Below are 72,089 nucleotides of genomic sequence, written 5' to 3'. Positions count from 1 at the left end.
GAGGAGGAATTTCTTCTCTTGGAGGGTAGTGAGTCTGTGGAATTCTTCACCGCAGAGGGCTGTAGAGGCTGGGTTGTTAAGTATATTCAAGGCGGAAATAGACAGGTTTTTAATCAGTAAGGGAATCCAGGATTATGGGGAAAAGGCAGGAAAGTGGAGTTGAGGATTATCAGATCAGCCATGATCTTATTGAATGGTGGAGCAGACTCGATGGGCCAAATGGCCTACTTCTGCTCCTACATCTTGTGGTCTTATGGTCGTATAGGGGTGTTCTGGCACATGAATCACAAAAAAATAGTATGCAGGTACAGAAGTGATTAGGAAGGCAAATGGAATGTTGATATTTATTGCAAGGGGAATGGGATATAAAAGTAGGAACATTTTGCTGCAATTGTACAGGGCATTGGTGAGACCACATGTGGAGTACTGTGTAAAGTTTTAGTCTCCTTATTTAAGAAGGGAAGGAAATGCATTAGAAGCAGTTGTGATAAGGTTCACTTGACTGATACTTGGGATGGGGGGGTTATCTTATGCGGAAAGGTTGAACAGACTGGGGCTGTACCCAATTGTGTTTAAAAGAATCAGAGATGATCTCATTGAAACTTATAAGATCCTGAGGAGGTTTGACAGGGTGGATGCTGAAATGATGTCTCCCCTTGTGGGAGAGACTAGAACTAGGGAACACTATAAAAATAAGGGGACCGGAATCTTCTGTTCTGGAGTCTAAGTTTGTTGGTTGTTGTGTAAGTGAGAATGATTTCCCCTGGGGTGGGGTGGGGGTGGTGGTGGGGGGGTGGTTGGTGGGGGGGTGGGGGTGTTAGGATGGTGACAGTGGCTGATCTTGTGCTGTTCAGCTCATTACATATGCAATCATGAGGAGCTGGCTGATTGTTGTGGCATTATGTCGGTCCCTTTCTCGGCTCCATATTCCTACTGATAATTGATGCTCATTCCAAATGGCAAGACGTATATGGGGTTAGGTTGCCAACATCAGATGTGACTTTAGAAAAGTTATGCCAAAGCTTTTCTATACATGGATTGCCAAAGTAATCATCTCAGACAATAGTCATGTGTTCACTAGCGGTGAATTTCAAAGAATTGTGAGCCTAAAGGGCATCAAACATGTAAAGACGACACCATATCATCCGTCATCTAACGGCTTAGCTGAGAGAGCAGTACAGACTTTTAAAGCTGGGATGAAAAAATTATCAGGAGGAAGGAGTTGCCATCCCTGCTGTTATCTCATGGGGTTGAAGATCTGGGTGGCATATTTAAAGGGCACCCGGACAGCCTGTACTACCCGTTCAATCTTTGCCTGGCCACTGTTCCATCCTTCCCCATTGTTATGGGCTTGATTTTCCAGACAGGTTTCTCATTAGAAACATCAATCTTTATTTACAGGCTGCAGCAGCAGTTACATGCTCCCAACACGCTCCACAACTAGAAGAAGACCTCCCACTCTAAGGTTCCCCGCGCTTAGAGCTGATTCGTTCACACAGTCGCAGGACACTATACAGCACAATAGGTCCTAAAGCTACAGTCACTAAATTCTTTAAAGTTAAAATTACTACATTCCTCCTCCTTTAAATTTTTTGTACAGTTCATATTTACAAGAACATCTACCTTCATAACATTACAAATATATACACAGGTCATGGAGTTATAAGTTCAGTCTCTCAGGTGGTTTCCTGATCCAGATGGAATGTCGTAGCTCCACGACTTTCGAATCTCTTACAGGATCCACATTATCTGGAACCACAGCAACATCAGGTACCTCTTTAGGGACAGGCAGTTCAGTGTTATCTACTCTAACAGGGACATCTGGTATGTCTATCCTCAGTTGAACAATTTCAGCAGGGACCATGGGTCCTACGATGGTTACAGTTGGAACATCATTTTGTTGGGAATCTCCCTTCTTCTCAAATGATCCACATGTTTGCAGGTGATCTGGCCCTCCACTTCTACATGGTATGATAAGGGTCCGGTCACAGAAACTATTACACCAGGCAACCAACTTGATCCACCACCGAAGTTTTGTTTGTATACTGCTTCACCAGCACTCACAACTATGCAAATCATGAGTCACTTTTTGATTCCCTTGACTTTTCCACACCTTACCCTCCAAATTGGGAAGTATTGGGCTTCATCTTGTCCGAAGGTGTCGCTTCATAAGTAACTACAGGTGTTGAACCTGTAGTAGTGTCGGGGGGGGGGGCGTTGTGGGGTGGGGTGGGGGGGTGTGGTTTGTCCTCTGGTGAAACAGGAAATGTGAAAGTTTAGTCTCCAAAGATCCTGATAATTTTTTCAACCCAGCTTTAAAAGTCTGTACTGCTCTCTCAGCTAATCCGTTAGATGACGGATGATATGGTGTCGTCTTTACATGTTTGATGCCCTTTAGGCTCACAATTCTTTGAAATTCAGCGCTAGTGAACACATGACCATTGTCTGAGATGATTACTTCTGGCAATCCATGTATAGAAAAGCTTTGGCGTAACTTTTCTAAAGTCACATCTGATGTTGGCAACCTAACCCCATATACGTCTTGCCATTTGGAATGAGCATCAATTATCAGTAGGAACATGGAGCCAGGAAGGGGACCGACATAATCTATGTGCTGTCTGACCCAGGGCCTACCAGGCCATTCCCACAGGTGTAATGGGGCCACAACAGGTAGCTGCTGTAGTTGTTGACATTGTATACAGTGTTTAACCACCTTCTCGTCCATGCTCAGCCACTAAATGTAACTTCACGTGATCACCTTTATTCTTGAGATTCCAGGATGTGTGCTGTGCGACTCTGCTAAGAGTGGCTCCCTTCCTTGTGAAGGAACAACTACTTGCGCTCCCCGCAACAGGATACCACCCTGACTGCTCAATTCATCCCTTCGAGTGAAGAATGGCTTCAATGTTTCAGGCACTGGTTCCTGGACCATCCTTTGGACAGGATTGGATCACAATTCATTCAATTTCTTATCTGCCTGGCACAGACTGGTGAGGAATCCAGGAAATTCATCGCTAATATAATCTCATGAGGAATTGGGGCATGTTCATTGCTCTCTTGCAAAGGAAGGTGACTTAGGGCATCAGCATTGACTATATGCATCCTTGATCTGTGCACAAAAGTGTATTCATATGCAGATAAAATTAGAGCCCATCTTTGAATCCGTGCAGAAGGTATGGGAGGGATAGCTTTTTCTTCACTGAACAGACCCAAGAGTGGTTTGTGGTCAGACACTATCATAAAGTGTCAGCCATGTACGTATTGATGGAATTTTTTAACTCCAAAAATAATTGATAATCCTTCTTTCTTGATTTGCGAATACCCTTTTTGGCCATGGAAAAGGTCCTGGACACGGAGCCTATCGGCCGTTCTGAACTGCCGTCCATCTTGTGTGATAATGCCGCTCCCAAGCCATTGGGGGATGCATCACAGGTTAGTACTGGTTCCTTTGTCAGGTGGTTGTGTACGAGTTCGAAGATTGAAGAGTTGTTTAACTTTCGTGAAGGCTTCTTCGTGGGGTGACTTCCAAAACCTACGCTGGTTTTTCATTAATAGAGTGTCGAGGGGCTAGGACCATTGATAAGTTGGGTAGGAATTGACCATAATAATTAACCACACCTAAGAATGACTTGAGGTCAGAGACCTTTTTAAGCAAAGGTGCCTCCTTAATAGCTTTAACTTTTTCTTCTACTGGGTGTAACCGTTGGGCATCCACCTGTTGGCCAAAGCTTGCCTGAAAGGTACACTTTTCTTTTTTTAAGCACATCCCAGCTTCCAAAAATCATTTCAAGACTTCCACCAAATTAGCCAAGCGTTCAGCTTCTGTGAGCATTATTAGGATGTGGTCCAGCTGGACTTGAGGTGGTCCTTGTAGCAAATTCTCCATCGTCCTCTGGAAAATCATGCAGGCTGAATAAACATTGAAGGGCAGACACGAGTATTGGTATAACCTTTTGTGGGTGTTTATGATCTCTGGAGCAGTTCCAGCTGCTGAGACACATGACTCATATTTAGTTTAATATAAGTTGTTCCTCCTGCTAATTTAGCACAGAGATCCTCGATCTTGGGGACAGGGTACTTGTCCAACTTGGCAACTTTGTTTACTCTTAACTTATAGACCCCACAGATCTGGATGGTCTGATCTGGTTTTAAGACAAGGACTATAGATGTTGTCCACTCTGGAAATTGAACCAGCTGTATGACCCCTGCCTCTCTAGATGGGTCAATGCAGTGTCAACCTTCTCCCTCAGAGCATATGGCACCAGCCTTGTTTTAAAGAAATGAATTGTTTCTGAGTCAATGTAGATCTTAGCCTGCAGGCCTTTGATTCTCCCCAGTCCGTCTTGAAAAACCTTGTCATGTTTCTTTAGCAGCTCTGGCAGTCCTACTCGTAGCTGGAAAATTTCACACAAATTTAGTTTAATTTCTTTCAACCAATCACAGCCTGGAAGGCTTGGTCCTTCACCTTCTACGACCATGATTGGGGCTTGTGCTGTTTGGTGTTTATAATAAACAGGTATAGTGATAATACCCTTCACCTGGACAGTTTCACCAGTATGTCTTTAATTTGGCTGAAATCTGCCTTAAGTTCAATTGTTGAGTGCCCTTGTTTAAATATTCGAAGGTGTGCTCTCCCAGTACAGTCGTTGAAGCATCAGTGTCCACTTCCACCATTAAAGGTTTTCCATTTACCTGCTGAGTAACAGTGATTGGCTCTGTCTTCCCTACTTTCACATTAAACAGGGGGTGAATATCTGAATTGGTGGTTTCTGGTTCTTCCACATTATGTACTTTGGTTAACTTAGTTCGCTGCCTGGGAGTCTGTCTCAATCTTGCTTTACAGTGCTTCAGTATGTGCCCTCTTTTACGGCAAGTTTCAGGATTATGATTGCTTCCACATCGGTAACAATTCATTTTCAGATTTGCTGCTGAGCTGTTTCCTGTATTTATTTTAAATTTTGGGTAGGGGGGTACTGTCTCCTGCTTTGCGGCAGAGTCCCGGCTTTTTGCGCCGCACCCGGCTGTCCATTCATGCCCCAACCGGAAAACAGCGCCGTTTTGTACACCTTGTATCACCTGCCTTCTCCATCATGAGCGCTATTTCCGATGCTTTTTTTAAAATTGAGGCTTACTTCAGCTAATTGTCATTGAATGGCATCATCTTGCACACTGCAGACCAAACGATCCCTGAACATATCAATTAGGGTATCCCTGAAATCACAATGTTCAGTCAGTTTTTTCAATTTTGCCACATATGTAGCAATAACCTCCTCCGGAACTCTAACCCTTGAATTAAACCTGAACCTCTGTATGGTGACTGAGGGTTTGGGTTGAAAGTGTCCCTTTCATGAGGTCTACCAATTCACCAAATGTCTTCGAATCAGGGGCATTTGAGGCCGTCAAATTTTGGATTAAATTATAGGTTTCACTCCCACAAACGCTTAGGAAAATTGCTCTCCTCTTTTCCTCCCCTGTTATTTCATTTGCCTGGAAATAGAACCCGAGATGTTCTACATGTTGATACCAATCCTCTGTGGATGGTTCGAAGGGACCAATCCTGCCAAAGTGTAGCATATCTGGTGAGTATATCTTCCTTTTCTTCTGTATAAACAATCACTGGGTGAGGGGCAACAGCAAGCCCGATTTATCCTCATCACCAGTTTGTTATGGACTTGATTTTCCAGACAGGATTTTCATTAGAAACATCAGACTTCATTTACAGGCTACAGCAGCAGTTACTTGCTTCCAACAAGCTCCACAACTAGAAGAACAACTCCCATTCTAAGGTTCCCTGCGCTTTGAGCTGATTCATTCACACTGGCATGTGATACTATACAACACAATAAGTCTTAAAGCTACAGTCATTACATTCCTTAAAGCTACAATTACCACATCCACTAACCCTTCCTTCTCTGGTCATCCTCCACGCAACTTGCACTGCCACCACCCGGTCTCAAGCATAGGCTGGTGTTCCCCAAAAAGGACGCTGCAGGGGCAACTCACCGTTAATCATGGAAGAAGCCGACCTCACCAGGTGCACATCACTTACATGCAGTCATGAATGTGAAAATTCTAATTTCTCACTGGAGGGAACTTACTCTGATGAGTGCATGACATGATAATCATGTAAAAGTGTTTCGCAACATTGTTCGTTGGGAAGCTCGACCCACCTGAGGCCTGAGAACAGAATTAGAGACATAGAGACTAGGAGCAGGAGTAGGCCATTCAGCCCTTCAAGCCTGCTCCGCCATTCAATATGACCATGGCTGATCCTCTATCTCAATGCCATATTCCCACTTTCTCTCCATACCCCTTGATGCCCCTAATATCCAAACATTTATCAATTTCTTTCTTGAATATACTCAGTGACCCAGCCTCCCCAGCCTTCTGTGGTAGAGAATTCCACAGAATTGCTAAAGTTCATCCCACCATCCGGAAACTGATTTTTGGCCTTATGCCAAATTAAGTGTCCCCCACCCTCGCCAAGCTTCTGACTGTTACCGGGCCCAGATGATTCCGCAGGGTCTCCTGTTTAGGACAGAGATTAGGAAAATCTTTTTCTCTCAGAGGATTGCAAATCTGTGGAACTCTCTTCCCCAGTGAGTGGTAGAGGCAGGATCATTGAATATTTTTAGGGTAGAGGTAGATATATTTGGCTCATAAGAGAGTCAAAGGGTATAGGAGATAGGCAAGAAGGTGGAGTTGAAGCCTAATCAGATCAGCCATGATCTTATCAACTAGTGGAGCAGGCTTGAGGGGCCAAATGGCCTACTTCTGCTCCTGATTCATATGTTTGTATGTATGTTCAAATGGGACGTGTGTCTGAGGTATGCAACTGTGAACCAATTTAGATGTCAGCAGGTTTTTCACTTTGCGGAGGTCACAAATCCTGGAATGTTTTGACCAGTGATTGTGAGTTTAAGAGAGCTGACTGGAGAAGGTTATTAGACAAAAGGTAATTGGTTATCACATTTCAGCCACTTTGAATCCAGTTGTCCATCGATTGAAGTGTACTGTATTTGAATAGCTAGGACCACAGACTGAATTTTAAATTCAACACTGCAAGGTAATAAACTTGCTTACTCAGAGTTGGATAGACTCAGCACCAAATGTGGTTAAGGCCAGGATTTCAGATCCTTTATCCTCATGCGGGAAAGATCTGGGAGAGTGAGTTACACAAGAACAAGGCTCCTCTCACTACTTGTCCAAGCTGGAGGACAGGAGAGTGAGATTAATAGTTTAGGATAGGAAGGGTTGCAGCAGGTCACGCATTCCAATTTCAGATCTTCCCACATCCTCAGACAAATATCTCAGTCATCCGGACAGGGAAGATTGGAGGGGCTAGAGTTACGGACTGGAATCCACTGCCGACAGCTGGGAGAGCACAGGAATGTTTACAGGAATGCCATTGTGACATCAAGACGTAATCATTTAGCTCTCAGCTACCATGAGGTCTGAGTGAGACACACCCTGTGTGCTGGCTGAGAGTCTCAGTTAAAGTTGGGCAATTACTGTACAAAGCAAAACTCCCCAAAACATGGAGACGTTTATAAATTCAACACCATTCCACAGTGCTTCCTATTCTTTATTCAACACGCAACAGGATTGACCAGGAATCCAAACTGTAACCAGCAACCTTGTCAGAAGATTATAGTCTTTTATTATATAGAGTGTGAGGGAGTGAGGGAGATAGACAGTGTATGTGTGTAAAAGAGTGTGAAAGCAACGGTGTGTGACAGAGAGAGAGAGGAATAGCAAGAGAGTGTGACAGAAAGGTAAAGAGCACAAGAGAGAGATGGTGATAAAGAGAGCAACAGAGGAAAGCAGATAGTGTGAGTGAAGTAAAATGAAAAATCTCTATGCACAGGGAGAGTGATTAAGATAACGAAATTGGTTATCAGGAGTGAACTTGAGCTCATCACTACAATAACTTGGTAAGCAGCAGCCAGCATAACCAAGGCTTTGCTCAGTCCCTGAACAACCCCCTCAACTTCACCCCAACTTGACAGGTAATCTCCATAACATTATGTATTTGGACTTCCCAAAGGCATTTGAGAAAGTTCTAGAATTTAAAGGCTGTTTGTTTAATTCAGGGTTAGAATCATGGAATCATAAAATGATACAGCAAGAAGCACTCTTCGAAAGAGCTATCCAATAGTCCCTTTCCCTCTTCTTTCCCTATGGCCCTGCAAATGTTTTCGTTCCAAATATTTATTTAATTTCCTTTTGAAATTTACAATTAAATCCATTTCCACCCTTTCAGGCAGTGCATTCCAGATCACAATAATTTGCTGTGTGAAAAAAGATTCTCCTTGCCTCCCCACTGGATTGTTTGCCACTCCCCTTAAATCTGTGTTCTCCAGTTACTGACCCTCCTGTGAATGGGAACAGTTTCTCCTTATTTACTCTATCAAATCCCCTCATAATATTGAACACCTCTGTAAAATCCTCCCTTAACCTTCTCTGCTCTAAAGAGAACAAGCCCAGCTTCTCTAGATTCTTCTGATAACTGAGTCTAGTTTTGTAATGTTTTTACCCTGACTGGTGCAGGAATGAACGTGGCAATAAAGTATAGCTGTGAAATTACCTTGTTGAGACAAAGTCAGAGCAAGTTTATTAAATTTCATACAAACTACGACAATAAACTTGAGCAGCAATTTAGAGTTTAACGCGAGCTATACTTACCCATATTAAGTCAGGATGGAAGGGTGCACATGGCTTCTTTCTCTTTTGTCTTCCGGTCTCTGGTTCTTCTTTGTTGCCCAGGCTCAGCTGAGGGCTCTCTCTTATCCTGGCTTTTATTTAATTAACCCTTTCCAATGGCCAATAATGCTCTTCCCTGTGGGGTCATGTCCTGTGCATGCTTTTCTCGAACAATTATGCACATTTCACATGAACTGTGTTAGCCTGGACATGAACATGGAAGGTCCTCCATTGTTCTGCTTTTTATCCCGAGCTGCCACATCCTGTGCTCTCTTATGTCGGAGAGTCTCCAGCACATCTACTCTTTTAATTTACACCAGCAATTTGAAGTTTCTACAAGGATTTATTGATTTAGCCACTGCAAGTGTTTTAAAAACCTAACACTGGCCCAGATCTTCAACAAAGCGGCAATCATTGTCAGATTGCTGCTCCACTCAACGCCCAACAGAACTCCACATTTCTGGCGGCCTCCTTCTGAGCTAAGTTTCAACAGAAATGCAGAGTGTTCAGTCCCACAAAGAATTCCATCAGAGCGTCGTAACATCAAGGGAACGCCAAGCAACACTTCTAGGTGCTCACTGCTGTAAGGTAAGTTTAAACGTCCCGTTTGAATTTTAGTGAATGCTGAGTGGATGAATGAGTGAATGGGCAGGTGGGTGAGGTAAGTGGGCAGACTGACAGGTGGTGAGGTAAGTAGATAGACTGACAGGTGGGTGAGGTAAGTAGATAGACTGACAGGTGGGTGAGGTAAGTAGATAGACTGGCAGGTGGGTGAGGTAAGTGGGTAGACTGGCAGGTGGGCAAGTGGATAGGGTAGGGTCAGGTCAGGGGATGAGTCGGAGGGGTGGGGTCAGGGGGGAGTAAGTCAAGAGGGTTGGAGGGATTTGGGGGTGTCACTGTGAGTGATGGGGTGGGGGGGGGGGGTCAGTTCTGTAGTTACCCAGCAGTTAGACTAGGATTTTTCTGTTTAACATTTCCTGGATAACTGCTCAGGTAAGTCCCACAGAACTATCCAAAGTCTCTGACTTTAGCTCAGAATTGTAGACTTTCACGGTGGGTCCTGGAGAGGAAGTTCAAACTTCCCGGGAAACTTCCACGGAGGTCTGCAGGTGGTTATTACTGGTTTGTACATTTAGTCTCTGCCAACCCAGAGAGCAGGAAATCTGGGCCATCATTTCCCATGATCCTTCTATTTTGGCATCAATTTATATCATGCCCTGTTTCTACATTTTCTTACCTCATTATACTATAAAAGGAGCCTTACTAAAAGTTCAATTTTAAATAGTCTTCATACAGGTCAGTGTTAAATAATCATAATAAAGCTCAGTATGAAACAGTCTTACAAACATCTCATCCCTGGTAGTAGTTTCTAATAAATCTCCCCTGTTCCTTCTTAACTAGAGTAGGACACAATACTCCAGCTGAGACTAAACCAGTGATTTATAAAGGTTTAACATAACTTCTTTGTTTTTGTACCACATGCCTTTATTAATAAGCCTTTGTACCACAAGCCTTTGCAAGTCTTCTCAAATTGTTCTACCGCCTTCAAAGATTTCTGTAGGTACATCCTGAGGTCTCTCTGCTCCTGTACCCCTTTAAAATTGTACCATTTAGTTTATATTGTCTCACCTCATTGCTGCCAGAAATGGATCAGAAATTAGCTGAAGGACAGAGGTGTTACATTGGGAGGAAGAGGTGCGGTTCAGGGCTGATGGTTCTGTGTTGGGACCAGTACAGTTTCTGATTGACACCAATGATGTGGATTCAGAAACTATAAGCAAAATGGTAGATTTGTTGACAGTACCAAACCAGAGAGAGTAAAAGCAAAGCTAAAAATGACAGAAAAATTTAAACAAAGTTTGTGAGTTGACAAAACCAAAGGCCAATGAAGTTTAATAAGATAGGCATAGAGAACAATTCACAGGTAAGAAAGCTGGAAAACAGCTGCACAGCATAAAGTGTGCAAAAATAACTACAGTTAAAAGGGAAACTACTCAAGTCTCAGCTCAACACCCAAAACATTATTGATGTTTAACCACAAACAAACAAGGCAAACAAGTAATGTCAGGTTGAGATCAAACCCAGCAGGATTCTCAGTCACAATTGGGCATTGAGCATATTCACACTGTACCCCATCCAACAGCCCTCCCTCACACACTGTACCCCATCCAACAGCCCTCCCTCTCACACTCTACCCCACCCAACACCCCTCCCTCACACACTGTACCCCATCCAACAGCCCTCCCTCACACGCTCTACCCCATCCAACACCCCTCCCTCACACACTGTACCCCATCCAACAGCCCTCCCTCACACACTGTACCCCATCCAACAGCCCTCCCTCACACACTGTACCCTATACAACAGCCCTCCCTCACACACTGTACCCCATCCAACAGCCCTCCCTCACACACTCTACCCCATCCAACACCCCTCCCTCACACACTCTACCCCATCCAACACCCCTCCCTCACACACTGTACCCCATCCGACACCCCTCCCTCACACACTGTACCCCATCCAACAACCCTCCCTCACACACTGTACCCCATGCAACACCCCTCCCTCTCACACACACACACTGTACCCTATCCAACTCCCCACCTTCACACACACACACTGTACCCCATCCAACTCCCCACCCCTTCACATACATTGTACCCCATCCAACTCGCCACCTTGACACACACACACTGTACCCCATCCAACATCCCTCCCTCACACACACACACTGTACCCTATCCAACTTCCCACCTTCACACACATACTGTACCCCATCCAACTCCCCACCCCTTCACACACACACACTGTACCCCATCCAACATCCCTCCCTCACACACACACACTGTACCCTATCCAACTTCCCACCTTCACACACATACTGTACCCCATCCAACTCCCCACCCCTTCACACACACACACTGTACCCCATCCAACTCCCCACCCCGTCACACACATTGTACCCCATCCAACAACCCACCCTCACACACTGCACCCCATCCAACACCACTCCCTCACATACACACACACACACATTGTACCCCATCCAACTCTCCACCCTCTCTCACACACACTGTACCCCATCCAACTCCCCATCCTCACACACACACTGTACCCTATCCAACATCCCCACCCTCTCACACACACACTCTACCTCATCCAACATCCCCACCCTCACACACACAGTACCCCATCCAACACCCCCACCCTCACACACACACACACAGATAGTACCCCATCCAACATCCCCACCCTCACACACACACACACACACAGATAGTACCCCATCCAACATCCCCACCCTCACACACACACACACACACACAGATAGTACCCCATCCAACATCCCCACCCTCACACATACCCTGTATCTCTTCCAACTCCCCACCCTTTTACAGGGAGTGTTCTCCATCTCTGAACTTGTTCTCACTGTGTTCCTGTCTCTATCTGCTCTCTGTCTCTTTCCCCGTCTCACCCGCTCTCCTTTTCCACATTCCATTCCCACTTTCTCTGTCTTGCCCAATCTCTTTCTCCCTCTCCTTCTCACAATCTCTGTCACTGTCTTACCTGAACTCTACCTCTCTCTCTCCCTCTCCATCTTCATCTTACTGTATCTGTCTCTATCGATCTCCATATCCATGCCTTTCTGTCTCTTTCACTCTCTCTCTTTCCTTGTCAACCTCCTGATCTTTTGATTGTTAGAACGGGAAGGAATGCCAGTGTGACAGACTAAGTTTACAACACATTCAGCACCATATCATCCTCACCCACTGACACCCAAGATGAAAGGTTTGACTGCTATGTCCCATACCACAGAGTCGTGGCCCAGAATTCAGGTGGAAACCTGTCCAAATTATTGAAAAAGAATGAGAATAATTTCAGACATTTAGTGATTCAGTCAAAATAATACATTTTCTCAGACTGCAGCTATGGGAATCTCAGAAGGGCTGAGAATTAGTGGTTGCCGTACATGTCAGCCAACTTCTTGAAGCGAGGGCCCCAGTCACTGAGGTAGTTGTAATCCTGGTCTGAGTCCGAAGCCTTGGACGTGATGGAGCTCAGAGTCTCAGCCAAAGAGCCCTCGCCCTCATAGTCATAGATCAGAGCAGTATCATACGGGGGTGCATTCGGGTCATTATCAGCCGCATCCAATCCCTGCAACAGACAAAAAGAGAAGTTATTGGGGACACAACGACAGCAGCACAGAGCACACCAGAGTACAGTGTACCAGAGTACATAGCACTGCCAGGAGAGGGGCCAGAGCACACGGCACTGCCAGGAGAGGGGCCAGAGCACATGGCACTGCCAGGAGAGGGGCCAGAGCACATGGCACTGCCAGGAGAGGGGCCAGAGCACACGGCACTGCCAGGAGAGGGGCCAGAGCACACGGCACTGTCGGCAGAGGGACCAGAGCACACGGCACTGTCAGGAGAGGGACCAGAGCACACAGCACTGTCGGCAGAGGGACCAGAGCACACAGCACAGCTGGGAGAGGGGCCAGAGCACATGGCACAGCTGGGAGAGGGGCCAGAGCACACAGCACTGTTGGGAGAGGGACCAGAGCACACGGCACTGTCGGGAGAGGGGCCAGAGCACACAGCACAGCTGGGAGAGGGGCCAGAGCACATGGCACAGCTGGGAGAGGGGCCAGAGCACATGGCACAGCTGGGAGAGGGGCCAGAGCACACAGCACAGCTGGGAGAGGGGCCAGAGCACATGGCACAGCTGGGAGAGGGGCCAGAGCACACGGCATTGCCGAGAGATACAGTGGCACATGGCACAGCTGGGAGAGGGGCCAGAGCACACGGCATTGCCGAGAGATACAGTGGCACATGGCACAGCTGGGAGAGGGGCCAGAGCACACAGCACAGCTGGGAGAGGGGCCAGAGCACATGGCACAGCTGGGAGAGGGGCCAGAGCACACGGCACAGCTGGGAGAGGGGCCAGAGCACACGGCACAGCTGGGAGATACAGTGGCACATGGCACTGCCAGCACATGGAGTGATGTAGGTCTGTACAGGTGACATCAATATCAATATATAATAGCAGGGATTTGACTGCACAGGAAGTACTGTGAGAGGATAGTTTACATTTATGATTAGTTATTCATCTGCTTCTCAAACCATAAGATACGAACTGTTGAGATCACATTTAAGTGTACTGTACCTGCAGTTATATTTATCAGATAAGAGCTGACACCCATATCAAGTCATAGCTAGATCAAAAGGCAAAAACATTTAGTTCTGGGCTCAGCACAGGTGGACCAGATCTTTTCGAATACTAGCTGCCACTTCTAACATGTTTTTCTTATCACCTCTAAGTGACAATCCATGTCACTATATATAAAACATGATGTGCTGAAAATTACTGCCCCATATAATGACCCTACAGTTGGAATACTATTGTAATAACCACCGTTAAGAAGCTGGTTTCTGTATTGGAGTTCTTTTCCCATTGGGCCAATGAGATCAGCATGATTGCCTTAGTGGTGTGAGACTGACTGCACAGAAAGCCTGAAGCTTATAATGCAGATGAAGTCCCAATGTACTATTAATCAGAACAAATTCTGCAGCTAGCCAAATTGGGAGGTTTCCTGGTTTGGCCCATTGCCTCTGAGCTCCCTCTATGGAAACCCACCTCATTGATGAAATCCTTGATGTCATTGGGGTCAGCTGGGGGTTTTCTTGGATACTGCGGCTGCCCAGAATTGAAGGGAGCATCTCTTCTGATTGGTTGCTTTCCTCTGATTGGGGTTGAGGGCAGGACTTCATCTGGGTTTCTTAACTGGTCAATGTTATAGGCATCCTGGGCAAAAAAAACATCAGCTGTTACACAGAGGCTGGGTATCAGTGTGGTGGTGCATGGAAATCGGAAAATATATTTCCAGGGCAGAAATATATGAAATGCACAGACTGAACAGGAACTCTCATTGGTGACTGGTTATTTCACACATTATCTTCTGATCTGCCTCAACTTCAGAAACGCTGTAAACGACCAAACGATAATTGACCAGTAAATTGATAAGTGGATAAAAACAATCACACCAGAGATTGGTAGCAGTTATAGATTTACTCAATATCAATTATGTCTGCTTTGCTAAACTTTAATATAGACTGACCGTATACAAATTCCCTGAATTTTAACTGTTTCACAAGGATTGATTAACATCATCTGGAGAGCCATTAAGACCCAGCTCTCTGTCTCTCTCTCTCTCTCTCTGTTACACTCTCTCCATCGATCTCCCTCTTTTTGTCTGTTTCAGACCCTCTCCATATGTCTCTTTATATTTGTCTCTGTCTCTCTTTCTCTGTCCCTTACTCTTGCGTCTCTCTGTGTTGCTCTCTCTCTGTTTCTGAAGCTGCTGTCCCCACTCTCTCTTTCTCTCTCACTATCTTTCCCTGTTTCTTGCTCTCACTGCCTGGTTCTCTTGATCACTTATAGAAAGACAGGAAGAGCAGGAGGCCATTCAGCCCTTCAAGCCTGTTCTGCCAATCAGTGAGATCAAGGCTGATGTGTGACCACTTAAACCCATCCACCTGCTTTCCCTGTATCCCTTATAATATATTTTTAATTAGCAAAGATCTATCAATCTCAGATTTAAAAGGATATTGTATACAGGGGATGGGGATTATATATGAAGGGTGTGGATTATATACAGGGCAGCGATTATATACTGGAGGTGGGGATCATATATGGGAATAGGAATTATATAGGGGATGGGGATTTGATGTGGGGATGGGAATTATACCATTGGGTGGGGATTATGTTTGGAGGGATGGGGATTATATGTGGGGATGGAAATTATATACAAATAGGTAGAGATTATATATGGAGGGGTGGGGATTATGTACAGGGATAGGAATTATACATGAACAGATGCGTTATATATAGAGGGGTGGGATTATATATGCAGAGGTGGAGATTATTTATGGAAGAGTAGGAATTTTATATAGAGGCGTGGGGATATATATGGAGGGGTGAGGATTAAACACAGAGAGGTGGGGATTATATATACAGGGATGGGAATTATATACAAATAGGTGGGGATTACATATGGAGGGGTATGGATTATATGCACAGTTAAGTGCTGCCTGCAGTTGTGCCACGTGTGTTAATGTTCCTTGAGCGATTATTCACTATTATTTGTGAGTTACACACTGACCTGATCTTCCTCTCCTCCTCCCTGTTCATCATAGTTTAAAATGTTGTCTCGGATATCATCTTCAGAAGCAGCCAGGAGTCCTTTATGATGGTGTCGGCGATGAAGACAGTCAGAAACTGCCACAAGCAGAATGAGAACTGGAACAGTGACAGTATGAGGAAGAGAGAGAGAGAAAACATAAGTTTTTTTTATTATTCATTCAAGGGATGTAGTCAATGGGAATCAGGGCCAGCATTTATTGCCCATCCCTAATTGCCCTTGAGAAGGTGGTGGTGAGTTGCCTTCTTGAACCGCTGCAGTCCATGTGGTGTAGGTACACCCACAGTGCTGTTAGGGAGGGAGTTCCAGGATTTTGACCCAGCGACAGTGAAGGAACGGTGATATATTTCCAAGTCAGGATGGTGAGTGACTTGGAGGGGAACTTCCAGGTGGTGGTGTTCCCATTTATCTGCTGCCCTTGTCCTCCTAGATGGTAGTGGTTGTGGGTTTGGAAGGTGTTGTTGAAGGAGCCATGGTGAATCCCTGAGTGCATCTTGTAGATGGTGTACACACTGCTGCAACTGTGCGTCGGTGGTGGAGGGAGTGAATGTTTGTGGATGTGGTGCCAATCAAGTGGGCTGCTTTGTCCTGGACAGTGTCAAGCTTCTTGAGTGTTGTGGGAGTTGCACTCATCCAGGCAAATGGAGAGTATTCCATCACACTCCTGACTTCTGCCTTCTAGATTGTGGACAGGTTTTGGGGAGTCAGGAAGTGAGTTACTCGTCACATGATTCCTAGCCTCTGAGCTGCTTTGTAGCCACAGTATTTATATGGCTAATCCAGTTCCATTTCCCCCAGAATGTTGATAGTGGGGGATTCAGTGATGGTAATGCCATTGAATGTCTAGGGGTGGTGATTAGATTCTCTCTTGTTGGAGATGGTCATTGCCTAACATTTGTGTGGCGTGAATATTACTTGCCACTTGTCAGCCCAAGCCTGGATATTGTCCAGGTCTTGCTGCATTTGGACATGGACTGCTTCAGTATCCGAGGAGTCGCGAATGGTGCTGAACATTGTGCAATCATCAGCAAACATCCCCACTTCTGACCTCATGATGGAAGGAAAGTCATTGATGAAGCAGCTGAAGACGGTTGGGCCGAGGACACTACCCTGAGGAACTCCTGCAGTGATGTCCTGGAGCTGAGATGACTGACCTCTAACAACCACAAACATCTTCATTTGTGCTAGGTATGATTCCAACGAGCAGAGAGTTTTAGAACAAAGAACAAAGAAAAGTACAACACAGGAACAGGCCCTTCGGCACTCCAAGCCTGCGCCGATCATATTGCCTGTAAAATTAAAACATTTTGCTCTTCTGGGGTCTGTATCCCTCTATTCCCATCCCATTCACGTATTTGTCAAGCTGTCTCTTAAACACCACTATCGTACCTGCTTCCACCACCTCCTCTGGCAGCGAATTGCAGACACTCACTACCCTCTGCTTAAAAAACTTGCCCCGCACATCTCCTCTATAGTTTTCTCCTCTCACCTTAAATCTATGTCCCCTTGTAATTGACTCTTCCACCCTGGGAAAAAGCTTCTGACTTTCTACTCTGTCCATGCCACTCATAATTTTGTAAACTTCTATCAAGTCGCCCCTCAATCTCCGTCACTCTAGTGAGAACAATCTGAGTTTCTCCAACCTCTCCTCATAGCTAATAACCTCCAGACCAGGCAGCATCCTGGTAAACTTCCTCTGCACCCTCTCCAATGCCTCCACATCCTTCTGGTAATATGGTGACCAGAACTGCACGCAATATTCCAAGTGTGGCCTAACCAAGGTTCTATACAGCTGCAGCATGACTTCCCAGCTTTTATACTCAATACCCCTGCCGATGAAAGCAAGCATGCCATATGCCTTCCTGACTACCTTATCCACCTGCGTTGCCACTTTCAGTGACCTGTGGACCTGTACACCCAGATCCCTCTGCCCATCAATGCATTTAAGTGTTCCGCCATTTACTGTATAATTCCTGCCTGTATTAGACCTTCCAAAATGCATTACCTCGCATTTGTCCAAATTAAACTCCATCTGCCATTTCTCCACCCAAGTCTCCAACCGATCTATATCCCGTTGTATCCTTTGACAATCCTCTTCACTATCTGCAACTCCTCCAACCTTAGTGTCATCTGCAAACTTACTAATTAGCCCAGTTACATTTTTCTCCAAATCATTTATGTTTACCACAAACAGCAAAGGTCCCAGCACTGATACCTGCAGAACTAGTCACAGCTCTCTATTCAGAAAAGCACTCTTTCACTGCTACCCTCTGTCTTCTATGACCAAGCCAATTCTGTATCCATCTTGCCAGATCACCTCTGATCCCATGCGACTTTACCTTCTGTACCAGTCTGAAATGAGGGACCTTGTCAAAGGCCTTACTGAAATCCATGTATATAACATCCACTGCCCTTCCATCGTCGATCATCTTTGTCACTTCCTCGAAAAACTCAATCAAGTTAGTGAGACACGACCTCCCCTTCACAAAACCATGCTGCCTCTCACTAATACACCCATTTGCTTCCAAATGGTAGTAAATCCTGTCACGAAGAATCTTCTCCAATAATTTCCCTACCACTGACGTAAGGCTCACTGGCCTGTAATTTCCTGGATTATCCCTGCTACCCTTCTTAAACAATGGAACAACATTGGCCATTCTCCAGTCCTCTGGGACCTCACCCGTAGCCAGTGAGAATACAAAGATTTCTGTCAAGGCCCCAGCAATCTCCTCCCTTTTCTCCCTCAGTACTCTGGGGTAGATCCCATCTGGCCCTGGGGACTTATCCACCTTAATATTCATCCAGACGCCTAACATCTCCTCTTTTTTGATCTCAACATGATCCAGGCTATCTACACACTCTTCCCTAGACAAATCGACCACTAAGTCCTTCTCTTTGGTGAATACTGATGAGAAGTATTCATTTAGTATCTCTCCCATTTCTTCTGGTTCCACACACAGATTCCCACCTCTGTCCCTGACAGGACCCACCCTTTCCCTGGCTACCCTCTTGCTTTTTACATATGTATAAAAGGCCTTGGGATTTTCCCTAATCCTGGTTGCCAGTGCCTTTTCATGGTCCCTTTTAGCTCTCCTGACTCCTTGCTTAAGTTTCTTCCTACTTTCTTTATATTCTCCGCGGGCTTCATCTGTTCCCAGCTTTCTAGCCCTTACGAATGCTTCCCTTTTCTTTTTGACTAATCTCACAATATCCTTCTTTATCCAAGGTTCCTGAAACTTGCCATGCTTATCCTTCATCTTAGCAGGAACATGCTGGTCCTGAATTCTTATCAACTGATGTTTGAAAGCCCCCCACGTGTCAGTTGTTGATTTGCCCTCAAACGTCCGCCTCCAGTCTAGCTTCCTCAGTTCCTACCTTATATTGTTATAGTTAGCCTTCCCCCAGTTAAGCACCTTAACCCGAGGACTCCTGTTATCCTTATCCACCAGTACCTTGAAACTTACTGAATTATGGTCACTTTCCCGAAATGCTCCCCTACTGAAACTTCGACCACCTGGCCGGGTTCATTCCCTAATACCAGGTCCAGTATTGCCCCTTCCCTAGTTGCACCATCTACATATTGTCTCACGAAGCCCTCCTGGATGCACCTTACAAATTCTGCACCATCCAAACCCCTAGCACTAAGTGATTCCCAGTCAATATAGGGAAAGTTCAAATCACCCACCACAACAACCCTATTGCTTTTACATCTTTCCAAAATCTGCCTACATAACTGTTCCTCAATCTCCTGCCAGCAATTGGGAGGCCTATAGTAAACCCCCAACATTGTGACTGCACCCTTCCTATTCCGGAGCTCTATCCATATTGCCTCGCTGCATGAGCCCTCCGAGGTGTCCTCCTGTTGTACAGCTGTGATATTCTCCTTAACCAGCAGTGCAACTCCCCCACCTCTTCTACATCCCTCTCTATCCTGCCTGAAACATCTAAATCCTGGAACGTTTATCTGCCAATCCTGTCCATCCTTCAACCAACTCTCTGTAATAGCAATAACATCATAGTCCCAAGTACTAATCCAAGCTCTAAGCTCATCTGCCTTGCCTGTTATACTTCTCGCATTGAAACAAATGCATTTCAGACCCCCAGTCCCACCGTGTTCAGTAATTTCTCCCTGCCTGCCCTTCCTCTTAGTCCTACTGGCCATATTCACTGGTTCCCAGTCCTTTATTTCACCTGCTGACCATTGCTCTGGTTCCACCCCCCTGCCATACTAACTTAAACCCTCCCGAGTGACACTAGCAAACCTCGCAGCCAGGATATTGGTGCCCCTCCAGTTTAGATGCAACCCGTCCTTCTTTTCAGGTCTCACTTGCCCTGGAAGAGATCCCAATGATCCAGATATCGGAAACCCTCCCTCCTACACCATCTGTTCAGCCACGTGTTTAGCTGCACTATCTTCCTATTTCTAGCCTCACTGGCACATGGCACAGGGAGTAATCCTGAGATTACAACCCTAGAAGTCCTGTTTTTTAACTTTCTGCCCAACTCCCTAAACTCCCGCTGCAGGACCTCGTCACTCTTCCTGTCTATGTCGTTAGTACCAATGTGTACCACAACCTCTGGCTGTTCTCCCTCCCCCTTCAGAATGTCCCATACCTGATCAGAGACATCCTGGACCCTGGCACCAGGGAGGCAACATACCATCCTGGTGTCTCTTCACGAACACAGAAGCACCCATCTGAGCCCCTGACTATAGAGTCCCCTATGAGAATTGCTCTTCTGTGCTTTGACCCCCCCTGCTGAACAACAGAGACAGCCGTGGTGCCACTGCTTTTCCCCTGATAGGCCATCCCCCCGAACAGTATCCAAAACGGTATACCTGTTAGAGAGGGGGACAGCCACAGGGGATTTCTGCACTGACTGCCTGCCCCTTCTAGCGGTCACCCATCTATCTGTCTGTACCTTGGGTGTGACCACGTCTGCAAAACTCCTGTCTATGATGCTTTCCACATTGCCACAGAAGCCTGTGGAGACCAGGTCATTGAGTGTATTTAAGACCGAGATAGCTAGGTTCTTGATTGGTAAGGGGAATCAAAGGTTACAGGGATAAGGCGGGAGAATGTTGTTGAGAAAATTATGACACATGATTGATTGGCGGAGCAGACTCGATGGGCCGAATGGCCTAATTTCTGCTCCTATGTCTTATTGTTTTTCTGCCATCTGAATGCTTCTAAGTGCATCCAACTGCTGCTCCAACTGATCCATGATTTCCCCCTGATTCCTATTGACTCCAGTTTTGCGAGGGCTCCTTGATGCCACACTCTGTCTAATGCTGCCTTGATGTCAAGGGTAGTCACTCTCACCTCACCTTGGGAGTTCAGCTCTTTTGTCCATGTTTGAACCAAAGATATAATGAGGTCAGGAGCTGAGTGGCCCTGGCAGAACCCAAACTGAGCATCAGTGAGCAGGTTATTGCTAAACGGTGCTGCTTGATAGCACTGTTGATGACCTCTCCCATTACTTTACTGATGATGGAGAGTAGACTGATGGGGCAGTAATTGGCCGGGTTGGATTTGTCCTGCTTTCTGTACACAGGACATACCTGGGCAATTTTCCACATAGCCGGTTAGATGCCAGTGTTGTAGCTGTACTGGAACAGCTTGGATAGGGGCAGAGCAAGTTCTGGAGCACAAGTCTTCAGTACTGTTGCTGAATATTGGCAGGGCCCATGACCTTTGCACTATCCAGTGCCTTTTGCCGTTTCTTGATATCACAAAAGTCAGCATGATTATCACAATGGACTTCAACACAGGACCAAGTCTCCCCTAGGCCTGGGGAAATAGTTCTTGTCTTTCAGACTCTTTGGATCCTTAACCAGAGAGAGCTTTATTTTCTTTTGTTCATGGATGTGGGTGTAATTGGCCAGGCTGGTCTTGATGAGCTGCCTTCTTAAACCGCTGCAGTCCATGTGATGTAGGTACACCCACAGTGCTGTTAAGGAGGGAGTTCCAGGATTTTGACCCAGCGACCGTCAGGATGGTGAGTGACTTGGAGGAGAAGTTGCAGGTTGTGCTGTTCCCATCTATCTGCTGTCCTTATCCGACTAGGTGGTAGAGATTTCAGGTTTGGAAGGTGCTGTCAAAGAAGCCTTGGGGACTTGCTGCCGTGCATCTTGTAGATGGTACATGCTGCAGCCTCCACTGGGGAAGGACCATCACAAGATTCTCCAAATGTGGAAAAGCAGACCCAACACCACTGTCTTCTCCCAAGGCAACATGAACAGCCTCATTCCAAACCAACATGGACAGGGCATGTCATTTGTGTGCCTGACACGAGACACCTGAAGCAACTGTCCTATTTGGAATTGATTTGCATCAAGAGACTCCCAGCAGGAAAACAGAAGCACCTTAGGATGTCCTCAAAGAATTCTTGAAAGGAACAAACATTTTCACTGACGTATGAGAGACCATAGCTTGTGACTGATTGAAATACAGAGAGTATATTAGGTAAAGCACTAAACACTTGGAGAAACCTCATTGGGAGCACCCAGAGGTGAAGTGGAGGTGTCAGAGAGAGCACAATCATTTACCCCATCCTTCAAGCAACCTGTGCTCTGAAAGTGACAGAGTCTGCAGTTCACACATTGGACTTATCTAAACCTCAACCTTACAACTCCTCCTGAGGAGCCAACATTGAGCAGAAAGTGAGAAGCCCCCTGGTGATGGTAGGATCTGAAATCTGCCCTCAGTCCACCAGAATCTTCTTCCATCCTTGCAGCCGATTCAATCCTCTCATCACCAGCCCAGTTCATCACAACCCAGCTCAACATATTTCATCCCAGCTCACTTCTCTCTCAAACTCCTTAGCCCCACCTCCAGCTGGAACTCCTGTGGATAATCTACAGGATGGTGCTCTGGAATTCACTGGGTCGTCAGACACTGAGTGCAGTAATGAAGGCTCGAAATCACAGCCTTATTCACATTAAACTCCATGACCTGGGAGATATAACACCTTGGACTAGATGTGAAACAGTTGCTGGACAAACAGAATGCAAGCAGACTGTGATACTCACTGAGTAACAGCAGGACACTGGCGAGAATCACCATCGCGGCTCCAAAGCTCAGACCCACGTGGGTACCAAGGATTGCAGCTACCCCTGGAGTGCAATCCTCTCTGATACTGCAGAAACAGACCGTCACATTCAGTGTGTGATCCTGGCTCAGACGTGGCTCCCCTGAGTCACTCACTCGAATCTGGAGGCTGTAGGTTCCCTCGCTGACTTCTTGTCGAGTTCCCAGCCGAGAATGTGTGTCTGTCAGAGCGAGAACAGAGAAGCTGAAAACCACCCTGATCTCAGAATCACTCCACAGCAGAGTTCCTGAATCCCACAGTCCATCAGGAACTTTCCCTCAATAATCCTCAGTGCGCCAAACTCAATATCACAATATTCAGAGTGAAAAGGGAAAGTTCTGAGAACATAAGGATTCAGATATTGGATCAGGATCAGAATCAGGTCAGCGAGCAGGTCCCAGATTGAGTGAGGGATGGGTTTGGGGATCAGGGTTGTGGATTGGATTGAGGTTGATGAGGATTTGGGTTGAGGTCAGGGTTTGCGATCCAGCCCATTCCACGGAAACTGCTGGTAAAGTCCAGTGGGTGAAATTGGGGCATCACTTGGGGAGGTTTAGACCCATTGGCTTAGACACTGGACAGAGCGCTCATATGAATCCAGGGAATGAGGAGATGGTGGAAAGCACACTTTTGATTCATATCCTACTTGGTTGAATTGACCTCAGGCCCCAGGACTAGAGAGACACAGAGAATGAGGTTATAATAAATTAAAGCATTAACTTTCAGTTAAGATTTTTTGCCAAATTGTGCTCATCAAGTGGAAATGATCAGGTCAGATACAGAGCAAAGCCCCCTCTACACTCTCCCCATCAAACACTTCCAGGGTAGGTACAGCATGGGGTTAGATACAGAGCAAAGCTCCCTCTACACTGTCCCCATCAAACGCTCCCAGGACAGGTACAGCACGGGGTTAGATACAGAGTAAAGTTCCCTCTACACTGTCCCCATCAAACATTCCCAGGACAGGTACAGCACGGGGTTAGATACAGAGTAAATCTCCCTCTACACTGTCCCCATCAAACACTCCCAGGACAGGTACAGCACGGGGTTAGATACAGAGTAAATCTCCCTCTACACTGTCCCCATCAAACACTCCCAGGACAGGTACAGCACAGGGTTAGATACAGAGTAAAGCTCCCTCTACATTCTCCCCATCAGACACTCCCAGGACAAGTACAACACGGGGTTAGATACCGAGTAAATCTCCTTCTACACTGTCCCCATCAAACACTGCCAGGATAGGTACAGCACGGGATTGGATACAGAGTAAAGCTCCCTCTACACTCTCCCATCAAACACTCCCAGGACAGGTACAGCACGGGGTTAGATACAGAGCAAAGCTCCCTCTACACTGTCCCCATCAAACACTCCCAGGACAGGTACAGCACGGGGTTAGATACAGAGTAAAGCTCCCTCTACACTGTCCCCATCAAACGCTCCCAGGACAGGTACAGCACGGGGTTAGATACAGAGTAAAGTTCCCTCTACACTGTCCCCATCAAACATTCCCAGGACAGGTACAGCACGGGGTTAGATACAGAGTAAATCTCCCTCTACACTGTCCCCGTCAAACACTCCCAGGATAGGTACAGCACAGGGTTAGATACAGAGTAAATCTCCCTCTACACTGTCCCCATCAAACACTCCCAGGACAGGTACAGCACAGGGTTAGATACAGAGTAAAGCTCCCTCTACATTCTCCCCATCAAACACTCCCAGGACAGGTACAGCATGGGGTTAGATACAGAGTAAAGCTCTCTCTACACTGTCCCCATCAAACACTCCCAGGGCAGGTACAGCACGGGGTTAGATACAGAGTAAAGCTCTCTCTACACTGTCCCCATCAAACACTGCCAGGATAGGTACAGCACGGGGTTAGATACAGAGTAAAGCTCCCTCTACACTCTCCCATCAAACACTCCCAGGACAGATACAGCATGCGGTTAGATACAGAGTAAAACACCCTCTACACTGTCCCCATCAAACACTCCCGGGACGGGTACAACACGGGGTTAGATACAGGGTAAAGCTTGCCCTACACTGTCCCCATCAAACACTCCCAGGACAGGTACAGCACAGCATTAGATACAGAGTAAAGCTCCCTCCACATTGTCCCCATCAAACACTCCCAGGGCAGACACAACACGGGGTTAGATACAGAATAAATATCCCTCTACACTGTCCCCATCAAACACTCCCAGGACAGGTACTGCACAGGGTTAGATACAGAATAAATATCCCTCTACACTGTCCCCATCAAACACTCCCAGGACAGGTCCAGCACGGGGTTAGATACAGAATAAATATCCCTCTACACTGTCCCCATCAAACACTCCCAGGACAGGTCCAGCACGGGGTTAGATACAGAGTAAAGCTCCCTCTACACTGTCCCCATCAAACACTCCCAGGACAGGTACAGCATGGGGTTAGATACAGAGTAACGTTCCCTCTACACTGTCCCCATCAAACACTCCCAGGACAGGTACAGCACTGGGTTAGATACAGAGTAAAGCTCCCTCTACACTGTCCCCATCAAACACTCCCAGGACAGGTACAGCATGGGGTTAGATACAGAGTAAATTTCCCTCTACACTGTCCCCATCAAACACTCTGTCTCTATGAACAATGAGTGGCACTGAGACATCTTAGGGGATGTGAGGTTTCCCAACTCATTTCCCCTTCACACACCACCCCGTTTACACTCCACGCCCTTTATACTCCACCCTCGTCACACTTCTCCCTCGTCACGCTGCACCCACCATTTAGGCGGCTAATTGTCCAATTCTGAGAATACGTGGAACCATCAGGAATAATCTCAAAATGAAAAGGATCAGCATGAGGCTCCATGTCACCATCCACTGCCCAGAGGACAACGCCATTATCCTTGTTCCACTGACTGCACAGGAAGCCAAGTTGTGGGTACAGGACAGGGGGGAAATCATTGACCTCAATCACGTGAATCTCCAGGGTTCCTGTCGCTGTGTGTGGCGGCTCTCCTGTAATCACAAACATCACAAGTTAAAAAATTACAATGAGCCCCAAGCCCAATGCTCCTCAGCACAGACGTACATTCTCGCAAACTGACACAGATATCCTGCACCCTTTCCCCTCACAGTGTATTACTTGAAATCCACCTCAGCGGAGGTCAAGGGATATGGAAATAGAGTGCACAGATGGCCAAGGCTTCAAGTGGTCACAGAGAGGGAGAAAGAAAGGATGGGGGGAATGAGGAAGAGGAATGCCAGGAGGTTGGGGAGGGGGGGAGGGTGAAGGGAGAGTGGGGACAGGGAGAGAGAATTGAGTGGGGTGAGTGGAAGAGGAGGGGGAGAAGGAAAGAGGAAGGAAAGAGGCAAATGGAAGGGGAAGAGCTGAAGAGGAGGGAGGAAGGAGGACACAGGAAGAAGGGAATGCGAGGAGGGAGAAGTGAAGAAGAGGAGGGAGGGGGAAGTGGAAGGGGAGGGGGAAGGCAGGGAGGGGAGTGGGGTGGAGGGAAAAATACAGCGGGTGAAAAGAGGACCTAGAAACAGTCCAGTCAATTCCTGTCTGTGACTCCAGAGCAGAGCGGCCGCGTCTGGGAGAACTCAAAGTGTCACATGACAGGAAAACAAGCAAGTGATTGGTTGGTGGATATTTTGCTTATCTTCAAAACTTGTGTAATTTAACAGCCATTGAAAGGTTTTATTCATTGTGGTAAGGTTTACCAGCCGTGTTTATTAACAATAAATTAGTTAAGATTAGATTAATTAACACATAATAAAGATCACAGGGCAGGTGATGTGTTGCAACTGCAGAATGTGGGAAAATGCAAAATACTGCAGATGCTGGAAATCTGAAACAAAAACAAAAATTGCTGGAAACCTCAGGTCTGACAGCATCTGCAGAGAGGAACACAGGGTTAATTTTCGAGTCCGCATGACTCTTCTTCAGAACGAAAGAGAAGTAAAATTGTGGTGAAATATATACTGTTTAAGGGGGTGGGACAGGTGAAGCTGAATAGCTGGATTATAAATAATAATAAAAATAAGTGGGAGAAAAAATTATTTCCATTTTTATTCAGTGTTTTATCCCCACCTTTTAGCCTATTTCAATCTTTTTTCCCCACACCGTCCCCTCCCCCCACCCTCCCCCCCACCCGCCCCCACCCTCCCCCCGACCCTCCCCCAACCCTCCCCCCACCCCCACCAGGGCCATTTGTCACTTGCTCGTCCTGCTTTCTACTCTTAATGTCACCATTAGCACCTCCTTTAGCCAGTATCACCACCATCAACACCCCTTTGACCTTCTGTTTATGACATCTTTCGCAATCTCTCCTTTGCCTCCACCTATCACAGGCCTTCTATCCAGCTTCACCTGTCCCACCTCCCTTAAACAGTGTATATTTCACCACATTTTTACCTCTCTTTAGTTCAGAAAAAGAGTCATACGGACTCGAAACATTAATTCTTTCTCTGAATGCTGTCAGACTTGCTGAGTTTTTCCAGCACTTTTTGTATTTGTTGCAGTATGTGGGAGCTCCTGGCCACTGTAATTCATGGCAACCATGTCTGCAGTAAGTGTCTGTAGCTTGAGGAGTTTCAGCACAGAGTCACTGAGCTGGGGGCTGAGCTGCAGACATTGCGATGCATCAGGGAGGGGGCAGGTTACCTGAACACTTTATACCAGAAGGCAGTCACACCTCTTAGAATCACAGAATCACACAGTGCAGAAGAGGCGCTTTGGCCCATTGAGTCTGCACCACAGAAGATAGGGTCTTCTGATTTGGTCTGTGGTCAGGAGGGTGTAACTGCGAGTGAGTAAGGATATGGGGGCCCAGAAGGTAAAAGTGGAGGAACCTCAGCCTCTGCAAGTTCGAGGTTCTTGCAGCCTTTATGGATGCAGATGGTAGCTGCAGAGTGGATGAGCAAACTGACCATGTCACTGTGGTATAGGAAGCCATTCAGGCAGGGGGGGAGTTAACAGGAATGTAGTGGTAGTTGGGGATATTATAGTCAAGGGGGCAGACACAGTTTTCCACAGCTGAGAGCAGGAGTCCAGGCAGCTATGTGGCCCGCCCGGTGCCAGGGTTATGAACATATGAAATTGGAGCAGAAGTATGCCATTCGGCCCCTCAAGCCTAGTCCATCAATCAATAAGATCATGGCTGATCTGTTTGTGTTTCAAATTCCACGTTCCCATCTACCCCCAATGACCTTTGATTCCCTTGCCTAACAAGAATCTATCTACCTCTGCCTTAAAAATATTCAATGTCCTCGCCTCCACCACCTTTTGAGGCAGAGAGTTACAAAGCTGCACAACCCTCTAGGAGAAAAAATTTCTCCTCATCTCTGTCCTAAAAGGGCGACCCCTTATTTTAAAACAGTGCCCCCTAGTTCTGGACTCACCCACAAGAGGAAACATCCTTTCCACGTCCACCTTGTCAAGGCCATTCAGGATCTTGTATACTTCAATTAAACCACCCCTCACTCTTCTAACCTCCAGTGGAAATAAGCCCAGTCTGTCCAGCCTTTCCTCACAAGATTGTTCCAGGTATCAATCTAGTAAACCTCCCCTGAACCGCCTCCAATGCATTTACATCCTTCCTTAAATAAGGAGACCAAAACTGCGCACAATATTTAAGATGTGGTCTTACCTGCCCTTATGTTCAATCCCTCTCATAATAAAGGATAGCATTCCATTAGCCTTCTTAATTACTTGCTGTACCTGCATATTAATATTTTATGATTTGCACTAGAACACCTAGATTCCTCTGCAGCTCAGAATTATGCAGCCATTCTCCATTTAAGTAATACTCTGCTTTTTTTATTCTTCCTGCCAAAGTGAACAACTTCACATTTTCCCACATTAAACTCCATTTGCCAGATCTTTACCCACTCACTCAACCTATCTATATCCATCTGCAACCTCCTCATTTCCTCTTCAAAACGTACTTTCCTGCCTATCTTTGTGTCATCTGTAAATTTAGCTACCATGCCTCATCTAAGTCATTGATATAAGTTGTAAAAAGTTGGGGACCCAGCACAGACCCCTGTGGGACACCACTAGACACATCCTGCCATTCAGAAAAAGACCCATTTATGCATACTCTCTGTTTTCTGCCAGCCAGCCAATCTTCTGTCCACGCTAATATGTTACCCCTATACCATGAGATTCTATTTTCCGCAATAGCCTTTGATGTGGCACATTATCAAATGCCTTCTGGAAATCCAAGTACAGTACATCTACAGGGTCCCTTTTATCCACAGCACATGCTACCCCTTCAAAGAACTATGGATACCCCTTCTATGGATATCATTAATCTTCAATCTTTCAAAGTAGTTTCCCTTTCACAAAAGCATGCTGACTCTTACCTTGAGTTTCTCTAAGTGCCAAGCTTTAACCTCCTTAATGATCGATTCCAACACCCTCTACTCTACAAAAACAGAATTACCTGGAAAAACTCAGCAGGTCTGGCAGCATCGGCGGAGAAGAAAAGAGTTGACGTTTCGAGTCCTCATGACCCTTCGACAGAACTTGAGTTCGAGTCCAAGAAAGAGTTGAAATATAAGCTGGTTTAAGGTGTGTGTGTGGGGGGCGGAGAGATAGAGAGAGAGAGAGAGAGAGGTGGGGGGGGGTGGTTGTAGGGACAAACAAGCAGTGATAGAAGCAGATCATCAAAAGATGTCAACAACAATAGTACAATAGAACACATAGGTGTTAAAGTTAAAGTTGGTGATATTATCTAAACGAATGTGCTAATTAAGAATGGATGGTAGGGCACTCAAGGTATAGCTCTAGTGGGGGTTTTTTTTAATAATGGAAATAGGTGGGAAAAGGAAAATCTTTATAATTTATTGGGAAAAAAAGGAAGGGGGAAACAGAAAGGGGGTGGGGATGGGGGAGGGAGCTCACGACCTAAAGTTGTTGAATTCAATATTCAGTCCGGAAGGCTGTAAAGTCCCTAGTCAGAAGATGAGGTGTTGTTCCTCCAGTTTGCGTTGGGCTTCACTGGAACAATGCAGCAAGCCAAGGACAGACATGTGGGCAAGAGAGCAGGGTGGAGTGTTAAAATGGCAAGCAACAGGGAGGTTTGGGTCATTCTTGCGGACAGACTGCAGGTGTTCTGCAAAGCGGTCACCCAGTTTACGTTTGGTCTCTCCAATGAAGAGGAGACCACATTGGGAGCAACGAATGCAGTAGACTAAGTTGGGGGAAATGCAAGTGAAATGCTGCTTCACTTGAAAGGAGTGTTTGGGTCCTTGGACGGTGAGGAGAGAGGAAGTGAAGGGGCAGGTGTTGCATCTTTTGCGTGGGCATGGGGTGGTGCCATAGGAGGGGGTTGAGGAGTAGGGGGTGATGGAGGAGTGGACCAGGGTGTCCTGGAGGGAGCGATCCCTACGGAATGCCGATAAGGGGGGTGAAGGGAAGATGTGTTTGGTGGTGTCATCATGCTGGAGTTGGCGGAAATGGCGGAGGATGATCCTTTGAATGCGGAGGCTGGTGGGGTGATAAGTGAGGACAAGGGGGACCCTATCATGTTTCTGGGAGGGAGGAGAAGGCGTGAGGGCGGATGCGCGGGAGATGGGCCGGACACGGTTGAGGGCCCTGTCAACGACCGTGGGTGGAAAACCTCGGTTAAGGAAGAAGGAGGACATGTCAGAGGAACTGTTTTTGAATGTAGCATCATCGGAACAGATGCGACAGAGGCGAAGGAACTGAGAGAATGGGATGGAGTCCTTACAGGAAGCGGGGTGTGAGGAGCTGTAGTCGAGATAGCTGTGGGAGTCGGTGGGTTTGTAATGGATATTGGTGGACAGTCTATCACCAGAGATTGAGACAGAGAGGTCAAGGAAGGGAAGGGAAGTGTCAGAGATGGACCACGGGAAAATGATGGAGGGGTGGAGATTGGAAGCAAAATTAATAAATTTTTCCAAGTCCCGACGAGAGCATGAAGCAGCACCGAAGTAATCATCGATGTAACGGAGAAAGAGTTGTGGAAGGGGGCCGGAGTAGGACTGGAACAAGGAATGTTCCACATACCCCATGTTGCAGTCCTGCTCCAGCCCCCTTCCACAACTCTTTCTCCGGTACATCGATGATTACTTCGGTGCTGCTTCATGCTCTCGTCGGGACTTGGAAAAATTTATTGATTTTGCTTCCAATCTCCACCCCTCCATCATTTTCACGTGGTCCATCTCTGACACTTCCCTTCCCTTCCTTGACCTCTCTGTCTCAATCTCTGGTGATAGACTGTCCACCAATATCCATTACAAACCCACCGACTCCCACGGCTATCTCGACTACAACTCCTCACACCCCGCTTCCTGTAAGGACTCCATCCCATTCTCTCAGTTCCTTCGCCTCCGTCGCATCTGTTCCGATGATGCTACATTCAAAAACAGTTCCTCTGACATGTCCTCCTTCTTCCTTAAACGAGGTTTTCCACCCACGGTCGTTGACAGGACCCTCAACCGTGTCCGGCCCATCTCCCGCGCATCCGCCCTCACGCCTTCTCCTCCCTCCCAGAAACATGATAGGGTCCCCCTTGTCCTCACTTATCACCCCACCAGCCTCCGCATTCAAAGGATCATCCTCCGCCATTTCCGCCAACTCCAGCATGATGACACCACCAAACACATCTTCCCTTCACCCCCCTTATCGGCATTCCGTAGGGATCGCTCCCTCTGGGACACCCTGGTCCACTCCTCCATCACCCCCTACTCCTCAACCCCCTCCTATGGCACCACCCCATGCCCACGCAAAAGATGCAACACCTGCCCCTTCACTTCCTCTCTCCTCACCGTCCAAGGACCCAAACACTCCTTTCAAGTGAAGCAGCATTTCACTTGCATTTCCCCCAACTTAGTCTACTGCATTCGTTGCTCCCAATGTGGTCTCCTCTTCATTGGAGAGACCAAACGTAAACTGGGCGACCGCTTTGCAGAACACCTGCAGTCTGTCCGCAAGAATGACCCAAACCTCCCTGTTGCTTGCCATTTTAACACTCCACCCTGCTCTCTTGCCCACATGTCTGTCCTTGGCTTGCTGCATTGTTCCAGTGAAGCCCAACGCAAACTGGAGGAACAACACCTCATCTTCCGACTAGGCACTTCACAGCCTTCCGGACTGAATATTGAATTCAACAACTTTAGGTCGTGAGCTCCCTCCCCCATCCCCACCCCCTTTCTATTTCCCCCTTCCTTTTTTTTCCAATAAATTATAAAGATTTTCCTTTTCCCACCTATTTCCATTATTAAAAAAAACCCCCCACTAGAGCTATACCTTGAGTGCCCTACCATCCATTCTTAATTAGCACATTCGTTTAGATAATATCACCAACTTTAACTTTAACACCAATGTGTTCTATTGTACTATTGTTGTTGACATCTTTTGATGATCTGCTTCTATTTCTGCTTGTTTGTCCCTACAACCACACCGCCCCCCCCAACCTCTCTCTCTCTCTATCTCTCCACCCCCCACACACACACCTTAAACCAGCTTATATTTCAACTCTTTCTTGGACTTGAACTCAAGTTCTGTCGAAGGGTCATGAGGACTCAAAACGTCAACTCTTTTCTTCTCCGCCGATGCTGCCAGACCTGCTGAGTTTTTCCAGGTAATTCTGTTTTTGTTTTGGATTTCCAGCATCCGCAGTTTTTTTGTTTTTAACCCTCTACTCTACAATCGTCAAGCTAACTGGCCTATAGTTTCCTGTTTTCTGCCTCCCTCCCTTCTTGAATAGAGGAGTTACATTTGCTACTTTCCAGTCCGATGGAACTTTTCCAGAATCTGGCGAATTTTGGAAAATTAACACCAACCCACCTACCACCTCATTAGCCATCTCTTTTAAGACCCTAGGATGAAGTCCATCAGCACCCGGAGACTTGTCAGCCCACAGCTCCAGCAGTTTGCTCAGTACCTCTTCCCTACTGATTGTAATTTCACCAAGTTCCCCTCTCCCCTCCACCTCCTGATTTACAGCTATTACTGGAATGTTTTTTATATCCTCTATAGTGAACACACAAGCAAAATATTTGTTCATTTCATTCACCATTTCCTTATTATCTACTATGACCTCTGCACTGTCACTCTCAAGAGGACCAACACTCACTTTACTTACTCTTTTCCTTTTTAAATACCTGTAAAAACTCTTCCTATCTGTTTTTACATTTCTAGCTAGCTTCCTCTCATACTCTAATTCCTTTCTTCTGATTAAAGGAAGGATAGGATTTCACCGGAGGGGGTGCAGAGGAGATTCACCAAGATGTTGCCTGGGAGGAACATTTAATTAAGATAAGAGGTTGGATTGACTTGGGTTGTTTTCATTGGAGCAGAGAAGACTGAGGGGCAACCTGATCGAGGTGTACAAGATTATGAGGGGCATGGACAGGGTGGATAGGGAGCAGCTGTGCCCCTTAGTTGAAGGGTCAGTCACAAGGGGACATAAGTTCAAGGTGAGGGGCAGGAGGTTTAGGGGGGATGTGAGGAAAAACTTTTTTACCCAGAGGGTGGTGACGGTCTGGAATGCACTGCCTGGGAGGGTGGTGGAGGCGGGTTGCCTCACATCCTTTAAAAAGTACCTGGATGAGCACTTGGCACATCATAACATTCAAGGCTATGGGACTAGTGTTGGTAAATGGGATTAGGTAGGTAGGTCAGGTGTTTCTCAGGTGTCAGTGCAGACTCGATGGGCCGAAGGGCCTTTTTTGCACTGTGTTATTTTGTGATTCTGTGACTAACCTTTTAGTTATTCTCTGCCATTCTTTATATTCTACCAATCATCTGACTTACCACTCATCTTTGCAGTTTTATATGCTTTTTCCTTAAGTTTGATGCTTTCCTTAACTTCTTTAGTTAACCATGGACAATGGATTCTCCGCTTGGAATTTTTATTTATAGTAGGAGTATATTTATTTAGAGTAGTCTGAAATATCCCATGAAATATCTGTCACTGCTTCTTTATTGATCAACCCATAGTCTAGTATCCCAGTTTACTTCAACTAGCTCAGCTTTCATCCCCACATAGTTACCTTTACTTAAGTTTAAAATACTAGTCTTAGACCCACTCTTCCCTCTTTCAAACTGGATGTAAAATTCAATCATGTTGGGTTACTGCTACCTAGGGCTGCCTTTACTCTGAGGTCATTAATATAATCCTGTCACATTACACAATACCAAATCTAATATAATCTGCTTTCTGGTTGGTTCCAGAATGTGCTACTCTAAAAAACTATCTCGAACGCATTCTAAGAACTCCTCATCTGGGCTACCACTGCCAATGTGACCTTCAGGAAATCTGCTCAGGGCTGGAGAGGAACTTGCAGTGGGAGAGGGAGGATCCAGTTGTCATGGTCCATGTAGGCACCAACGATATAGGTAGAACTAGGGAAGAAGTTCTGCTGAGGGAGTTTGAGCAGCTTGGGTTAAATTAAAATATAGACCCTCTAAAGTAATAATCCCTCGATTACTAGCTGAGCCACAAGCAAATTACTGTAAAGTAAATCAGATTAGAGAGTTAAATATGTAGCTCAAAGATTGGTGTGGGTGAAATGGGTTTTGATTCATGGGGCACTGGTACAAGTACCGAGGAGAATGGAGGCTGTACCGTTGGGATGGTCTGCACCTGAACCATGCTGGGACCAGTGTTCTGGTGAATTGCATAACTAGGATGGTAGAGAGGACTTTAAATTAAATAATGGGATCAATTTTGGGAAGACTGATAAATTAAATAGAGAAGACAAGGCAAAAGAGCAAGGTATGAATAGGGGAAATGATGATCAGAGTGTGACAGGAAGGGATAGAGTGTGTAAACCTGACAGGGCACCAGCAGATAAGGCTAGAGGTTAAAAAAATAGTAAAATGACTGAACTAAAGGCTGAATGCACATAACGTTTGTAACAAAACCGATGAATTGACAGCACAAATAAAAATAAATATGTATGATCTGATAGCCATTACAGAGACATGGCTGCAGGATGACAAAGACTGGGACCTGAATATTCAAGGGTACATGATATTTAGGAAGGACAGGAAGCTAGGAAAAGGTGGAGGGGTAGCTCTGTTAATTTAGGATGACATTGGTACAACAGAGAGAGAAATGACCTTAGTTCTAAAGATCAAGATGTAGAATCAGCTTTTGTAGAGGTGAGAAATAGTACATGTAAGAAGTCACTTATGGGAGTAGTTTATAGCGCCCCACCCCCCAACAGGACAGGGTATTACAGGAAGAAAGGTATGGTGATAATCATGGGTGATCTTAATCTATATATAGACTGGACAAATCAAATTGGAGAAATCAGATTTGCAAAGGTAGCCTGGAGTGTTTTCAGGACAATTACTGAGAGCAGTATGTTTTAGCACCAACCAGAGAGCAGGCATCTGGTAATGTGCAATGAGACAGGATTAATTAATGAGCTCATTAATGAAGACGCCCCTAGGTAGCAGTGATCATAATATGATTGAATTTCATATTCAGTTTGGGGGAGAGAGGATTGGATCTAAGACTCGTGTTTTAAATTTAAATCAGGGTAATTATGAGGGTACACCACATCATGAAGACAAAGTGAACTGGGAAATTAGTTTCAGAGGTAGGTCAATACAGATGCAGACATTTAAAGAGATATTTCAGGATACTCAGAAAAAATACTTTTCAGTGAGAAAGAAGATTCTAAAGGAAGGACACACCGTCATTTTACATATATATATATGTATTCATGGGAATGTGGGCATCACTGGCTAGGCCACCATTTATTGCCCTTGTTCTGAGGGCATTTAAAAGGCAGCTGCATTGCCAATGGTCTAAAGTCACATGCTAAGGACAGGAGCTTTCCTTCCCTAAAGGAGCATTACAACAATTAGCAATTGTTTCATCAGACTTTTTAATTCCAGATTTCTACTGAATTCAAATTTCCCATCTGCCACATAGGATTCAAACCTGCATCCCCAGAGCATTACCCTGGGTCTCTGGAATACTAGCCCAGTGTCAATACCGCTATTGCCACCACCATCCCCCTGTGGCCAACTAAGGAAGTTAAAGATAGTATCAAATTGAAAGAAAAAGCAAAGAATTCTGCAAAGGTGAATGGCAGGTCAGCAGGTTGGACAGAATATAAAGGACAGCAAAGAATGACTGTAAGATTAATAAGGAAGGATAAATTAGAGTATGAGAGAAAGCTAGCTAGAAATATTAAAACAGGTAGTAAGAGTTTCTATGGGTATTGAAAAAGGGAAAAAGTAAAGTGAGTGTTGGTCCTCCAGAGAGTGAGAATGGGGAATTAATAATGGAAAAATAAGGAAATGGCAGATTATCTGAACAGATATTTTGTGTCTGTCTTCACTGTAGACGATACAAATAACATCCCAGAAATGTGTGAATTAGGAGGTGAAAGGGAGGGAGGAACTGAAAACAATTACAATCACCAGGGAAAGGGGACTGAGAAAATTATTAGAACTAAAAGCTGACAAGTCCCCAGGTCCTGATGGACTTCTTCCTCGGGTCTTAAAGGAAGTGGCTGCTGAGGTAGTAAATGCCTTGGTTTTAATTTTCCAAAATTCCCTTGATTCTGAAAATGTCCCATCAGATTAGAAAATAGCAAATGCAACTCCTCCATTTAAGAAAGGAGGGAGACAGAAAGTAGGAAACTACAGGCAGTTAGCTTAACATCTGACATAGGGAACTTGCTGGAATCTATTGTTAAAGAGATTATAGTGGGACACTTAGAAAATCTCAGTGCAATTAAGCAGAGTCAACATGGTTTTGTGAAAGGGAAATCATGTTTGACTAATTTATTAAATTTCTTTGATGTAATAGCAAGCAATGTGGCTAAGGGGGAACCTGTGAAATGGTGCTGAACATTGTGCAATCATCAGTGAATATCCTCATTTCTGTCTTTGTGATGGAAGGAAGGTCATTGATGAAGCAGCTGAAGATGGTTGGGCCTAGGAAATGCATCCAAGGGTACTGAGTCAAGTGAGAATGGAAATTGCAGACGCACAAGTGATAATCTTCCCGTCATCCTTAGGCCCAGGGGTGATGCCAAAGAACTGGAGAATTACAAATGTTACACCCTTGTTCAAAAAATGGTGTAAAGATAAACCCAGCAACTAAAGGCTGGTCAATTTAACTTGAGTGGTGGGGAAACTTCTAGAAACAATAATTCAAGACAGATAATAATCACAATGACAAATGTGGGTTAATTAAGGAAAGCCAACATGGATTTCTTAAGGCAAAATCATGTTTAACTAACTTGCTGGAGTTTTTTGAAGAGGTAACAGGGACGGTTGATGAGGGTAATGCTGTTGATGTGGCGGACATGGACTTCCAAAAGGTGTTTGATTCAGTGCCACACAACAGACCTGTGAGCAAAGTTATAGCTCATGGAATAAAAGGGACAGTAGCAACATGGATATGGAATTGGCTGAGGGACAGGAAATGGAGAGTAGTGGTTAATGAATGTTTGCAATGGTTTTTGGGCTGGAGGAAGGTTTGTCATGGATCTCCTCAGCAGTCAGTGTTGGGACCCTTGCTTTTCCTGGTATATATTAATAATCTCGACCTGCATTTACAGGGGATGATTTCAAAGTTTGCAGATGGTACAAAATTCAGAAGAATTGTGAACTGTGAGGAGGTTATTGTAGAAATTCAAAAGGACATAGACAAGTTGGTGGAATGGGTGGACAGGTGGCAGATGAAGTTCAATGCAGATAAGTGTGAGGTGATTCATATTGAAGAACGTGAAGAGATAACATAAAATAAAGGGTACAATTCTAAAGAGGATGCAGGAGCAGAGGGACCTGGGTGTATATGTGCATTAGTCAATGAAGGTGGCAGGACAGATTGAGAGCACGGTTGATAAAACATACAGTATCCTAGGTTTTATTAATAGGGCAGGGAGCAGGGAGGTTATGGTGAAATTATATAAGTACTAGTTTGGCCTCAGCTGGAGTATTGCGTCCAGTTCTGGGTGCCGCACTTTAGGAAATATGTGAAGGCATTGGAGAGAGTGCAGAAAAGATTCATGAGAATGGTTCCAGGGGTAAGGAACTTCAGTTATAAAAATAGATTGGAGAAATTAGGACTATTTTCCTTAGAGAAAAGAAGGTTGAGGGGAGATTTGATAGAGATGTTCAAAATCTTGAGGGGTCTGGACAGAGTAGGGAGGGAGAACTGTTCCCACTTGTGACAGGATTGAGAATGAGAGGGCACAGAGTTAAAGTAACCAGTAAAAGAAGCAATAGTGATGTGAGGAAAAACTTTTTCATGCAGTGAGTGGTTAGGGTTTGGAATGCACTGCCTGAGAGTGTGGTGGAGGCAGGTTCAAATGAAGTATTCAAAAGGGAATTAGACTGTTATTTGAAAAGAAAGAATGTGCAGGGCTTTGGAGAGAAGGTTGGAGAATGGAAGTAGGTGAGTTGCTCATTTGGAAAGCCAGTGCAGACACAATGGGCTGAATGGCCTCCTTCTGTGTGAGTGTGTGTGTGAGAGGGAAAGAGAGTGAGTGAGAATGAGAGTGTGTGTGGGTGAGAGAGAGAGAGTGAGAGTGAGAGTGTGTGAGAGAGAGAGAGGGAGTATGTGACTGAGAGAGACAGAGGGAGAGAGAGTGTGTGAGTGAGAGAGAGAGAGGGAGAGAGAGTGAGTGTCTGGCTCACTCCCAATCTCAGGGTTCTCACTCACCCCATCCCCACACACCAACACATACTCACTCCACTCACAGTGAGTGAGGGTGACGGTGAGTGAGCGAGACCCTCTCAGACTAATAATAGTCATCTTTATTAATTACTCTTTTTTTTGAATCAATGATTTATTGCTTTGACATTGCTTTATTTTTGCTCAGCAAGTTGGTTCTTTTCTTCATGCCTCAACATTTAAAAAAATTCTTGTTTAATTTTGCGCCAAACCTTAATTTTCAAAAATTTGCTCATTAGCCCCTGGAGTGAGGCAAACATTGAAATGTGGCCCCTCGCGAAGGGGCAAAGAGGCTGCAGCAAGCCTGGTGTAGAGGAAGGAAATGACAGAGAAGTTCAAGAAGTACAGCAAAAGCAAAATACTGTGGATGCTGGAAATCTGAAATAAGAACGATAAATACTGGAAAAGCTCAACAGGTTAGGCAGCATCTGTGCAGAGAAACGGGGTTAACGTTTCAAGTTGATGATCTTTCATCAGAGCTGAAGAAAGATAGAATTGTAAGAGTTTTTAAGCCAGTGGCAGGAGTGGAGTGGCGGTGGGTGGGGGGGGGTGGGTGTTGCGGGGGGGGGTGCAGTGTGGAGCGGTGGGTGCTGGGGAACAGGAAGAACAAAGGAGAAGTGTGGTAATCTGAGGTGTAATACACCTTTAAGAGAATGTGAGCAGATTGACTGTGTCACTGTGAGACCCGATAGCTGTGTAGCACGGGCTACAATGTTAATGTTAATCTAGGGTAGGGTGTGGTTGGAGAAGCACACATGTTAATGCTCTGTTGTCTGTGTAAGTAAATAGCATGTGCCTCATTTCTTATGGATCTCTGCCTCTGCAGTGTATTGTTGACTCACCTGCCGACAGATAAGCATGAAACAGTTTGTGAGCAAAGCGACCCCATAGCAAAATATAACAACTGGCTTCGAGACAAAACACGACCAGTCGATCTCACCAAGGAAAGCCACGAAAACTCAACTGAGGTGAATCAGCTGTGCCTTGTGGGCCAATTGTAAGTACAGCGTCACCATAGTCGTCAAAGTTATCTTCCTCCAGTCTGCCACAATTTGGCCGCATTGAACTGTTTGATCAGACCACCAATGACTGGTTCACGTTATATTGAATGCCTTGCATTTTTCTTTTTGGCCAACGATATATCAGGGGAGGAGAAGAGGCGAGCAATCTTCTTATCGACATGTGGCAGTAAAACATACGGCCTAATTCGTAGTCTAATGGCACCCAACACTCCAGATTCCAGAAGTTGGTGAATCTATTGAAAAGGCACTTTCAGCCGAAACCCTCAGTAACAATGCAATATTTTAAGTTCAATTCGAGGTGTCTCGCCCCTGGAGAGATAGTCGCTTGCTATGTAGCAGCCTTAAAACAGCTGACAGAGCACTGAGAGTTCGGGGCGTTGATTAATAGCATGTTAAGAGACCGATTAGTGTGAGGGATTAACGAAGATACCGTTCAAAAAAGGTTGTTGTCAGAAATGAATTTAGGCTTCAGCAAGATGCTGGAGTTGGGTTAGGATTAGGTTTAGGGTTAGGGAAGGTAGGAAACAGCCGCTATTAACATACCAGCAAAAAGCAATAGTTTAATGAATAAAACCCACATTAATAATAGCAGAAATGAAACCAGACAGTCTACAAACAAACGACAATTTAAAAGAAGCAAGTGTTTCTACTGCCATTGCAATGGGCACATTATGTGATATTGTAAGGACAGATTGAGGCAAAATTTCAAACAAAAAGATAGAAGTCATGAAATTCATTTAATAGACCATAAGACATAGGAGCAGAAGTAGGCCATTTGGCCCATCGAGTCTGCTCCGCCATTCAATGAGATCCTGGCTGATCTGAGAATCCTCAACTCCACTTTCCTGCCTTTTCCCCATAACCCTTGATTCCTTTACTGATTAATCTGTTTACCTCAGCCTTGAATATATTTAATGATCCAGCCTCTACAGCCCTCTGCAGTAAAGAATTCCACAGATTAACTACCCTCTGAGAGAAGAAATTCCTCCTCATCTCTGTTTTAAATGGGTGACCCCTCACTCTGAGATTATGCCCTCTGGTCCTAGACTCTCCCACAAGGGGAAACAGCCTCTCAGCATCTACCCTGTCAAGCCCCCTAAGAATCTTATATGTTTCAATATGGTCACCTCTCATTCTTCTAAACTCCAATGAGTACAGGCCCAATCTACTCAATCTCTCCTCATAAGAAAATCCCTCCATTCCCAGGATCAACCTAGTGAACCTTCTCTGGACTGCCTCCAATGCCAGTACATCTTTCCTTCGATAGGGGGACCAAAACTGTTCATAGTATTCTAGATGTGGCCTAACCAGTGTCTTGAATAGTTTTAACAAGAATTCCCTATTTTTATACTCCATTCCCTTTGAAATAAAGGCCAACAATTAATTTGCCTTCCCTCTAACCTGCTGAATTTGTATGTTAGCTTTTTGAGATTCATACACAAGGACTCTGAAATCCCTCTGTGCTGCAGCTTTCTGCAGTCTTTCTCCATTTGAATAATATTCAGCTCCTCTATTCTTCCTGCCAAAATGCATAACCTCACACTTTCCCACATTATATTCCATCTGCCACATTTTTGCCCACTCACTTAACCTATTAATGGAGGAACCAGAACAAACAGAGTCAGATATTTACTCAGATATTTTGTCTGTGACATCTTTTGATGATCTGCTTCTATCACTGCTTGCTTGTCCCTACAACCACACCACCCCCCTCCACTTCTCTCCCCCAACCCAACCCCCCACAACAACCTAAACCAGCTTATATTTCACCCCTTCCTTGGATTCATCTAGTTCTGTCGAAGGGTCATGAGGACTCGAAATGTCAACTCTTTTCTTCTCCGCCGATGCTGCCAGACCTGCTGAGTTTTTCCGGGTAATTCTGTTTTTGTTTCAGATATTTACTCGCTACACAACTTAAAAATGGGTAAAACAGAGCCAAGCTACACGACAATATAAATCAACAGAAAACCCTTCCAAATGGAGGTGGATACAGGCGAATCCACGACAGGTATAGGGAACACATGTTTAAGTATCTTAATGGAGGGAGCCACTCACTAAAGCTGGAGAACTCAGATGCTAAATTAAAGACGTTTATTGGCGAAGACATGTAAGTAAGAGGTGTAAACAAAGGTCCAGTAAAGTGTGGAAGCCAATCTGCTAATCTACCCCTAATGGTGATAGCAGGCAGGGGACCGAGTCTCCTCCTAAGAAACTGGTTAAGAGAGATCAATCTTGAGAGACTGCAGAGATCTCAATCAGAATGTCTTTACATAATGTGTCCATTGCGACGGCCGTAAAAACACTTGGTTCTTTTAAACTGTTGTTTGTTTGCAGACTGTCTGGTTCCAGTTCTGCCATCATTAATGTGGGTTTCATCCATTAAAACATTGCTTTTTGCTGGTCTGTTTCCTGTGGAGCCCATTTCTAGCTGGTGCCTCCCTCCCAACACGATGGATGGCGCCATTTTGGGCTCCCTTGATTTTTTTCTGAATCCCTGACTGCGCTCTCCATTGCAAGGGCCAACTCCAGTGCCTTGCTGAAGTCTAAATTAGTTTCTGACAATAACCTTTTTTGAACAGCGTCTTTGTTAATCCCACTTACCAATCGGTCTCTTAACATGTTATTAATCAACATCCTGAACTCTCAGTGCTCTGTCAGCTGTTTTAAGGCTGCTACATAGCAAGTGACTGTCTCTCCAGGGGCACAACACCTTAAATTGAATTTAGAATGCTGCATGTTACCGAGGGTTTCGGCTGAAAGTGACTTTTCACTAGATTCCCCAACTCACCAAAGCTCTTGGAATCTGGAGTGTTGGGTGCCATTAGACCAAGAATTAGTTTTACTGCCACATGTCGATAAGAGGATTACTCGCCTCTTCTCCTCCCCTGATATGTCGTTGGCCAAAAAGAAAAATGCAAGGCGTTCAATATAATGTGAACCAGTCATCAGTGGTCTGATCAAATGGTTCAATGTGGCCAAACTATGGCATTCTGGAGGAAGATAACTTTGACGACTATGGTGAGGCTGTACTTACAATCAGCCTGCAAGGCACAGCTGATTCATTTTAGTTGAGTTTTCACGGCTTTTTTTGGTGTCATCGACTGGTCGTGTTTTGCCTCGTCGCCAATTGTTATGTTTTACTATAGAGTCGCTTTGCTTGCAAACCAATTGAACACTTATCTGTTGGCAGGTGGGTCAATTACAATATACTGTAGATGCAGAGATCAATATGAAATGAAGCACATGCTATCTATTTACACAGACAACAGAGCATTAGCATGATACATGCTTCTCCAACCAGGCCTGACCCTTGACTAACATTAACATTATAGCCCACGCTACACAGCTATTGGGTCTTACAGTCACATGGTCAAACTGCTCACAGTCTCTTAAAGGTGTATTACATCTCCGATTACCACAACTCTGTTACCTGCCTTATTACTATTTATGACACTAGTTATTACTCTGATTCCCACTCTATTACTCTGCTTTATTACAATAATTTTTCTTTCCAGCTTACTGTTCTATTAGTCTATCATTTCCTGTTTATTCAGGTCTATGTGTAACTTACTGTTTTCTTACAGCCCACTTACCACTGTCCGTGGCTGCGATTACAGCTGTGTATCGATGGTTGAGCAGGAATGGAGACCTGCGCTCAATCTTCTGCTGAAGAATTATCTCCCCCGTGTTCACATCGACTGTCAGCCAGTCAGCTGGATCATAGTGAATTCCGTAACTGGAAGATAGGAAAGGGCAGAGTTAGTGGTCCAGGGAGGAATACCCCAAAATGGGGAAAATAAACCTGGACCTTGGCAAAAAATACCTGGACTCAGAGGAAAATATCCAGATATGAGGGGAACACGCTGAGGTAAAAAACATGGCTCAGGAAAAAATAAATGCAGAGAAAGGAGAAAATATCCACACATGGGATAAAGTAAACATAGACATGGGGGAAAGCACCTGAAACATGGAGAAAATAAAGCTGGTCACAAGGGCAACAGCCCAAACATAGGAGACACACCCAGACACTAGGGGCAAACATCCAGATACTGAGGAACCATGTTTAGATACTGTGGAAAATACACCCAAGTACCAGGGAAACAAACCCAGATACCAGGGGAAATACACCCAGACTGAGGGACAGGAAGTTTGAGACAGTCAGAGACTTAAGCAATTAACAGTCATCCTTACCTGATGTTCTGTTGTTGCTTTGTGTCAGGATCAGTGACTGTGTAAACTGTTAGAAAGCTTCCTGCTGTTAACCCTTCCGGCACACTCAGTTCTCGGGGGTCTTCCACAAAGCTGGGGGCTTCGTTCACATCAGTGACTGTCACAATGACTTTAGCTGAGGAACGGAGAGGTTGAGGCGCTCCAGGAGTAATGTCTTCCTTGTTCTTCACTTCCACAGTCAGGGTGTGTTTGTCAGCCTTCTCATAGTCAAGATTCTAAAACAGATGACAGCAAAATAAACCCCCGTGGGTAACTCCTTGAGTTCTCTCACCTTTTGCCATTGCCTCAGCCTTTCTCCCCTCCTCCAGTAATTGTCTGACCCCTTTCCTGACTTGAGTCTAAAGACACTGAAGTCAATTGTACAACAACTTACAGTTATATAGCGCCGTTAGCATAGCAAAATACCCCATGGAGTCTTCAGAGGAGTATTATGAAACAAAATATGACATTGAACCACATAAGGAGTATTAGGGCAGAATGCTAAAAGCTTGGTAAAGGTTTTAAGCAACATCTTAAAGGAGGAGAGAGAAGTACAGGGTTGGAGAGGTTTAGGGAGGGCATTCCAGAGCGTTGTGTGCTTTGAGAAGCTTGTATTTTCTTTTTGTGTAATGTTCCTTTAAGACCAAAGTGGGCTGGGGTGTAGGCTGAAAGAGGGTTGATTAGTTTCCTGATTATTATTATTATTACATCAGGTTCAAAGAAATGCCCAGGTGACCTGGGGTTGTCATGGGGATGAACTGCTAAGAATCAAAGAGAAAGTAGAAAACTAATTGCATTGGGGTAGGACTTGAGTCTGTGTTTTTCTGTTTGGCAGCTCAGAACACACTGAAAATTCATGTGAGAGAAAACAAGCAAGGCCCTTTCCAAATGGAACAGTTTTCTACATGGCAGTTTTAGAACAGATCCTGGTGTTGAAGCAACTCTCTGAAAATACAGAAGAGACTGCGTTACTGTGTATGTTATACAATTGGAAAGAACAGGGTGAGGGATTGTGGATTGGATGATACCCATTGCTGCTGTTTCAGTGTTGCCAGAGCCCACCAGACTGTTTTAAAGGGTTTGGAGAAGGAAGTCTCTGGAGATTCTGTGCCATTAGCACTGTTGTGACCTGAGTAAGAGGGGGTTCATAGACATCCATCTTGTTGGTAGTAACCACATCCGGGGACTTTGGATGGAATCTGGCTGCTGGCGAATGTGACTCAAGGGCCGAAATTATTGGGTGGGAAGTGAAAGATCCTACATAACGAAGGCTGAGTTGGAAATCTGTGAGACTCCTCGCGGGAGGCTCCTTGTGCGGGAAGTAATGCGAGCACTTGTAACTATGTGAGGTGTACCTTTGTTGGATCAACTCTTTAAAGTGAAACTTACCTTTTGATTTGAAATATCTTTCTATCCTTCACCTGTTAATTAATGTTTGAATTATGTTGATTTTACTTGGTTTGTTACAGGAAAAGTTTTTAAAAATGTAATCTTGTTCAGCAGTTTTCTTTGTGTTGATGTCAATGTGATTCCTTTGTTTTTAAAAAGTTCTTGGACTCTATGGGGATTGTAATATTAGGGTCCAGACAACTCAGGGTACGGCCACCGATAATGGACAGTTTAAAATTGGCAAGAGGCCAACATTAGAGGAGTGCAGTGATGTTGGAGGGTTGTGGAGCTGGGGGAGATTACAGAGATGGGAGGGGTGAGGCCTTGGAGGGATTTGAAAACAAGGATGAAAAGTTTAAAACCAAGATGTTGCTTGACCGGGAGCCAATGTAGGTTAGTGGACACGGGGAGGAATTTGGTGCGAGTTAGGACAGAGGCAGCAGAATTTTGGATGGCCCCCCAAGTTTACAGAATGTAGAATGTGGTCATTGTAGATCCTTCTCCACAGTATCTGCTGCAGCTGAGAGCTGCTTACAGTGCAGCCGGAGCCTGAGACTGATGCTCAGGCTGTCCCACACTGTATGAGATCTGCCCTGGGAAGCATTGGGTCAAACAGCATTTCACCTATTCCAGGCCTAGATCTCAGGCCCCGCCTCTGCGAGTTATTCTCTCCAACATTGTGGGATGGGCAGTGATTTTTCTGGGTTCTCCTCAGTAACAATGAGGAATAGTTCAGTAATAAAGACTGAAAATTTTGGCAACACTCAATAGATCAAGAAGAAGCTGAGAGGGAAAGAATTGGTTAATCTTCTGGGTGAGTCATTTCACCAGATCTTCATCAGTTTAGGCATTTGGCCAGACTGTCAGAGAATCTGACCCTTGAACCCAGACCACTGGATAATCCAATAATTTCGCTTCTAGACTGTTAGCTGTTGGAAGATGCAAGATTTAGAGGCTGGCTTCTCATTGAAGAATGACTTCCATTCTGGGGCATATTTGACCGACCACTAAATCTGCCCTTTGACCTTTCCAGAGAGGAAATTTCTGCTATCTGATTAGTCATACCAACCACACCTCTGATAGGTTGAGAGAGAGAGGAGCCCATCCCCCTCTCCCTCACTTAGGTTGGGTTTGGACACAGACTATTTGCATTCTGCCCAGGTCTCTCCAAGGTGACTCTTCACAATTTTCTAAACATAAATCTAATTGCTAAACTGCTACTTGATTGGCTGCTTCTCTTTACTTTTTCAACGAACAGGATGCCTTTGTTGGTCTCCGGTTCAGTCTTGATGCTGAAGAATCCATGGTCATTGCCATCAATAATCGTGTAGTCCACAAGCCAGTTTGACGTCCCAGGTTGGTCCTTGTCCACCACACTCACTTTGCCAATCTCCGATCCCACCATGTCCTCTGATACTTCAACAGTGAACTGCAAGGGCCAAGTTTAGAGGTTATTAGGAATTGTAACTAATGGTTACTTTAAAATGTTATATTTTCTTGCTCAGTAGGATTGAATGGTCTGAGCAGAGTCTGCTAAATACCTTGGCCTCAAAATTCAATGGCGTCTCCCTGCCTTTGATGGGGCAAAATAGATTATCCAGGAACTAGTCCCCACCTCATGTCAACATTTCCATCATAATGAGGGGTCAAAGCTGGGAACTCCAAACGGACCTGTTCTATGATCAGAAGAAGGGAAGGATGTGGGAGGCAACATGCAGCCTACTCCTGGATGAAGGTGTAGACTTCTGAAAGCAGCCATTATATGAAGGAAGTTATGGGGGGAACTGAAGGTTTCTCCTGGGAGTTCCAGCAACCCCAATGTCTGCAGATCCACTAAAGGCATTTAAATCATGAGATCTTCCCCCCAACCCTGTGAAGTTTGGCAGGGTCACAGTGGATGTCCAGGTTGAGCTTATCTTGGCAATTACACCAAGAAGCACCACCCTCGGATACTCTTTATCCAGGTTGTCCTGCACTGGTCTTTGATATCCATTACTATAAATCCTGACCCTTCACCTTTGGTGACATCTTGCACCTTGACCCTTTACTTTGGTGATATCCTGCAGTAGATCTCGGCCATTCACCTTGCTGATGCTCTAGGTCTGACCCTTCACTTAAGTTCCTCAATAATCAATCTGATTGACAGACAGAATGACATCACAAACCTCAGCGGCGATAAACTCTGGGGCATTGTCATTGATGTCATCGATGAAGATGACTGCAGTGGCGGTAGTGGAGAGTCCTTCGCCTGATAGATCCGCCACTTGTAGAGTCAGGTTGTACACAGAAATATTCTGCAAATACAAAGGGATTGTTCAGGAAAGAATTCATCACTCACTCGTGTTGCTGCACAGACTCAGTTGGAAAAAGTGGCGAGGCTTCGGGAGCTGGAAAAGCCCCACAGGCTTAACAAGTCAATAGGTAAACCCCACCCATTGAGCCAGCATTTCTCCGATCCCATCTCTCCAAATTCCATACTCTCTGACCCTGTCTCTCCATCCTTCCCAAGCCCACCTGTCTGTGATCCTTGCTTTAGGAATGGTTACCACCATGCTGATTTCAGAGAGAAAATTACAGAATCCTAGAATTGCACAGCGCAGGAGCTGGCTATTTGGTCCATCATGCTGTGCTGGCTCTTTAGTATCCAGTTAGTCCCACTTCCCTCCTCTTTCTCCATTATCCTGCAAATGTTTGTGTTTCAAGTATGTATTCAGTTCTCTACTGAAAGGTACTATTGCATCTGCTTCCACTGCCCTTTCAGTGCCTTCCAGACCACAACAACTCATTGTAAAAATATGTTTTCCAATCTCCTCAAATTTGTGTTTTCTGGTTCCTGACCCTTCTGCAAGCTTCTCTTTATTTACTCTATCAATTCTCCTCATGATTTTGAACACCTTCCCTGCTCTAAGGAGAACCCCAGCTTTTCCAGTCAACCCACATAGTTGCGATCCCTGGTACCATTCTAATAAATCTGTTCTGCACCCTTTTCAAAGGTTTGTTTTTGTTATTCTATGCCCCTATTAATAAAGCCAAGGATCCTGTCTGCTTTCTTTTAACACTCTTCTCAACCTAGCCTGCCACATTCAAAGATTTGTAAACATAATCCCCAGGTCCTGGCATTCCTGCACTCTCCTTAAAATTGTACCATTTAGTTTCTATTTATAACAAAAGCAGAAAATGCTGGAAATATACAGCAGTCAGGCAGCATGTGTGGAGAGGAACAGAGTTAACAGGCGGGACTGGAAATTCCTGCTCAACGGACTTTTGGCTGCTCTCCAAATTTTCCGGTCCCGCCTGTGCTGATTCCCACCACAGGCAGGACTGGAAAATCCCGATTAATGTTTCAGGTTGATGACCTTTCATCAGAACTGGAATAAGTTCAGAGATGTAACAGGTTTTAAGAAGTGAAAGGGGGTGGAGGTGGGGGGGTGGGGTGCGGTGAAGGTGGGAAGGTTTGTGATAGGTTGGAGGGCAGGAGAGATTAATTGAGAAAACATCCCTGCTCTGAAGAAAAGTCAGAAACCTGAAACATTAACTCTGTTTCTCTCTCCACAGATGCTGCCAGACCTGCTGAATATTTCCAACATTTTCTGTTCTTATTTCAGATTTCCAGCATCCGCAGGATTTTACTTTTGTATTAGTTCCACAATATTTACATTGGATTAATTGACCTCCTCCTCAGTGCCCAGGACTTGTTGGGGTGGGGGGGTGGGGGGGTGTGCAGGCGAGAGAGGAACAGAGAGAGCAAGAGGCTGTTACAGTGACTGAGTGCCATGGAGAGATATTAATGTCTATAATGTTATTGGAAATAATTTTTAAACTGGAATTGTAGAATGTGTCTATGTGTGTGTCTTAATTGGATTAAAGCCAGCTAGTCTGGGTGCTTTGACATTTAGTCGTTTTGAGATGTTAATTAGATAAACATAAGGATAGAAGGTAAAGAGTACATTTGCATTTGTCAAATAAACCATTCAAAAGAATGGGTAAAATCTTGCACAAAGTTGGGAGACACCAAGCAATGTGTTTATGTTACTAATTAAATTGGTGGAATTAAAGGATTATTGTTAGGCGAGGTAAAATTTAAAAACCTAGTATTAGAATGGAAAATTTACATTCAAAGGAGAAACCAGGTATAAACCGAAAGGAGTTTGTGTGTGTGAGTCAGAGGCACCCAAGATCTAACCAGTCTGTAAGCCTAGGACTGTGTCTGAAAAGGAACCAAATCGCAAGGAATCTCATTTTGAATTTATATGGTCAAATGTGCTTTGCCTGGTGTCTGTTTAAAGTCTATGGGTTATTGTTGCCTTGGTGATGATTTATCTGGGAGTGATTAATTTGGGGATTTGTTTAAAAGTTATTATGGTGGTAATTTGTAGACATGTGTATGTGTTTAATCTGCTGTTAAATTAATAAATGTTTAAATTAGTTTCATATTAAAAAAAACCTCTTGGTGGTTTTATTCCTGAATTCAGAGCTACATCTCAAACATATCAATTGAAAATATAGGTTATGATAATTGTTCAAGTTTCCCCCGGGATATAAACAACTCAGCCTTTATTAACTGCTGTGTCATTACGCTGAGACAGGTTTCAAGCATACTGTGAGTGTATTGCCCTTACTTATTCAACTCAATCTGATACAGAACTAACAGACACTCCAGCAGTTAGACAAGAAGCTGAAATCTGCACACTGCTGGATAGACCCTGGAGAAACTCTGGGGATTATGGAAGTGGACTTGGTTGTTGAAGCAAACCCACATCAGGCCAGGAACAGCCTCTGCTCATTTTGAGAAATATAGTGATGTAGAAAGATTTATGGCACAGTTGGAGGCCATTTGGCCCTTCAAATCCATGTTAACAGAAAAATATCTATTCAGTCTAATCCCACCTTTTGGTCTGTAGCTTACAGCACTTCAAGTGCATAATCCAAGTATTTTTAAAATCTTATGAGGGTTTCTGCCTCTTCCACCCAGAGAATGCAGAAAAGATTCACAAGAATGCTTCTAGGGATGGGGAACTTCAGTTATGAAGATAGATATGAGAAGTTGGGACTGTTTTCCTTGGAGAAGAGACAGCTGAGAGGAGATTTGATAGAGATATTCAAAATCATGAGGGGCCAGGACAGATTAGATTGGAAGAAACTATTCCCCCTCATGAAAGAATCGAATAAGAGAGGGCCCAGATTTAAGGTAGTTGGCAAAAGAAGCAAAAGTGACATGAGGAAAATCTTTGTCACGCAGCGAGTAGCTAGGGTCTGGAATCCACTGCCTGAAAGTGTGGTGGAGGCAGGTTCAATAGAGGCATTTAAAAGGGAATTAGACTGTTATCTGAAAAGGAAGAATGTGCAGGGTTACAGGGAGAGGACAGGGGAGTGGGAACAGGTGAATCACTCATTTGCTGAGCTGGTGCTGACAAGATGAGCTGAACAGCCTCCTTCTTCACTGTAACAATTCTGTCATTCTATGATTCAGGCAGTGAGGTCCACCATCTGAGTGAAAAAAAACTCCTCAAATCCCCTATGATCTTTCCACTAATTACTTTAAATCTATTCCTGGTTATTGACCTCTCTGGAAATGGAAACAGGTCTTTCCAATGCACTCTCTCTAGACTGTCTTGATTTCCTACAGCATTCTTCCTACCAAAATGAATCTCTCCACACTTCTCTGTGTTAAATTTCATTTGCCAAGACATTCAATTTCTGAGGGGTGCACACATTCTGCAGCTCCCTCTCTACTGATAAAATCCAAGGATGTCCAACACAGGCTTTAGTCTCACTGAAGATGAAATCAGGAGAGGCAACATCTGGTCAAGACCTGCCCTGCATCTGGAATAAGTCAGGTCACATTCTTTCCAACATGAAAAGTTCCCATTCCAGCCACCACCTTCTCCTGTTTTTAAATCAATTTGTACCCAGGTTCCAACTTTACCTCCTGCCCCTTGACCTCTAACCTCTGCTAGTTATCACCCAGATGGAAGCTTGTCAAAATCTCTCAGTGGATGTAAGGGTTTTAATAAGTACTGTGCACCAGAGATCCATAACATCAAATTAGCTAAACATCACCCTCCCCTCCCTGAATTCACAGCTGGGAGTTTTTCAGATGTTTACCATTTCTGAGACTGTCTCTCTACCTCATGCTAATCCCAAATCTCTTGCTTCAGTTTTTACAGGTGTCAGGGCTGAGGGAGGCTGAGTTTGCACCTCGCCCCTAGTCTCCGATCAAAGAGCATTCCTACATTGTAGTAATTATAGTTTTGGGAAATGTTGGATTGTAGATTTAAGAATAATTCTATGCTGTAGGATCACATGATCTGTGCAAACCAATGTGTTAGCAGCATGGGGAACCTCTACAGAGGAGAGTACTTCTTTAGTTGTGGGAGTTTGATGCACACACTTAGTTGCTGCTGTTGTCTTGTAAATAGAGTTAAATGTTTCCACTAAGAAAAGTTGTCTGAAGATCACCTCGATAACAAACATTAACCACCTCTGTCAACAACACACCAATATGCTGGTATCTTCACTCTTCTCTCATTGTGGTGGGGTTCTTATTAACTCTTTACTCACCTCTCGATCCAGGCCAACTCCAACAGTACGGATCTCTCCCGTTGTGGGATCAATTCGGAAAATTCCTCTTCCATCACCAATGATCGAGTAGCCCAGAGCAGCATTGTCAGTCTGAGGGTCGTCAGCATCAGAGGCAGTCACTCGCATTACCAGTGTGCCTGGAATATTCCATACACCCAAGATCAGCAAATGTTAACATTCTGATTCTGCCCAACATGGTCAACCTGTGGCCAGCCCTCAGGTGTGCAGGAGGCGAGTCAGGTTCTCAACACCTGAAAATATCCACCGTGTGCTCCACCTGAGTCTACCTCAGCCTAGTTGTATTAACTAGCCCCAGTCCAAGGAACAGAAGGAAGACACTCAGCCCCTCGAGCTTGTTGTGTTATTCAATTAGATCATGGTTGGATTCTGTTTACTAAAAAGAAAGACTTGCATTTATGTATCTGCCTTGGTTAATCTTATCCAAAAAAAGCCTTAATATCCTTATCCAACCAAAATCATCAGTCTAAGTTTCGAGATTTTCACTGGTGTGATGCACAGTTTAATTCCAGAAAATGGTTCATCTTCAAAGACTAAGAACATTCTGGAAGAATTTGTGTTTTAAAAGACACTGTCCCTTAAAGGGTTAATGCATAAACTCTGATTGCTTTTCTTGGAAGAGATATCCGTTTATAAGAAAAGGTAATTAAGCAGTTTTAAAGAAGCTGGAAACCTCTTGACCCCAGTGGACTGTGTGCAAAAGGATCACATGATGGTTTATGACTCTGGGGGAAAAAAAACATGCCTGGTAAACTATTTAAAATGAGTTTTGGTTTTGTTTCGAAAGACCAACTGCTTGTGAAAAGAAGATAGCAGCCTTTTTACAGTCTAGAGCCGGAAGGGAGTAGAAGCTGCTCCTAAGTTGCTTGACGTGCTGGAATGGAAAATCTGCGAGTGTTCCTCAAGTCTGCCCGAAAAGCAATGCAAGAATCAGCGACCGCAGATTAGTGCTGAGAGACCAATCGTATAACCCGAACCCATTTCAACACTCCACATGTGTGTGAGGAGAGAGAGAAAGAGAGAGAGAGAGACTTAAGATATCTCAAAAGAGTAATTAGTATATTTTCATATTTCATACCGTAAGTTAATAAGCTTTGGCTATGCGACACTGGTGTTATAATAAACTAATAAGTGTTGTTTATTGAAAGAAACCTGGTTAAAGTCTCATTTATTCTCGGTAACAGTAGCAAAGGTAAACAATTGGCCATTTTGCTGAGTGAATCAAACTTTTAAACTAATGGTGTGACCTGTGGAGCAATGGGGCTAGAACAATTGCGCACTCCTCCCATCCCAGTCAGAGCACTGGATCCCCAACATTACAGTGTTTTTGGGGAGAGAGTTTGAGATTTCCACTCCCCTTTGTGTGAGCAAGTGCTTCCCGACATCACCCCTGAGTGGCCTATTTCTGATTTTAAGGTTCTGTCTCCTTGCTCCTGAATTCCTTCACCAAAGGACAGAATTTATTTCTATCAAATCCAAACAACTTAATTAGATCCCTGCCTATTGTTATAAATTCAAGGAAATGCAAGTCTAGTCTAAGTAACCAAACCTCATAATGGACCCCTTAACCCTCAGTATAATTTTGGTGAACCCACTCTGTACACCCACCAAGGCCAATGGGCTGGATTTTTCCACGGCCTTTGGGGCATCAGGATTGAATGGGGTCCCAAGCCGACACTTGCTGCGGCGAGATCAGTAGCTTAACCACCCAGGAAGGGCCTTCCTAATTGTCCGCCTCTCTGCTCACCATCCTATTAAGCACTTCAGGTGGGCTTCTGATGTTGCCGACCCAATCAGAGCCTCAACATCCCAACCAGGAGAGGTGGGCATTACTGAGGCACCTCAACATGGAGATACCCTCACTGGTCAATACAGAAGGGTTGCACTGAAGACTTCCAAAGCAGGTAGGGATGTCAGAATGGAGGGGTAGCCCCTCTGCAGGCCTATTCACTGACATTGCTGTGATCTTTATTCCTGAGGCCCCATCACTGGGGCAATGGCCTACTCGCCTAACACCTCGACTGAGCGGACAGTCTCAGCACACGGCAGGGGTCTGTTTCAACATTGGCAAATAGCAATGTTGGCTCAAAATGGCCCCTAGAAGTGGGGCCCTAATTTACCTAATTCACTGCCCACCTCTGTGGAGCAGGAGTCCTGGTTCCAAACCCAACCCTGGAAAAGTCCCCATGGGCACGAATGCAACAAGGAGCCATTCCAGCATGGCTCCTGAATAGTTTCCCATTACCCCCTGACTCCCGCCTCCAATCCCCTTCACACTGCATAGATAAAGGTCAGCCCAACACATCCTTCCTGAAGGACAGTGCTCAGAACTAATGCCAATTACTCCAGATGGGTTCTAACCAGAGCTTCAAATAACTGTAACATCATTTCTTCCCCATTGTAAGACAAGTCCATTTAGCTAAAGGCCAACATTCCATGAGCCTTTGAAATTTTTTTCTACCTGTGCACTAGCTTTTAGTGTTTGCTGTACATAAACACCTAAATCTCTCTGCCCTCCTATCTTCTCACCACTTGGAAAATACTCCAAATTGTCTTTCTTGAGTTCAAAGTGAATGACTTAACATTAAATTCCATCTGCTATGGTTTTTCCCACTCACTTAATCGATCAATATCCCCTTACAACTGCTCCCATCTACACCATTTATTGTGCCAGCTAACTTGGTGCCACCAGCAAACTTAGATATGTGGTTAGCTATGTCTTCATGTAAGTCATTGATAAAACATAGTGAGGCCCCAGAACAAATCCCAGTCATTTCCTGTCAATTGCAATACATATCCATTATCCTTACCATCTCTTTCCAATCTCTTAAACAGTTTCCTATCCAAGTCTCTAATTCCATGTGCTTTCATTTCTCTTAACTGTCTCATATGTAGAAACTAGGAGCAGGAGTAGACCATTCAGCCCTTCGAGCCTGCTCCATCATTTAATATGATCATGGCTGATCCTCTATCTCAACTCCATATTCCCATTTTCTCTCCATACACCTTGATGCCCCAAATATCCAAAAATTTATCAATTTCTTTCTTGAATATACTCAGTGACCTGGCCTCCACAGCCTTCTGTGGTAGAGAATTCCACAGGTTGGCCACCCTCTGGGTGAAGAAATTGTTCCTCATCTCAGTCCTAAATGACCTGCCCCATATCCTGAGACTGTGGCCCCTGGTTCTAGACTCCCCAACCAGGGGAAACACGCTCCCTGCATCCAGTCTGTCTAGCCCTGTTAGAATTTTATACGTTTCAATCAGATCCCCTCTCATTCTTCTAAACTCTAGTGAATACAGGCCATAGAACCATAGAACCATAGAACACAGCAGCACAGAAAACAGGCCATTCGGCCCTTCTAGTCTGTGCCAAAATATTATTCCGCTAATCCCATTGATCTGCACCTAGACCATAACCCTCCAGACCTCTCCCATCCATGTATCTATCCAATTTATTCTTAAAACTTAAGAGTGAGCCCACATTTACCACGTCAGATGGTAGCTCATTCCACACTCTCACCACTCTCTGAGTGAAGAAGTTCCCCCTAATGTTCCCCCTAAACCTTTCCCCTTTCACCCTAAAGCCATGTCCTCTAGTGTTTATTTCTCCTAATTTAAGTGGAAAGAGCCGACTAGCATTTACTCTGTCTATACCCCTCATAATTTTGTAAACTACTATCATATCTCCCCTCATTCTTCTACGCTCCAAGGAATAAAGTCCTAATCTGTTTAATCTTTCCCTGTAACTCAACTCCTGAAGACCCGGCAACATCCTAGTAAATCTTCTCTGCACTCTCTCAATCTAACTGATTTCCTTCCTATAGTTAGGTGACCAGAACTGCACACAATACTTCAAAGTTGGCCTCACCAATGTCCTATACAACCTCACCATAACATCCCAACTCCTATACTCAATACTTTGATTTATGAAGGCCAGTATGCCAAAAGCTTTCTTTACAACCTTGTCTACCTGTGACGCCACTTTCAGGGAACTGTGTATCTGACCCAGATCCCTTTGTTCCACTGTTCTCCTCAGTGCCCTACCTGTTGAACCAATCTCTCCTCATACAACAGTCCTGCCATCCCTGGTATCAACCTAGTGAACCTTCGCTGTACTCCCTCTGTGGCAAGTATATCCTTTCATAGGTAGGGAGACCAAAAACTGCACACAATACTCCAGCTGTGGTCTCTCCAAGGCCCTGTATAACTGCAGTGAGACATCCCTATTTCTGAACTCAATCCTCTTGCAATGAAGGCCAACATCCCATTTGCCTTCCTAATTGCTGGCTGCACCTGCCTGTTTACTTTCATTAGAGATAAAAACAAAAAACCTGCGGATGCTGGAAATCCAAAACAAAAACAGAATTACCTGGAAAAACTCAGCAGGTCTGGCAGCATCGGCGGAGAAGAAAAGAGTTGACGTTTCGAGTCCTCATGACCCTTCGACAGAACTTGTCACTTGCCATTTTAACACTCCACCCTGCTCTCTTGCCCACATGTCTGTCCTTGGCTTGCTGCATTGTTCCAGTGAAGCCCAACGCAAACTGGAGGAACAACACCTCATCTTCCGATTAGGCACTTTACAGCCTTCTGGACTGAATATTGAATTCAACAACTTTAGGTCTTGAGCTCCCTCCCCCATCCCCACCCCCTTTCTGTTTCCCCCTTCCTTTTTTTTCCAATAAATTATATAGATTTTTCTTTTCCCACCTATTTCCATTATTTTTAAATATTTTAAAATCTTTTATGCTCTCCCCACCCCCACTAGAGCTATACCTTGAGTGCCCTACCATCCATTCTTAATTAGCACATTCGTTTAGATAATATCACCAACTATAACACCTATGTGTTCTTTTGTTCTATTGCTGTTGACATCTTTTGATGATCTGCTTCTATCACTGCTTGTTTGTCCCTACAACCACACCAACCCCCTCCACTTCTCTCTCTCTCTCTCTCTCTCCGCCCCCCCCTCCCACACACCTTAAACCAGCTTATATTTCAACTCTTTCTTGGACTCGAACTCAAGTTCTGTCAAAGGTTCATGAGGACTCGAAACGTCAACTCTTTTCTTCTCCGCCGATGCTGCCAGACCTGCTGAGTTTTTCCAGGTAATTCTGTTTTTGTTTTGTTTACTTTCATTGACTGGTGAACAAGAGCACCCAGATCCCTTTGTACATCCACATTTCCCAATATATCACCATTTAAATAATATTCTGCCTTTCTGTTCTTCACACCAAAGTGTATAACTTCACATTTATCCACGTTATACTGCATCTGCCATGTGTTTGCCCACACACACAATTTGTCTAAATCACCCTGGAGCCTCCTTGCATCCTCCTCACCACCAGCCCAGTTTTGTGTTGTCAGCAAACTTGGAAATATTGCATTTGGTTCCCTCATCCAAGTCATTTATATATATTGTGAATAGCTGGGGCCCAAGCACTGATCCCTGCGGTACCCCACTAGTCACCACCTGCCACCCAGAAAAAGACCCATTCATTCCCACTCTCTGTTTCCGGTCTGTCAACCAATTCTCAATCCATACCAGTATATTACCCCCAATCCCGTGTGCTTTAATTTTGCCCACTAGCCTCTTATGTGGGACCTTATCAAAAGCCTTCTTGAAATCCAAGTACACCACATCCACTGGTTCTCCCTTATCTATTCTACTAGTTACATCCTCAAAAAACTCCAATAGATTAGTTAAGCATGATTTCCCTTTCATAAACCCATGCTGACTTTGTCTAATCCCTTTAATGCTTTCCAAGTGTTCTGTTACCATGTCTTTTATAATAGACTCTAGCATTTTCCCCACTACTGATGTTAGGCAAACTGATCTGTAATTCTCTGTTTCTTCTCTCCCTCCTTTTTTAAATAGTGGGGTTACATTTGCCACCCTCCAATCTGTAGGAACTGCTCCAGAGTCTATAGAATTTTGGAAGATGACCACCAATGCATCCAATATTTCCAGTGCCACCTCCTTTAGTACCCTGGGATGTAGATTATCAGGCCTTGGGGATTTTTCAGCCTTTAACCTCATTAATTTCTCTAGCACCATTTTTTTTTACTGATACTGATTTTGTTCAATTCCTCCCTTTCACTAGATCCTTGGTTCCATAACATTTCTGGGAAATTATTTGTGTCCTCTTTTGTGAAGACAGAACCAAAATATGTCTTCAATTCTTCTGCCATTTCTTTGTTCCCCATTATAATTTCCCCATTTCTGACTGTAAGGGAGCTACATTTGTCTCCAATAACCTTTTTGTCTTCATATATTTATAGAAGCTTTTACAGTCAGTTTTTATGTTCCTTGCAAGTTTACTCTCATACTACATTTTCCACTTCTTGATCAATCTTTTTGTCCAGTTTTGCTGAATTCTAAACTGCTCCCAACCCTCAGGCTTGTTGCTTTTTCTGGCAATTTTACATATCTCCTCTTTGGATCTAATACTATCCCTAATTTCTTTTATAAGCCATAGTTGAGCCACCTTTTCTGTTTACTTTTGTGCCAGACAGGAATGAATAATTGTTGTAATTCATGCATATGTTCCTTAAATATTAGTCATTGCCTATCCACTGTCAACCCTTTTAGTAAGGTTCCCAATCCATCATTGCCAACTCGCGCCTCACACCCTCGTAGTTCTCTTTATTTAGATTCAGGACCCTAGTTTCAGATTCAACTTCTTCACTCTCCACCTTAACAATTCTATCATCTTATGGTCGCTCTTCCCCAAGGGACCCTTCACAACAAGATTGTTAATTAATCCTTTCTCATTGTAAAATTCCCAGTCTAGGATAGCCTGCTCTCTAGTTGGTTCCTCAACGTATTGGTCTAAGAAACCATCACATACACACTCTATTTATTCCCACTCTCTGTTTCCGGTCTGTCAACCAATTCTCAATCCATGCCAGCCTCTTATGTGGAACCTTATCAAATACCTTCTTGAAAGGCAAATACACCACATCTATTGGTTCTCCCTTACCTATTCTGCTTACCAGGAAATCCTCCTTCACAGTATTATTGCTAGTTTGGTTTGTCCAATCTATACGTAGATTAAAGTCTCCCATGATTACAGTTGTACCCTTATTGCCTCTCTAATTTCCTGCTTAATGTCTTCCCTTACACCTCCACTTTCTGCCCCTTGGTGTTTCTTATCTCCACCCAAACAGATTCCACATCATGATTTTCTGAGCCAATATCCTTCCTCACTGTATATGGAATCTCATCAAGTGCCTTCTGGAAATCCAAATCAATGACATCATAGTGATGTAGCCTTGAAAGTTCCAATCGATTCCCAGCATCTACAACCTTCTGCCATTCAATTTGACCATATCTGATCTGTATCCAAATTCCATTTACCTGCCCTGGTTCCATCATCTTCAATGTGCTTGTCTAACAAAAACCTAGCAATCTCAGTTTTGAATTCTTCAGTTGACCTCCAGCCTGTACAGCCATTTGGGGGAGAGAGTTCCAGATTTCCAATACCTTTTGTGTGAAGAAGTACTTCCTGACATCACCCTTGAGTGGCCTAGTTCTATTTTAAACTTCTGCCCTGTTGTTCTGGACCACACCACCAGAGGAAATAGTTTCTCTCTATTGACTCTTTTATCATTCTAAATCCATCAATCTGATCACCACTTCATCTTCAGAATTTACGGAGACACAGGCCAAGTAGATCCGAACAGCTCTAACTCTTACCAGTTGGGACCACATTAACATCATCACTGTGTGTCACTGTGGACCCGAGGTGGCAGAATCTGATAACCACTCCTGGTGGGGTGTTAGTTAGTGTGACCAGGGGCAGAGGTGCAACACCTTGTCCCATGACCACAGTTTTCTTGATATTTACAGTCAGGGAGAACAAATTATAGGCCTGGAAGAGACTGTCCATGAGTCTTTGTAGCTGAGTTTCCAAGGGGGTGACTAGTGCAGCATCATCAGCATAGAGGAGTTCTCGGAGTGTGTTTTTGTCTTTGCTTTCAGTCTTGGTAGATTGTAGAGCTTGCCATTTGATCTCGTACGCAAATAGACTCCTTCCATTTTTGCATGGAGTGTGTGCAGTCAGTGTCCTCCTTTTAATCATTAGATTTTTTGATATGTCCATGCTCATGTTGGACACATCTTAAAATAATCTGTAATCCTATGATTTACTGAGTGGGGGAGGGGTAGGTAACAGGATACAAGATCGACTGCTGAGCGATTGGTCAACCATCATCGTCATCATCATCTGCATCCTTCCATTGACCAAAGATGGTGAACACACAACAGACAAGGCATTCCAGGTGGGGTGTCTTCATACAGAGTCCCTTTGATGATGGCTGAAGATGCCAATCCTCGAGGGGCAGATTCTACCATAAGTGATGTACATGAAGCTACTGAGTGACGTTGTGGGTTGTTTTCAGTGTTGGTGTCTGTTGCCAAGCTGCAGTAGCCGCTGGTCATCATGGTGGTGCACACAAACCTACGGGAGGTGTCGCCATTTTCCTCTGTCTTCAGTCAGTGACTCCCAGGTGCAATGATCGATGTTTAGGGCCTTCACGTCACATTCGCATCCTTGAAACGGAACTTTGGGCATCTTACTGGTTGTCTGGCTCCAACTACATCACCAGACAGAAAGGCCTTGGGTATGAGACCGTCTTCCATCCCACAGATGTGCTCGAGCTAACAAGGCCACCTCTGATGAGTGCCAACAGATGTAGGAGCTCTGCCTGCGAGAGGACTGCCACACTCGTGATTTTGTCCAGCTGGGATATACCCATAATGCACCACAGACAGTGAAGATGGAAATTATTAGACTTCTTTTCTTGATAGCTGTAAGTTGTCCATGTCTCACAGCCTTACAGCAAGGTGCTGAGAACATAGGCCTTATAAACCATCAGCTTGGTCCTCATGGTCAGCTTGATGTTATCTCATACATGTCTTGTGAGTCGGCCAAAGGTTGTAGCTACTTTCTCTATGTATCTATCAAGTTCAGCATCAAGGGACAGACTGTTTGTCACGGTGGACCTGAGGTGGCAGAATCTGATAACCACTCCTGGTGGGGTGTTAGTTAGTGAGACCAGGGGCAGAGGTGCAACACCTTGTCCCATGACCACGGTTTTCTTGATGTTTATGGTCAGGGAGAACAAATTACAAGCCTGGGAGAGACTGTCCATGAGTCTTTGTAGCTGAGTTTCCATGGAGAATGCACCAGTGATGGTGACTGACAGTTAACTGCCCAGCACTGTTTGAAATTTAAACCAGGCAATTTGACTCTGATTGGTTAAGGCATCGCCCTGAGGAATGAGTCAGTGAATGGCTGTCACTTGTTTTGTTTAGCTGAAACAGGCACAATGTGTGTACATGTTCTTTCTGTCTGCAAAGAACAGGGCCCTGTGTATTAATATATGTAGCTTCCAGTACACGCAAATGCGCCACACTGCAAACCCAACTGATAATCTTAAATTGGTTGTCAGTGTAATTCTTAGCACACTGAGGATCATTTAGCAAATGTTGTCCAATCTTGGAATCACATCTAATGTTGGACCCTGTGTTTTGAGTTTTGCAAGCATGGGCTGGTTGGGTAGAATCTGTACCTTGCCCGTTATAAACAGCGGCTGGGACATGCTGTTTGATATGAACCACCAGTCTTAGGGATGTACAGCCTACACAATTAGCATCACACTGGCATTGAAATTCATACACCACATTACTCATTTGTGTGATGGGCAGAACGTCTTTTTGGCTTGATGTCAGCATCCTGTTAGTGGTGAATACCACTCATGTTGCTACTGCATAGTATCAGCATGAACAGTTAGCTTCACCTGTTACTGAAAGCTGACTCATTCCTCAGGGCAATGCCTTGACCAATCAGGCTCAAGCTGCCTGGTTTAAATTTCAAACTATGTTTGGCAGTTAACTGTCAGTCACCATCACTGGTGCATTCTCCATGGCAATGCCTCTACCAATTAGGGTCCACTTGCCAACCAATCAGCACTCTCTTTTCAGAGAGTATAAATTATTTTTCTCTTCTGTTGGTATTTTTGCAGTGACCTGATGAGTGCAAGATGAAAAGCTTTGACATGTCTCTTTTTTCAGCAATACCCAAGTTCTGTACTTCCAAACAACCACCTTGAGGTCATTTAGAGACTAATTGCTGGAAAAAATTTGTGTAGATTGGCAGCTACTTGTAAATCCCTAATATCTGACTTTGGCAGAAACCAGGTATCAAGGTCAGAAAAACTAGGAGAAAATGATTGGATTCCCCTCTGTTTTTTGAGATGTGAGCAATGGACAAGAGGCAAGTTTTTACAAATAAACATTTTAATTACTTCAGTCTGTGTTAACACGGTAATGGTTTTCCATCCCATGGTACTAACCTGGAGCTGATCCCTCGAGAACATGTCCAATGAAATATTGCTGGTCAAAGGTTGGTCTGTTATCATTCTGGTCAATAACAATGATCTCCAGATCTGTGGGATCTTCCAATGGTGTTCCTGTCTCATCGACAGCGTAAGCTTTGATCTGTGTAAAACAAACCCAGCCAATTACCTCAGATTTTCAGACCTGATGTAGCCTCTGCTGACTCTCTTGCTTTTCCTACCTTATAACTGCTCTTCTCCTCACGGTCCAGCACTGTGGTCAGGGACACAAGTCCTGTGTCATGGTCAATGCTGAAGATTCCCTTTGGCTCTTCATCTACTCCTGGTCCTTTAATGCTGTAAATCACATTGCTGGGAAGCTTGTCTGATTTAATCTGTTCACAAAACAAAGGTAAATTATATGCATCCTCCATCTGTTTTTATCTTTCTCCATCCCCATTTTCCATGTATGTTTCTCAATTCTGTTCTCCTCCTTTCCATTAAGATGACTCTTCGAACATTGTCAAACAATTGGCTGATAACAAACACAATGAGTCCCACATTCTGCAATTCCCTCCCAAAATCTTTCATTGCTCTGCTTCCCTTTCATCCTGTAAAATTCAACTCCTTCCACTAAGATTCAGGTCGCTCATTTTTCTTACATCTCTCTGAAGCTCATTGGAATATTTTACTACATTAACAATGCAACATAAATGCAGTACTCCCTCAGTACTGACCCTCTGACAGTGCAGCACTCCCTCAGTACTGACCCTCTGACAGTGCAGCACTCCCTCAGTACTGACCCTCTGACAGTGCAGCACTCCCTCAGTACTGACACTCTGACAGTGCAGCACTCCCTCAGTACTGACACTCTGACAGTGCAGCACTCCCTCAGTACTGACACTCTGACAGTGCAGCACTCCCTCAGTACTGACACTCTGACAGTGCATCACTCCCTCAGTACTGACCCTCTGACAGTGCGGCACTCCCTCAGTACTGACCCTCTGACAGTGCATCACTCCCTCAGTACTGACACTCTGACAGTGCATCACTCCCTCAGTACTGACCCTCTGACAGTGCAGCACTCCCTCAGTACTGACCCTCTGACCGTGCAGCACTCCCTCAGTACTGACCCTCTGACCGTGCAGCACTCCCTTAGTACTGACCCTCTGACAGTGCAGCACTCCCTCAGCACTGATCTCCACCAGCACAGTACTCCCTCAGTATTGATCCTTCAACAGAGCAGCACTCCCTTAGTACTGCCTCTCTAGCTATGCAGTGTCCCTCAGTCTCCTGCATTGAGATTGTGAGCGGAGATTAATGAGAAAATCGGATTTTTTTTGGTGGACTTGGTGGGATAATTCTCTCCTAGAGTGCTGGCTACTAAGCAAAGCTAACATGGGAGAATCAATCGCCGCCCAGCTCTGTACGCACATTCCTGACTGGGACTGATGATGTGACTGTACCTGAACAAGCTGGAATGGGATCTTCCTGCTGTTCTCAGAGACAGCAATAGGAGGAATGACCCAGGCTCTTCGAACTCTTGTTAACCCTTCAGTTCCTTTTTTCAGTCTCCATGGATAGAGAACGGGGACGGTCGGTGACTGTGAGGCCTGAGCTGTCACCGCGATGGATATCTAGAGAGGAACATAAAATACATAAACAAAGAAATAATTAGCAGATTCCTGTCGACTGAAGTTGTGACTCTGCCACAACCAACAAACTCCAACATCACCAACAAAACCCGTTACCAACGAAACCCAAAACCACGAACAAAACCTGTCACGAACAAAACCCGTCATCACCAACAAAACCCGTCATCACCAACAAAACCAGACATCACCAACAAAACCCAACATCACCAACAAAACCCGTCATCACCAACAAAACCCAACATCACCAACAAAACCCGACATCACCAACAAAACCCGTCATCACCAACAAAACCCAACATCACCAACAAAACCCGACATCACCAACAAAACCCGTCATCACCAGCAAAACCCCTCCAACAAAATGCGTCATCGCCACCAAAACCTGACATCACAAAGAAAACCCGACATCACCAACAAAACCCAACATAACCAACAAAACCCGTCATCAACACCAAAACCGACATCACCAACAAAACCCGACATCACTAACAAAATCCATCATCAACAGCTAAACCGACATCACCAACAAAACCCGTCATCGCCAGCTAAACCCATCCACCAAAATCTGTCATCGCCACCAAAACCTGACGTCACCAGCAAAACCCGTCATCACCAACAAAACCCAGCATAACCAACAAAGCCCGGCATCACCAACAAAACCCTAAAACCACCAAAAAAACCCGACATCACCAACAAAACCCTAAAACCACCAACAAAACCCGACAGCACCAACAAAACCCGAAACCAACAACAAATCCGACATCACCAACAAAATCCGGCATCACCAACAAAACCGAAAATCAACAAAACCCAGCATCACCAACAAAACCCGAAATCCACAAAACACGACACCAACAAAATCCGTCACCACCAACAAAACCCGACATCACCAACAAAGCCCGGCATCACCAACAAAACCCTAAAAGCACCAACAAAACCCGACAGCACCAACAAAACCTGAAATCCACAAAACACGACACCAACAAAACCCGGCATCACCAACAAAACCCGACATCACCAACAAAACCCGGCATCACCAACAAATCCGACATCACCAACAAAATCCGACATCACCAACAAAACCCGACATCACCAACAAAACCGAAAATCAGCAAAACCCGGCATCACCAACAAAACCCAAAATCAACAAAACACGACACCAACAAAATCCGACAGCACCAACAAAACCCGACATCAACAACAAAACTCGACATCACCAACAAAACCGAAAACCAACAACAGAATCCGACATCACCAACAAAATCCGGCATCACCAACAAAACCCGACATCACCAACAAAAACGAAAATCAACAAAACCCAGCATCACCAACAAAACCCGAAATCCACAAAACACGACACCAACAAAATCCGACACCACCAACAAAACCCGACATCACCAACAAAGCCCGGCATCACCAACAAAACCCTAAAACCACCAACAAAACCCGACAGCACCAACAAAACCCGAAACCAACAACAAAATCCGACATCACCAACAAAATCCGACATCACCAACAAAACCCGACATCACCAACAAAACCAAAAATCAACAAAACCCAGCATCACCAACAAAACCCGAAATCAACAAAACACGAGACCCACAAAATCCGACAGCACCAACAAAACCCGACATCACCAACAAAACCAGACATCACCAACAAAACCCGAAACCAACAACAAAATCCGACATCACCAACAAAATCCGGCATCACCAACAAAACCCGACATCACCAACAAAACCAAAAATCAACAAAACCCAGCATCACCAACAAAACCCGAAATCCACAAAACACGACACCAACAAAACCCGGCATCACCAACAAAACCCGACATCACCAACAAAACCCGGCATCACCAACAAATCCGACACCACCAATAAAACCTGTCATCACCAACAAAACCTGTCATTACCAACAAAACCTGACATTACCATCAAAATCCAACATCACCAAGAAAACCCGACATCACCAACAAAATCCGACATCACCAACAAAATCCGACATCACCAACAAAACCCGACATCACCAACAAAACCCGCCATCACCAACAAAACCCGCCATCACCAACAAAACCTGACATCACCAACAAAACCAGAAATCAACAAAACCCAGCATCACCAACAAAATCCGACATCACCAACAAAACCCGACATCACCAACAGAGCCCGGCATCTCCAACAAAACCTGACATCACCAACAAAACTCGATTTCACCAACAAAACCTGACATCACCAACAAAACCCAAAATCACCAACAAAATCCGAGACCAACACCCAGCATCACCTATAAAACCCAACATCACCAAGAAAACCCATTATCACCAACAAAAAAGACATCACTGACAAAGTCCGTCATCACCAACAAAACCCGTTCAAAACGACGTGTCATCACCAACAAAACCCGATACCAACAACAAAACCCGACATCACCAACAAAACCCGACATCACCAACAAAACCAGTCACCACAAACAAAACTCGATATCACCAACAAAAACCATCACCACCAACAAAACCCATCACGTACAAAACCCATCATCACCGACAAAAACCAGACATCACCAACAAAACCCTTCAACACCAACAAAACCCATAATCACCAACAAAACCTGTCATCACCACCAACACTGGCATTACCAACAAAACCCGTCATCACCAGCAAAACCCGTCCAACAAAACCTGTCATCACCACGAAAACTTGACGTCACCAACAAAACCAGACAGCACCAACAAAACCCGACATCACCAACAAAACTCGATATCACCAACAAAGTTCGACATCACCAACAAAACCCGAAATCACCAACAAAATCCCTCACCAACACCCAGCATCACCTACAAAACCCAACATTACCAACAAAACCATACATCACCAACAAAACCTGTTATCACCAACAAAACCGACATCACTGACAAAATCCGTCATCACCAACAAAACCCGTTCAACAAGATGTGTCACCACCACCAAAACCCGACATCACCAACAAAACCAGAAACCAACAATAAAACCCGACATCATCAACAAAACCTGATATCACCAACAAAACCCGACATCACCAACAAAACCAGTCACCACAAATAAAACCCGACATCACCATCAAAACCCATCACCAACAAATTCCAACATCAGCAACAAAACACATCACCAACAAAACCGGACATTGCCAACAAAACTTGATATCACCAAAAAAACCGACATCACCATCAAAACCCGACATCATCAACAAAAAGCGACATCACCAACAAAACCCGACATTACCAACAAAACCTGAAATCACCAACAAAACCAACATCACCATCAAAACCCAACACCTAAAAAACCCGTCACGACCAACAAAACCCGTCCAACAAAACGTGTCATCACCACAAAAAGATGACATCACCAACAAAACCCGAAATCACCAACAAAACCCAACACCAACAAAACCCGACATCACCAACAAAACCCACAATAACCATCAAAACTCGACATCACCAACAAAACCCGACATCACCAACAAAACCAGACATCACCAACAAAACCCGAAATCACCAACAAAACCTGAAATCACCAACGAAATCCCTCACCAACACCCAGCATCACCTACAGAACACAACATCACCAAGAAAACCATACATCACCAACAAAACCCGTTATCACCAACAAAAACAACATCACTGACAAAATCCGTCATCACCAACAAAACACGTTCAAAAAGACGTGTCATCACCACCAAAACCCGACATCACCAACAAAACCCGTTACCAACAACAAAACCCGACATCACCACCAAAACCCGACATCACCAACAAAACCAGACATCACCAACAAAACCAGTCACCACAAACAAAAGCCGACATCACCAACAAAATCCTTCAACACCTACAAAAAACTTCATCATCAACAAAACCCAACATCATCAACACAAGCCGTAATCGCAAAAAAAAGTCCGACATCACCAACAAAACCCATCACCAACAAAACTCGACATCAGCAACAAAGCCCAACATCACCAACAAGTCCGACACAACCAATAAAACCTGTCATCACCAACAAAACCTGTCATTACCAACAAAACATGACATTACCATCAAAACCCAACATCACCAACAAAACCCGACATCACCAACAAAACCCGACATCACCAACAAAACCTGACATCACCACCAAAACGGAGATCAGCAACAAAACCGAGATCACCAACAAAATCTGTCCAACAAAACCCGACACCAATAAAACACATCATCAGCAACAAAATCCGACACCAACAAAACACGACATCACCAACAAAATCCGACATCACCAACAAAACCCGACATCACCAACAAAACCCGCCATCACCAACAAAACCCAACATCACCAATAAAACCCGCCATCACCAACAAAACCCGACATCATCAATAAAACCGGAAATCAACAAAACCCAGCATCACCAACAAAAACTGAAATCAAGAAAACACGACACCAACAAAATCCGACAGCACGAACAAAACCCGACATCACCAACAAAACCCGACATCACCAACAAAGCCCGGCATCACCAACAAAACCCTAAAACCACCAAGAAAACCCGACGTCACCAACAAAACCCAACAACACAACAAAACCCGGCATCAGCAACAAAAGCCATCACCACCAACAAAACCCATCACGTACAAAACCCATCATCACCGACAAAACCAGACATCACCAACAAAACCCTTCAACACCAACAAAACCCATCATCACCAACAAAACCTGTCATCACCACCAACAATGATATTACCAACAAAACCCATCATCACCAGCAAAATCCGTCCAACAAAAACTGTCATCACCACGAAAACCTGACATCACCAACAAAACCCGACAGCACCAACAAAACCCATCATCACCAACAAAACTCGATATCACCAGCAAAACTCGACATCACCAACAAAACCCGAAATCACCAATAAAATCCCTCACCAACACCGAGCATCACCTACAAAACCCAACATTACCAACAAAACCATACATCACCAACAAAACCCGTTATCACCAACAAAACCGACATCACTGACAAAATCCGTCATCACCAACAAAACCCGTTCAACAAGATGTGTCATCACCACCAAAACCCGACATCACCAACAAAACCAGAAACCAACAACAAAACCCGACATCATCAACAAAACCTGATAACACCAACAAAACCCGACATCACCAACAAAACCCATCACCAACAAATTCCAACATCACCAACAAAACACATCACCAGCAAAATCGGTCATTGCCAACAAAACTTGATATCACCAAAAAAACCGACATCACCATCAAAACCCGACATCATCAACAAAACCGAAATCACCATCAAAACCCAACACCTAAAAAACCCGTCACGACCAACAAAACCCGTCCAACAAAACGTGTCATCACCACAAAAAGATGACATCACCAACAAAACCGACATCACCATCAAAACCCAACACCAACAAAACCCGCCATCACCAACAAAACCCGTCACCAACAAAACCCAACATTAGCAACAAAACCCGACATCACCAACAAAACCCGACATCACCAACTAAACCAGACAGCACCAACAAAATCCAACATCACCAACAAAACTCGATATCACCAACAAAACGCGAAATCACCAACAAAACCCGAAATCACCAACAAAATCCGTCACCAACACCCAGCATCACCTACAAAACCCAACATCACCAACAAAACCAGACATCACCAACAAAACCCGTTATCACCAACAAAACCGACATCACTGACAAAATCCATTATCGTCAACAAAACCCGTTCAACAAGACGTGTCATCACCTCCAAAACCTGACATCACCAACAGAACCAGACATCACCAACAAAACCCATCACCAACAATTTCCAACATCACCAACAGAACCCATCACCAACAAAACCGGTCATTGCCAACAAAACCTGATATCACCAACAAAACCCGACATCACCAACAAAACCCATCACCAACAATTTCCAACATCACCAACAAAACCCATCACCAACAAAACCGGTCATTGCCAACAAAACCTGATATCACCAAAAAAGCCGACATCACCATCAAAACCCGATATGACCAACAAAGCCCGGCATCACCAACAAAACCCAAAACCACCAAGAAAATCAGATGTCACCAACAAAACCCAACAACACCTCAAAACCCGGCATCACCAACAAAAGCCATCACCACCAACAAAACCCATCATGTACAAAACCCGTAACCACCGACAAAACCGGACATCACCAACAAAACCGGACATCACCAACAAAATCCTTCATCATCAACAAAACCCAACATCATCAACACAACCCGTATTCACAAAAATAAATCTGACATCACCAACAAAACCCATCACCAACAAAACCTGACATCACCAACAAAACCCGACATCACCAACAAAACCCGACATTACCAACAAAACTCAACATCACCAACAAAACCCAACATCATCAACAAAATCCGACATCACCAACTAAACCCGTCATCACCAACAAAATCCGACATCACCAACAAAATCCGACATCACCAACAAAACTCGACATCACCAACAAAACTCGACATCACCAACAAAACCCAACATCATCAACAAAATCCGACATCACCAACAAAACTCGACATCACCAACAAAACCCAACATCATCAACAAAATCCGACATCACCAACTAAACCCGTCATCGCCAACAAAACCGACATCACTGACAAAATCCGTCATCACCAACAAAACCCATTCAACAAGACGTGTCATCACCTCCGAAACCCGACATCACCAACAAAACCAGATATCACCAACAAAAGCTGATACCAACAACAAAACCCGACATCACCAACAAAATCCAACATCACCAAGAAAACCCGACATCACCAACAAAACCCGACAGCACCAACAAAACTGACATCACCAACAAAATCCGACATCACCAACAAAACCCGACATCACCAACAAAACGAACCATCACCAACAAAGCCTGTCATCACCAACACTGACATTACCAACAAAATCTGAAATCACCAACAAAATCCGTCACCAACACCCAGCATCACCTACAAAACCCAACATCACCAACAAAACCAGACATCACCAACAAAACCCGTTATCACCAACAAAACCGACATCACTGACAAAATCCATCATCATCAACAAAGCCCGTTCAACAAGATGTGTCATCACCTCCAAAACCTGACATCACCAACAGAACCAGACATCACCAACAAAACCCGATACCAACAACAAAACCCGACATCACCGACAAAACCTGATATCACCAACAAAACCCGACATCACCAACAAAACCCATCACCAACAATTTTCAACATCACCAACAAAACCCATCACCAACAAAACTGGTCATTGCCAACAAAACCTGATATCACCAAAAAAGCCGACATCACCATCAAAACCCGACATGACCAACAAAGCCCGGCATCACCAACAAAACCCAAAACCACCAAGAAAATCAGACGTCACCAACAAAACCCAACAACACCTCAAAACCCGGCATCACCAACAAAAGCCGTCACCACCAACAAAACCCATCATGTACAAAACCCGTAACCACCGACAAAACCGGACATCACCAACAAAACCGGACATCACCAACAAAATCCTTCATCATCAACAAAACCCAACATCATCAACACAACCCGTATTCACAAAAATAAATCTGACATCACCAACAAAACCCATCACCAACAAAACCCGACATCACGAACAAAACCCGACATCACCAACTAAACCCGACATTACCAACAAAACTCAACATCACCAACAAAACCCGACATCATCAACAAAATCCGACATCACCAACTAAACCCGTCATCACCAACAAAATCCGACATCACCAACAAAATCCGTCATCACCAACAAAACCCATTCAACAAGACGTGTCATCACCTCCGAAACCCGACATCACCAACAAAACCAGACATCACCAACAAAAGATGATACCAACAACAAAACCCGACATCACCAACAAAACCTGATATCACCAACAAAACCCGTCATCACCAACAAAACCAGTCACCACGAACAAAACTCGACATCACCAACAAAACTCGACATCACCAACAAAACCCAACATCATCAACAAAATCCGACATCACCAACTAAACCCGTCATCACCAACAAAACCGACATCACTGATAAAATCCGTGATCACCAAAAAAACCCGTTCAACAAGACCTGTCAACACCTCCAAAACCCGACATCACCAACAAAACCTGACATCACCAACAACACCTGGTATCAC

At 44.7% G+C, this 72,089-nt stretch overlaps 1 protein-coding gene across 1 annotated transcript; it reads right to left on the bottom strand.

Annotated features, from left to right (window-relative positions):
- Window positions 1-12,657: 12,657 nt before the first annotated feature.
- cdh15 (cadherin 15, type 1, M-cadherin (myotubule)) lies at window positions 12,658-64,020 on the bottom strand. Its single transcript, XM_041191716.1, has 14 exons — window positions 63,970-64,020; window positions 63,685-63,855; window positions 62,461-62,613; window positions 62,237-62,381; window positions 51,836-51,993; window positions 47,440-47,568; window positions 46,518-46,703; window positions 43,868-44,121; window positions 43,270-43,412; window positions 25,753-25,989; window positions 22,935-23,174; window positions 15,866-16,002; window positions 14,341-14,508; window positions 12,658-12,858 (listed from the first exon to the last, which is right to left on the bottom strand). The coding sequence occupies exons 1-14, from the start codon at window positions 64,018-64,020 to the stop codon at window positions 12,658-12,660; spliced, it is 2,373 nt and encodes a 790-aa protein (XP_041047650.1).
- Window positions 64,021-72,089: the final 8,069 nt, after the last annotated feature.

This window comes from Carcharodon carcharias, chromosome 7 (assembly GCF_017639515.1).
Source record: "Carcharodon carcharias isolate sCarCar2 chromosome 7, sCarCar2.pri, whole genome shotgun sequence".
Taxonomy (NCBI): domain Eukaryota; kingdom Metazoa; phylum Chordata; class Chondrichthyes; order Lamniformes; family Lamnidae; genus Carcharodon; species Carcharodon carcharias.
The sequence above is the reverse complement of the archived record's forward strand: the minus strand, read 5'-3'. Positions and strand labels throughout refer to the sequence as shown.

Excerpts from the sequence above, each read along its gene's own strand:
- cdh15 (XM_041191716.1), bottom strand. The coding sequence starts at position 64,020 with ATGACGGGTTTTGTTCGTGACAGGTTTTGTTCGTGGTTTTGGGTTTCG. Across the intron at positions 62,382-62,460 it reads AGGAGAAGAGCAGTTATAAG|ATCAAAGCTTACGCTGTCGA; the intron begins GTAGGAAAAGCA and ends TGTTTTACACAG. Across the intron at positions 23,175-25,752 it reads GACAATTAGCCGCCTAAATG|ACACACATTCTCGGCTGGGA; the intron begins GTGGGTGCAGCG and ends TCGCTCTGACAG.